This window comes from Lactuca saligna, chromosome 1 (assembly GCF_052625555.1).
Source record: "Lactuca saligna cultivar CGN05327 chromosome 1, ASM5262555v1, whole genome shotgun sequence".
NCBI classification, from domain to species: domain Eukaryota; kingdom Viridiplantae; phylum Streptophyta; class Magnoliopsida; order Asterales; family Asteraceae; genus Lactuca; species Lactuca saligna.
The window spans coordinates 122,878,662-122,950,750 of NC_136417.1; the positions used below are offsets into that span (position 1 = coordinate 122,878,662).

Here is a 72,089-nt window from a genome sequence, read left to right on the forward strand (position 1 = left end):
CGGGAGAGGGAGATGCACTCCTCGCCCCGTTTGCCCCCGTTGACATCCCTAGATGTACTTTAAGGAAACACTCATTGTACTCTTGTAAAAGATGGGTGCTATTACATATATCTTCTTACTTACATAAGTCAAATAATAAGGATACACCTATATATTTAATGATTTTGACATAATATGTATACGATGTGGAAAGAGGTATTATGGATCCTTTGACTACCTACAATATCTATAATAAGGCACTAGAAGATTGGATCCAAATCTTATTACCATGTCCCATCATATAAGATTTTTGTATACTTTTTATTTGTTTATTGTGTATGTGTTAAAGAATGAAATCTAAAAGTTAAGATCCGTAGATTATTGATAGGAGATCTTAGTTGATTCGATTTGTTAGGCGATTCAAGAGAAGTATGGTTCAGCATTTTTTTTTATCTTCTTTTTTTTTTTTTTCTTTTTTTTTTTTTTAAAGAATCTTTATTTAATATTAAGCTAAATAGAAACAAAATTCTGATTAGTTTTGAGTTGGCATATTTATATTACAATTGAAAATTGCTTTGTTTTTAATCGAGTTTAGTCTTAAACGCCAAACTAAGTATTAGGATTTGTTTTGCAAAACTAGTTCCTAGCTGGAAAATTGTAACTTTTATTTATATAAAAATATTCGGAAAAAAGGTAAAGGTTAATTTTCAAAAATGTAAAATGACTAACATAAAACTAAAAGCTAAAAAATTATAAAAGTTCTCAAAATCTATTTGAAACAGTTTTTTTTTTTTTTTTTTTTTTTTTTTTTTTTTTTTTTTTTTTTTTGGTCTAAAATATAGTTTTGAAATCGTACTATCGAACAATATGTATTATTTAGGGATAATGACTTGAAAGGGTAACGAACTTTCGACTTTTGTCACATTTAGTCACTAAACTTTTTTTCGTTATCTATTTGCCATTGAACTATTAAAACTGTTCACATTTTACCCTTATGACCGGCTGTTACCGGTCATAAGGGTAAAATGTGAACAGTTTCAATACTTTAGTGGCAAATAGATAACGAAAAAAAGTTTAGTGACTAAATGTGAACAAAATCGAAAGTTCGTTTCCCTCTAAAAACTTCAATGACTAAATGTGAACAAACTTCCTAGTATTATGTTTTAGCAAAATTATTTATTTTTGTTTAATTGTAGCAACATTTATTGATGAAGAAATCTATGAAATAAAAAAAACAAAATGTAACATCCGGATTTCTAGGTATCATAATTTAAGTATTTTTCTTTTGAGTTAAGAAGAGAGACTCGACGAGTTGACGCCTCAACTCGTCGAGTAAGGTCGTGACTGATGACTCGGATTAATGAATGGACTCGACGAGTCCGCGCTGTTGGCAGAAACCCTAAGTCTTTGGGCCCGAGCCATATTTAAAGGCACTCATGGCCTTCAATTGCGACTACATTTCTCATAAGTGAGAACTCTAGCGAGCTTGAGTATGTAAAGTGAGAGGAAGAGTTATCTTGAACTTTTTGGTGTGATAGATCTGGACCCTTCTAGGTCCAAAAAGCCGAGAATATGAAGCTTTAGTAGAGTAAACCTTGGGGTTCGAAGTTAGGAAGCATAACCTTAACCAGCAATGTGATGAAATAAAATGATGAGAGATAGGTGATGATAATTAGGTAAATAGATGATGATGAATATGTGATGTAGGATGAAAGGAGATACCATAACCTTAACCAACAATGTGGCGATGTAGTAATCTACCAGAGTATAGATGGCGACCACGGACTATTCTAGACAACCCAGTGGAAACACCAGCAGACCCATAATCTGTAGGTGATGAATTACGATTTCAGGCGATGTTGTAACTACGTATTCATGCGATGATACTCTAACCCCTTACTATGAATTACGAGTTCAGACGATGTTGTAACTACATATTCATGGGATGTCACAAATTTCGCATGTCAAACCAATGGTTATAATTCACATCAGTGAGAATGGTTTATTTTTTTGTAAAACCAAAATCAGATTGGAAATTTTAATTTTTTATTTTGGAAAATGTCAAACCATTGGTTTTTTATTTCGGTTTTGGTTTTTTGTTTTTTTTTAAATATATTTTCAGGGTTTTGTTTTTTTTTTTTATTTTTTGTTTTTTTTTTTATTTTTTTATTTCATGGATTTCTTCATTAACAAATGTTGCTACAATTTAACAAAAATAAATAATTTGGTAAAACATAATACAAGAGGAAGTTTGTTCACATTTAGTCATTGAACTTTTTAGAGGGAAACGAACTTTCGCTTTTGTTCATATTTAGTCACTAAACCTTTTTTCATTATCTATTTGCCATTGAACTATTGAAACTTTTCACATTTTACCCTTATGACCGGCAACAGTCGGTCATAAGGGTAAAATGTGAACAGTTTCAATAGTTCAATGGCAAATAGATAACGAAAAAAAGTTTAGTGACTAAATGTGACAAAAATCGAAAGTTCGTTACCCTTTCAAGTCATTATCCCTATTATTTATTGCAAAAAATCATGATGACTTTTAAAAACACGTTGCTAAACATGCCCTTTAAATACTGTTTCGATTTGAGTTTCAACCCAAATGTTAAGAGCAATTACACAACCATTTTCTTTAGACTTTTCTCTATTTTGTGATTCTTTATAACCAGTTTTAAACACTTCTTACAAGTTGGTATTTTGGTTCCAAATAGACCATTTTTGCCAAATTAAAATTTGACAAAATTTATGTAATTCATATCATTACAAAAACACTTCACGTTTGTACGTATAACTAAAGTAATATGAAAATACAAAGTATTGTCCAACCACCAATCTAATTGATGTAATTCATACAAAGTCTTTCTTTTATGGTGCATTTGTTACATTTTGTATTGAATAAAACAGACATTCACATCTTTATTAGTATTAATCTCAATCTCAATCCCATGAAAACATAGTTTATAGTACCAGAGTTTCAAGTTGAATCACGTCAAAACTCAACAAATATAATAGTACTACTTTAATAAACTCACAATTTGACTATTAATCTTAGAAACAATTTAACCTAAAATAATAACATTTAAAAAAAAAAAAAAAAAGCAAGGGATCCCAGTCGTTCATATTCACCTTTTATATAAAGCTAACACCACATCCTATATAAAAAACACGTAATTAAGGACAAACTTGAGTTAACTACCTTCTATGTAAGTAAAAAAAATAAACAAAAAACCAAAAAAAAAAAAAAAAAAAAGATGGGAAAATTTGTGGCAATTGACCATTTCAATGAGTTTTTAGCGGCTTGATGATGACGATGGTTCCTCACCAAGAACTTCCACGTTGCAAATAGGACATGTCTAAGAAAAAAAAATAATAAATAAAGCTAAATTCAAGAAATAGCATTTTAATTTATTTTATTAATTTATTACCTTGTTGATGCTAAGCCATTTTGATCCACATTCGGTATGATAAACATGCTTACATGGCAAATTGATTTGCTTGTCCCCTCTCTTGTATCTCATTTGGCAAATCACACACCTGCTTTAGCATTCAAAATTTGCTTTTATATTAATGAATCTTGAACAGTTTTTTTTTTTTTTTTTCCTTATTATAGTTTGTATTTGGATCACATTGCTATAAATATAATTGAGTAGATTTTTCAACGCACAATGAAAACTTTGGGAGGGAAAACGAATGAAGAAAAGTTGTAAGAAGAATGAAATCAGATATATGAAGTTTAATTAATTGGTGGAATAATTTTATAAAAGTTTTAGAATATTACTTAGTAATTACCTCTCTCCGGATTTTTTTCTTAAGAAGAAGCCACCAGACTTGTATCTTGTAGTTGGAAGGGAATCAATTAGGTCTTGAGAAAGACCTCGACTTTCTGTCCCAATTGCCTCTCCTAAATCAAGTAATTCCTGCATCATCAGTAAAACACTTTTAAATATAATCCTACTTTCATTCAATAACATAACTTTAAAGAAAATTTGTCTTGCAGTTTTTGATTATATTATCCTACATTCATTCAATAACATAACTTTAAAGAAAATTTGTCTTGCAGTTTTTGATTATATTACTTAGAGTAAATTACTGAAATCGTCCCTGTGGTTTGATCAAAATTGCACGTTTGGTCCCTAACTTTTTTTTTGCACTCGGATCGTCTTTGTGGTTTGCTTTTGTTGCGTTTTTCGTCCCTATGGTTTGGTAAAAGTTGCATGTTTGGTCCCTAACTTTATGTAAGGGAGGAAAAATGCAACAAAGTCAAACTATAGAGACGAAAAACGCAACAATCAAACCACAGGGACGATCCGAGTGCAAAAAAAAAGTTAGGGACCAAACGTGCAATTTTGACCAAACCACAGGGACGATTTCAGTAATTTACTCGATTACTTATAATGAAAAGAATAGAAATAACAAATTAGCCAAAAAAAAAAATCAATAGCAAACCTCGTATGTCATGTTGTCTGGATCGATGTCATCCTGCCAAACAACCTGCAATGCACAAAACATCTTAGCAATTTGTTTCTGTATTATATAGAATACTACTTTCATTTCTTTGTATTACAATATTGTAAATTTGTAATTATAATTTTATGTTTTTTACTTTTTTTTTAATGCGTTGTATTTAAAGAAATATACCCAAATTTAGCTTTCCACTTTCAACTTTTTCATACTAAGACATTTTGCTTTGAAAAATCTACTCAATTATAGCAGTGAAGTAGGATATGCTACAATAAACAAATTAATGAAAGTATATATTGCTATTTTTTGCATTTCACCCGATAAGAGTAAATTACTGAAATCGTCCCTGTGGTTTGGTCAAAATTGCACGTTTGGTCCCTAACTTTTTGTTTGCACTCGGATCGTACCTATGGTTTATTTTTGTTGCGTTTTTCGTCCCTGTGGTTTGATTTTGTTGCATTTTTCGCCCCTTACATAAAGTTAGGGACCAAACATGCAACTTTTACCAAACCATAGGGACGAAAAACGCAACAAAAGCAAACCACAGGGAGGATCCGAGAGCAAAAAAAAAGTTAGGGACCAAACGTGCAATTTTGACCAAACCATAGGGACGATTTCAGTAATTTACTCACCCGATAATAATCTTGATTATAGACTCCACAAAAGAATGCATAAAAGGCAATGAAGATAAATAAATAAATAAATAAAACTTAATACCTGAGAACTAGAAGCACTGTCATGATTTGGGCTACCTGAAAAATACAGAAAGATAGCTGATCATTCACCAGTGCTGATATGAAGATTTAAGTTCAAAGCTAAATGCAAAAGACATATCAACACACTTTCATTTATCTGTGCATTATATTATAGCATCCTATTTCATTTCTTTCTATTAATTTACAACATTGTATTTTCAACTTTTCTATATTTGAAAAATCTACGCAATTGTAGAAATGAAAATTGCTTTGCATTTGGATGACATTGCAATAACTGTAAGAGGAAGAAACGAAAGCATGATGCTATAATAAACAAATAAAAGAAAGTACATTGCTATTTCTTGAAGCTGGAAACATAAAAACAGGAACTGACATTCTTCAGGAATAGCTTGCATGCTTGGAACTGAATTCTCAGCTGATTGAACATCTGTGGTAACAGGTTCTGTGACATTCATCATTACAGGATACTCCCATGCACTGCGATTCATATCCATTCTTGGTGCATAATTGTGAGCTTCATATGGATCATAATAAGGTACATTTCCAATACCAGGTAATCCGTATTTGTATGAACTCATATTCATTGCCCAATATGCATGCTCCTAGAAGAAGTATGAAATGAAACTCTTGTATCAGTATCACATAGCAGAAAGCCATGTAAAGAATCATTATCATACTTCTAAAAGGGTAATGAATTGTAAAAGTAAAATAACCTGATCATGGATAGGACCCGAATGAGGAAAATGTGCAGTTTGATGTGAAATTCCATCGAAGAAGTCCATGAAGCTCTCAGGGACTGTGTATGGGAATCCTGTGTTTATGTAATGGACTTCCATTTGTCGATTTCCATTTCCATCCATTGTGGATGATAATTTTAATGATCTTTGCTAAAGAAACTGACAAGAGAACTGCATTAAAACACCTTTTTCAGAATGCAAGTTAACTATGATTTCTGTTATAAAGTTAAAACTCCACAAGAAACAACCAAATATATCATTCAAAATGTCTCCTACATGGCATGTTCTTCCATAACCCTCTAGAAATAAGATCATCAAATATGATATAAAAGATAGAATCCAATCAGCACTTGAATATAAACCAACATATATCCAAAATTTGGAAAAGCTGAAATCAAGTTTATGGATGCCACTTCTTTACATAGACTTCTTAAATAATGTAACAGAGACAAAATGCAAAACAAAGTAACTAAGCTGGAGTCATAAAAATTTCATCTCAGATATGAATCGTAAAAGTCAAAACGTTAATTAATTTCGTGTATGGAAACAAATTAACAGAAAACAAGTGCCTCAACCAGAGAAAACCTAATACAAACATCGAGCTCAGTTTTTACATGTAGCAGAAACCAACACAGTTAGGAAATAGTAGCGTATTGTTCATCTTCTTTACCCTCTGTTAAAGAAAATACCTAAAAAAAAAATGTTACATTACACAATTCAAACTAGGTTCATGCTCAACTTAACAATTTGCTCAAACAAAACGGCAGTAAAAAATTCAAGTCAACCAACGTGCTAGGGCGAGAAACAAGCACACGCAGTTAGTCTAATTCCAACAAGAAACTGCTATATTCACGCCTTTTTCACCTCAACGCCCTCAAATTACAGCCCAGAACACAGAAATTCGTATCGAAATCAACCAATTCAAACACCGCTTACCGGTTTGATCAAACAAAATCCGAAGTAACACCGAATTTTACAGGCAGAATACCAGAAACAACCGCCGGTAGCCTCATTCATACATCAACATTTCCCCGTTGACACACTCGAAGATAAAATAAAAAGGAAATCAACTCTCAAAACGATCACTATATCATAAACGAAAAAAAAAAATCACAAGCGATTGAACAGATACATACAGCAATCACACATTACACATAGTAATATGCATATCTCTACATACGTATACATATACTGAGACTAGAGAGAGGAGAGAGAAATAGAGAGAGATGACGAACATTGTACCGGTGGTTGGTCGGCCGGAGCAGAGGAAACGGACAAAATGAAAAAGTGAAAGGGGAAAAGAAAACTCTTGGTTGATCTTCCACACAGTATATGTGTGTGTTTTTGTTTTTCTCTCTCTCTATATATGTATAGATACAGTAAACATATATAGACGGAAACTGTGACTGTCACTCTATCTCATCCGTTCTGTCACAATCTCCTTTCTCAACACTATTTTGGGGTGGGGGTAGTGTGGTGTGTTGGGTTATATGCGAACTTTTGATTCACGCAATCCGCCCTTATATTGAATAACATTTACCATTATTATTATTATTTTTTTTACTAATTTATAAAATTATTCATTAATTATTTTTTAGTTATAACGTGTGGACACGGATAAAAAATATAAAATTAATTTTAATTAAATTATAGTTAACTATTGACCAATGGTAATAAAAAATTAAATAATTTATAAATATACTTGTTTTGTTTGTAATTTGATAATGATAGGTTGAAACTACGAAATCATAATAGTTTGAATATCTGATCGAGAATTTGTAATTGTAGATATGTTAGAAAATTATGATTTTGTCTAATGCAATAAAATTATGAATATAGTTTTAAAAATGAAAATATTCATGGAAATGACATTATATGAAATTTAAACTATATTGTTATATAAGAGAAATAAATACATAGAAGAAAATAACTATATATTCAAATGGGGATGTAATGATCATATACTAATAATAAATAAGAATATAAATAATAAAACTGTACAAAATGTTTATAAATCAAAAGTTTTATATACAAATATCATGATAGCAATGGATGATGATGAATGAATCGAGTTTTATCTAAAGTTAGAAACCAAACCATAATTTTTTTAAAATAACATATCAATAAAAAAATCTATCTATAAATCTACATACCTAGGTAAGATTATCAAACTGACTAATAATACCCACTACATATACAAATATTCCTATGAGTTATAAGCAAACATCAATCTAAGAGTCCAAGTTCACAAATAGTCACTTTGTCTAGACCTATAATGGTCATCCTTTTTACAAATATTCATTTTATATTAAAAAAAAAAAAGCCATCACCAAGTCTTCACTAATAACGTTTAAAGTTTAAAGTAACATTAAATTTTACTACTTGCACTCAAAAGACTGTTATTGCTAAATACAAGAATATACTTTCATTTGATTTGCAGAAATTCAAATTAATGACCATTAAAGGTGCTATTTTGAGAAAATATAACAATGCACTTTATTTCATATTTGTTAAAACTATTAAGATGACAAAATAAGGGTTGATTTGAAGTAATTTAAAAAATGAACCATTAAGGGTGTAACACCGTAAATTTTCAAACAAAAATTTCATTTAAAATCACATTAATCTCATTAGTACAATCACAAAAATCCTCAAAAATATCAAGTTATCAAAAACACATGTTCAAAAATTATTTATAACATAATCCAGGATCCTCCAAACATATCTCCAACTCGTGTGTATACAATCAAGCTAGTGTCATCCCGTAATCCTAAGAGATACCTGAAACACATAACACATATCACGGTAAGCACGAAGCTTAGTAAGTTCCCTAAAATACAACACATATCTCATTACCTCTCATGGTTATGCTCGAATAAGACCCTTCATGTGACAACCGTCAAATTCTGGTCAATTCAAAGTCAAATAAAATCAACAAAGTCAAACCGGTCAACTCAACTAACCCTTGTGTACTAGGGCTTACGTTATGTATTTACTAAACAACTCCCTATTCTAATGAGAGATCATAAATCAAAAAGTGCGAACATCTAGATCTCCTTAACCTAAAACTGTGGTACGTGGCGAGCCAAACCGATAAAACAATGTTGCATACTCATCGGGAGTGTGTAAGATCCTTAAACAAGGCTTAACAGGGTTTACAAACCTTGCATTGCGAAGCCGGACACTCACAAATGCCAAACATGAAACCTCTCTCAATCGTTTTCACTCTATCTCTTCTTATCAAGAATCTCTCCCAAATCTCTCTAAGAATGTCAAATCTCTCCCAAATATCTCTTTGTATGAGAAATCTCTCCAAGTATGTGAAATCTCTCCCAAATATCTCTTTGTATGAGAAATCTCTCCAAGTATGTGAAATCTCTCCCAAATATCTCTTTGTATGAGAAATCTCTCCAAGTATGTGAAATCTCTCCCAAATCTCTCTGAAAAGTTTCCGTAACTTTTTGAAGTCATTTGGGTCATTCCGACCCTTAACCGGGTCAAAAACGGCTTAAAACGGGGTAAAAACGAGTAAAATAGGCTTAAGGACCTGAAACCCTCTTATAAGAGGCGAAACCTCTTAGAACCGAAACCAGGAGGACCGAAACTAGGAGACCCGAACCTGAAGGTCCTCTCAGGGCCAAACCTCGCCCAAGAGGAACCGAACCCGAAAGGTCCTCTCAGGGCCGAACCTCGCCCAGGAGGAACCGAACCCGAGCCCTCGCCTTCGCCTCTCAACTCTGATTCGCTTCCTTCGCTTCCTCGCCTCCTCTCGGTTCTATCCCTCTCTCCTCTTGGTTCTAGCATCAGAAGACCGAACCTCGGCCAGATTTCGGAATTTTGTCACTTTTAGCCCATTTTTGATATTTTTAACATTTTAAGCCCGTTTTTAATTATTTTAACGCGGGATTTTCACCCAAAATTATATTTTAACATAATAAACCCTAAATATTCACAATTTAATCATATTTTCATAGAAATCTTTATTTAAATAATAAAAGCTAGTGGGTAAAGTACAAAGAGGTGGATGTTGACTTTGCTTTATCTTATGTCACAAGCAACCACCCCCACACCCACTCTATGACCAACCATACCTCCCCACCTTACCTAGGTCACTTCAATGTCCCTTACACTCAATTACCACCCATTCCCACGTTTTTAGAGCTGGAACAAAACATCCTCTCTCCTCATTTCTCTCATTTGCTCTCATTTCACCAAGAATCAAACCCCACTTTTCTCTCAAACTTTTTCTCTCCATTTCAAGTCTCCAAGGCTGATTATCAAGCGTTCTTCCACTCTTGGTAAGCATAATTCATCCTCCTTGTGATTATTGCACTTCATTCTACTCAAATCATTGATTGCTTACACAAACTCCATAACTATGATGTTAGATTCTCGAAAATCTTCAAGGCATCTCCAAGTGTTCTTAAGCTAAACACTTCCATTCTTCTACAATCATATACTGAAATCACTTAAGGTGAGTTCATACCCCTATGTTTTAATGTTTTCTCAAGTTTTTAAGGGGGGGAATACAAGTTAAAACACCAAGAATATAACTAAACTTTTTTAACAGCCTTCATCTGGAAAAAAGTTCAACTCCATTCACGGACAGTTTGGACAACTTAAACATTTTATTTTTCAAAACTGTTTTAGGTGAAAGTAGTTCCACTTCTTAGCTTTAAAATGACTACTTGAACATCTCCACACGATTTTTCTACAATTTATGGTGATTTTTACAAAACAGTCTGTCTTTTCAAACACAAATCCGGACCAGTCTGTGAATATGAGTATATTAATACAAGTTAAAGGCTTCCAAAAATCATGATAAAAATCATGAGTAAACTAGACTCATTTTAGGAACTCTCAGAATTTACGGATCTAGTTTTCGACTTCGTATGATTTTTCTATGATTTTTCTAAAACAGTGCAGAAATGTTAAGAATTAGTTAACAGCTTCTAACTATCAAAACACTTTGTAACATGTTGAGCAAAGTGTTAAGTCTTTTATGACTTCATATATTACATGTATTTATTGTTATGATATATTTATATAATAGGAAATTACTTACTGAATTTATAAGAATCCTCCATCATAATCATTAGTACAAAACAAAGCAAGTTAAACATAGCTATATTGTATAATACATTTGACTTACATGGAAAGGGTTCTTGTACACCACAAATAAACATACTAAACTATAATGAGTATAGTTAGGTTGCATATACATTTCAAACATTTTAATAAACTATAATAGGTATAGTTTATGATCATTTACATAACACACTCGTACAAAAAGAAAGGGTACACATACAAAGTGTCGGGTTTATATACAAAAAAGGGGTTACAAATACAAGGTACCGGGTTTTTATACAAAAAGGGGTACAAATACAAAGTGTCGGGTTTATATACAAAAAGGGGTACAAATACAAAGTGCCAGTTTTTATACAAAAAGGGGTACAAATACAAAGTGTCGGGTTTATACACAAAAAATGGTACAAATACAAAGTACCGGGTTTTTATACAAAAAGGGGTACAAATACAAAGTACCGGGTTTATACACAAAAAAGGGTACAAATACAAAGTACCGGGTTTTTATACAAAAGGGGTACAAATACAAAGTGTCGGGTTTTTATACAAAAAGGGGGTACCGATACAAAGTACCAGGTTCACTTAAAATAGTTATTATGATATTAAAACTATATTAAATCTAGAATTGTTAGACTTCAACTATAATCGTTGAGCGTATAAGTTTGAGTCATATAAGAATTTAGTCTCGATTGGCTTAGAATTGGTGGGGCCCGCCTCATCTCCTGTTCCTCGTTGGGTTGTGGACCTAGGGCAGACTCACTATATTCAACGTTTTATCTAATTTAAACCTTATATAACTTATATACGTTGGAAGATTATAGGGGAACTCTACGAGTCATTCTAGGGTTCATTAATGCATCATATAGGAATATTTATATTCACACTTAGCTAAGAAAATATTGGATTTTCTGGAAATCAAACTATATCGATTTTACAAGGAAAACAGTTTTTACTTCAAACAAAACTCTTATGAACTCACCAACTTAATTGTTGACACTTTTTCAAAACTACTTGTATTCTCAGGAAATCAATGAAACAGGAAAACTTCAGCGCTTTGAGGATGGGACATTAAACCGTCAACAATTTACTTTTGTCATCATAATGTAATTGATTTTGAAACATGTAAACATATACTTTGGTGTAACTTTTTCAATTATATTTATGATGGTTGCATTTACTTTGAGCACTATTATACACGTTGTTGTGATATTGTACATGAAGTCCTCCACCCCCGGACGTTTCCACCATCCTTGGTTTGGGGGTGTGGCAGATTGGTATCAGAGCATTGTTTATAGTGAGCTAAGTATATCGAACCACATAAGATATACAAACTATAAATGCATTGGGACTAAGGTCTCTGATTTAAAGTTCAAAACAATTATACCTTTAGAAATAAATAGCTTTTTGTTAAAAGTATACATGCATGCTTACATACTAAGGTCAGCATCATTTTAGGACAAAACAAAAGTAATGATTGTTGGATATCACAGGTAAGCTTGGGGATGTATGGTCAGTCTTGGGAGTGGCATAGCCAGATCAACTATGCTGGTCCGAGGAGTGATTAGCATATACCCAAGAATGGTTGTGATATGGCAACAAGTCTAAAAACTTACCAACACTACCACAATGAAATACCATAGGGGTATTTTGCGTTATTATAATTACTTATCTGAGAACTAAATAGATTTTTATCAATAGGTCAATAGTTGCTTAGTGGATACATTAAAATTTTATGTATCCAGGACGTCATAGACTTAAAATCTGTGGATCTTTGCTCTACTTCCTATTCTCGTTGGATTAGGGATTTAGAGTTAGGGTCGCTTATTCGAAGGTCTATCCTGTCCCGAATACATATGACTAGTATGTACTAAACAATGTATTGAAGTACCTGATAAAGATCATCTTATAATTATCTAATTAGTATGTCTACTTAGTTATTTCTTATATCCCCATTTCTCGCGTGGATATCATGGCTGGATTTCCTTCCCCACGATGACCCGTACTACCCTAACCACGACGATACTGAATGACTCAGAGAGGAGCCAGAGAATGATCACCCAACCCCTGTGGATGGTCACCAAGCTGAAGGCTTTGCTGATGATTCTGACTCCAAACCTGAAGTGGAGAACCTACCCCCGATGACCCTTGTTCCAAATCCCAACCCTCGTCCGGTTTTTCAAGGCCCGACGCCTCCTTGGGTAGAGTGTTTGGAAACCTGGAGCGAAGAACAAGACCAACCTATGTCGTTTAATAGAGAACGAAGCTTCTACAACAAAAGTAAAGGAAGCTCGGCAGATAGAATTCTTCCAATCCTGGTCTATAGAGTTTGCCCGAAACGAGATTTAGGGCAGAACAACTCTCCATTGTATCGCAGAGATTGATGCAAATGCAAGAATACATACAATCTGCACCAATCGCCTTGAGCACACTCGTGAAAAATCTGAGAGAGACCACGAAACCCTGCTGCAAGCACTGAATGAAACACGAACCGAAGTCATAAAACTCTGAGTACGCCAGAGGGTATACGAAAGGCACCTGCCTGATATGGAGCGGCAACTAGCTGAACTGAGGGTTCACCAAAGGGATGACCGCCGCCAGTAGTAGATGGATTACTTTCTTCCCTGTTAAAAGGGAATCATTTTTTTCCCTATCTATGTCCTATATGGCATCCTCTATGAAACCATCTTGTATTGTAAGTACTTTTAGCTAGGCCTTTAGGCCAAAACTCCCCTGCTCCGGATGTGATGTAAGACCCTCTACAAAGTCAATTTTCCCAAGCATGTTACATCTTAAACATCAATGACATTGTCAGTCGGATAAATTCTGTGACACTCTTTGTTCAAATACTTCCATAGGAGTCTATTTGAAACCCACTCTAGTCAAGTTGTTGAGCTAGAGTAACTTAGATCCGGGATCGTACCCAATTCTCTTTCAAAGGTTGAATCATGTTATTCACCAACCAATGGAACCCGGTTTGAACGACAAACGTCATAAGATCATTCTCTGAACTTACTTCTACTCCGTAATAGGACTGCATCATAGGGATGTAGGTCAAACCTTCGAGAGCATACTTCTACTCTATAGGTGAACAGTCGAAATATATCTAGTTCAATGATAGCCCTTACTAGGAATTCTAGTTCATCTAGAAGGATTAGTAGGAATGTTATTTGTTATGATTTCCTCACTTATACATTCCCCAGTTATATATAATGAAGACTTGGTAGAAAATAGAATGTGAGATTTCTAACCTAGTTTCTTTTCCTCGTTGGGATGTGAAACTGAAGTAGAATCACACATTTTACTATCCGCCCAACCTTGGTTATATCATAATGTGTATAAGCTAAGTTTTCATGTATAATAACTTATCTCTTAGTCAGAATCAAAATAATACAGAGCTAACCTTAGTCACTCACAAACTCCTTGTCTTTCATATTATAGAATCATGTCATCATCCAGAAATAGTCAGCCGAACAATGAAGCCCTTATCCTTCATATCGACGCCGCAACATTTCAAGCTGTGGTAACAGTTGCTGTGACAGCTGTCCTTACAAACCTCAACACTGACAACGCAATCACGACTGACATTGGAATTGAAAATTTCGATTGTTGTATCGATCCAGGAAGCCAACAAAGGACAACAGTCACGGACATACAAAGTCGTAAAACCGAGAAGAGGAAACAAAATCGCCGAGCTCAAAAGGAGCGTCAACGATCCCAAAGACTTGCCATGCAACAACAACAAGTGGCAACTCCTGCCCCTTCAACAACGGCACGACCAATTCCTCAAATCCCTGGCATAAGGACAAACCCTGCACATAAAGCTGATGGTAAAACCGGACCCCATAAAAGGAAAGTTTCGAAGTGGATGAACGAGGAGGGCACCCGTGTCCACGTAACTCTAACTAAACACCTCACTTCCACCACCAATGCTAGTGCAAGCTAGATATGTCACCAATGCGGCGAGATTGGACACCTCAGAAAGGATTGTCCAATCATAAAGAACTCCGGTGCAGACGGGAGGATATTGAGGATCATTACCGCAGGAGAAACTACTCAAGGCCTCGTTAAAAATATCTAAAGCATTCGTTGTAACAGACTTATAAACTGCTTAAAACTAGTGCAACTAGAGTCTTATCTTTTGCGAGACCCCGTCCATAAAGGGACCCTCGTGTTGCTTGCACTTATCTTTTGTAGTATACCTAGTTCGCAGCAATAGTCTTGCAGTAAATCTATAGTACTGTAACTCTGTTAAAAGTTGCACAGTGGTGTTTTGTCTGTAACGCCTTTATGAATAAATCTAGTGCTTTTATTACCAAGTGACTTCGATTTTTTTTTCATATGGCTAGAATACCAACCAAGGACCTGGATTCACTTGAGAGCGTGACAATCAATCAATTAGGAAGTATCCCCACTTTTTGGCTCGATTATTCATGCTTACTCCATGCCTAAATTCAAATTTCGGGACGAAATTCCCTCTAACGGGGGGATGATGTGACAACCGTCAAATTCTGGTCAATTCAAAGTCAAATAAAGTCAACAAGTCAAACCGGTCAACTCAACTAACCCTTGTGTACTAGAGCTTACGTTATGTACTTACTAAACAACTCCCTACTCTAATGAGAGATCATAAATCAAAAAGTGCGAACATCTAGATCTCCTTAACCTAAAACTGTGGTACGTGGCGAGCCAAACCGATAAAACAATGTTGCATACTCATCGGGAATGTGTAAGATCCTTAAACAAGGCTTAACAGGGTTTACAAACCTTGCATTGCGAAGCCGGACACTCACAAATGCCACACATGAAACCTCTCTCAATCGTTTTCACTCTATCTCTTCTTATCAAGAATCTCTCCCAAATCTCTCTAAGAATGTCAAATCTCTCCCAAATATCTCTTTGTATGAGAAATCTCTCAAATTATGTTAAATATCTCCCAAATATCTCTTTGAATGAGAAATCTCTCCAAGTATGCGAAATCTCTCCCAAATATCTCTTTGTATGAGAAATCTCTCTAAGTATGTGAAATCTCTCCCAAATCTCTCTGAAAAGTTTCCATAACTTTTTGAAGTCATTTGGGTCATTCCGACCCTTAACTGGGTCAAAAACGGCTTAAAACGGGGTAACAACGAGTAAAATAGGCTTAAGGACCCGAAACCCTCTTATAAGAGGCGAAACCTCTTAGAACCGAACCTTCTAAGAACCGAAACTAGGAGACCCGAACCCGAAGTTCCTCTCAGGGCCGAACCTCACCCAGGAGGAACCGAACCCGAAAGGTCCTCTCAGGGCCGAACCTTGCCCAGGAGGAACCGAACCCGAAAGGTCCTCTCAGGGCCGAACCTCGCCCAGGAGGAACCGAACCCGAGCCCTCGCCTTCGCCTCTCAACTCTGATTTGCTTCCTTCGCTTCCTTGCCTCCTCTCGGTTCTACCCCTCTCTCCTCTCGGTTCTAGCATCAGAAGACCGAACCTCGGCCAGATTTCGGAATTTTGTCACTTTTAGCCCATTTTTGATATTTTTAACATTTTAAGCCCGTTTTTAATTATTTTAACGCGGGATTTTCACCCAAAACTATATTTTAACATAATAAACCCTAAATATTCACAATTTAATCATATTTTCATAGAAATCTTTATTTAAATAATAAAAGCTAGTGGGTAAAGTACAAAGAGGTGGATGTTGACTTTGCTTTATCTTATGTCACAAGCAACCACCCCCACACCCACTCTGTGAATATGAGTATATTAATACAAGTTAAAGGCTTCCAAAAATCATGATAAAAATCATGAGTAAACTAGACTCATTTTAGGAACTCTCAGAATTTACGGATCTAGTTTTCGACTTCGTATGATTTTTCTAAAACAGTGCAGAAATGTTAAGAATTAGTTAACAGCTTCTAACTATAAAAACACTTTGTAACATGTTGAGCAAAGTGTCAAGTCTTTGATGACTTCATATATTACATGTATTTATTGTTATGATATATTTATATACTAGGAAATTACTTACTGAATTTATAAAAATCCTCCATCATAATCATTAGTACAAAACAAAGCAAGTTAAACATAGCAATATTGTACAATACATTTGACTTACATGGAAAGGGTTCTTGTACACCAAAAATAAACATACTAAACTATAATGAATATAGTTAGGTTGCATATACATTTCAAACATTTTAATAAACTATAATAGGTATAGTTTATGATCATTTACATAATACACTCGTACAAAAAGAAAGGGTACAAATACAAAGTGTCGGGTTTATATACAAAAAGGGGTTACAAATACAAGGTACCGGGTTTTTATACAAAAAGGGGTACAAATACAAAGTGTCGGGTTTATATACAAAAAGGGGTACAAATACAAAGTGCCGGTTTTTATACAAAAAGGGGTACAAATACAAAGTGTCGGGTTTATACACAAAAAAGGGTTCAAATACAAAGTACCGAGTTTTTATACAAAAAGGGGTACAAATACAAAGTGTCGGGTTTATACACAAAAAAGGGTACAAATACAAAGTATCGGGTTTTATACAAAAAGGGGTACAAATACAAAGTGCCGGGTTTTTATACAAAAAGGGGGTACCGATACAAAGTACCAGGTTCACTTAAAATAGTTATTATGATATTAAAACTATATTAAATCTAGAATTGTTAGACTTCAACTATAATCGCTGAGCATATAAGTTTGTGTCATATAAGAATTTAGTCTCGATTGGCTTAGAATTGGTGGGGCCTGCCTCATCTCCTGTTCCTCGTTGGGTTGTGGACCTAGGGCAGACCCACTATATTCAACGTTTTATCTAATTTAAACCTTATATAACTTATATACGTTGGAAGATTATAGGGGAACTCTACGAGTCATTCTAGGGTTCATTAATGCATCATATAGGAATATTTCTATTCACACTTAGCTAAGAAAATATTGGATTTTCTGGAAATCAAACTATATCGATTTTACAAGGAAAATAGTTTTTACTTCAAACAAAACTCTTATGAACTCACCAACTTAATTGTTGACACTTTTTCAAAACTACTTGTATTCTCAGGAAATCAATGAAACAGGAAAACTTCAGCGCTTTGAGGATGGGACGTTAAACCGTCAACAATTTACTTTTGTCATCATAATGTAATTGATTTTGAAACATGTAAACATATACTTTGGTGTAACTTTTTCAACTATATTTATGATGGTTGCATTTACTTTGAGCACTATTATACACGTTGTTGTGATACTGTACATGAAGTCCTCCACCCCCGGACGTTTCCTCCATCCTTGGTTTGGGGGTGTGACACTTCAGTCGATGTGTCTCAGTGGGACCCTTCGGTCTTATAACTCGGGTGGACCCTTCTGTCTTATAACTCGGGTGGACCCTCCGGTCCTAACTCAGTAAGCTTAGAATAATACACAACATAAATCACAAAGACATAATGTAGGATATCACAATACTCAATATAAACACATAATATCATCCGGTCATACACAAATTACCACTCTAGGTAAGTAAATTGAGAAGACTCACCTCATAAGCAAGCAATCAAAATAACCTCGTACACGAATCTCGAACTAGTATCCGCCTAACACATAGGATAAATATCTCTAGTTAACACTTAAATCATGATTAAGAATAAACTAAGTTATTTCTCTCTCAAACTCTTGGTATGGGTAAAATACCATTTTACCCCTCCATGGTCGCCATAATCCCTGTCTTGACCAAACCCTAAAGTCAAAAGAAGTCAACACTCAAGTCAACAGTCCATGTTGACCCGACTCACCAAGTGCATCTATGTGACTCGCCAAGTCCCCCTATTCCTTCAAAATATCGCGAAAACCCAACTTAACTCGTCGAGTTGTCTCATCAACTCGTTGAGTTACCTATGTCGAGACTCATCGGGGAAAACCCTAGCCGACTCGGTGAGTCCATTCAGTATGCTTTCTCATTCATACATTTTAAGGTAGATATACAACCCCAAACTCCAGATCTAGCCTCCCAAGGCTCGAATGTCACATAAATTTGCGATCTTTTACATTCGTGCATGGCATATTAGGCTCATAATGTCAATACAAACTCCAACAAGGTTTAAATGCATAAAAGCTAGTATCTAGCTCAATAAAGCTAGGATCTTTGGACTCTTAAGTCCTCCTACAATCCAGATATGGGGTTTCAACCTCATGATATGCTCAAATAACTCATTGTCTCAAGATAAATAGGAGAAAACCCTAAAAACCTCCCTAAACTAGGATCTCACAAAGGAAAGGTTAAGATAGAAGCTTTTTACCTTTGCACTGAAGCTAATCACTTAAGAACTCTGAGTCTACAGTCCATCCTTGATCAAACACGCCAAGCTCTCCAAATCTCCTTCCAAAGATGCACAAAACCACTCAATTTAGCCTCTCTCTCTCTCTCTCTCTCTCTCTCTTTCTCTCTCTCTCTCTCTCTCTCTCTCTCTCTCTCTCTCTCTCTCTCTTTCTTTCTCTCTCTTTCTCTCTCACAAGTCATTATGATCAATTAGGGTTTCACATTGGGGAGTTGAATGGCTGGTGAGGCGGAAATGAGGGCTTAAGGCCCTTTAAATATGACACAAACCCAGAAGATTAAGGTTTCCACTCACAGCGTCAACTCGCCTAGTTGGTTTCTCCGACTCATCGAGTTGGTTGTAAAACCCACATGGCTAAATCAAATCTACTCGACGAGTTGGGGCACCAACTCGTCGAGTCACTCAATTAACTTGTAAACAAATATATAAATATTACACCTGGGAGTCGGGATGTTACAAAGGGGACATGGTCAATACAAATGGTGTCATTAAAATATATTATTAAGTAGAACATGTTGCAAACTGACTAATACTATCCATTACATGCACAAAAGTCAGTCCACTTCAAAAAAAATTAGATTAATAATTAATAATGATGACCTTTTAGTAATTTATTGTTCTATTAATGATCAGACAAAAAAAAATGTAAAATTAGTCATTAAACATTGCGTCTATGTATATACATTATCTGTAGTGTGTGTTTATCTGCAGGTAAGATGCCTTTTCTTATAGTTATAAAAAAAAACCATAAAATACAACTAAGATTGCAAAATCAACATTAAAGTACCTTGCTATTTCTTGCAATTAGCCAAAAGCAAGATGTTGTCAAATACCTGTAAAGGTAACATCTTGCTAAATTTCAATTTCAATGCACTTTAAGAGCAATATACTTTATGTTTTTTTAACTTCTTATCGTTAACATGAGAGTCAAAAATAATAATTAACTTTATTTCTATCATTTTTAAGAGCAAATTAGGTGATCGCCCCGGGCCTCACCAAATCATGGGGCCCCTAATTACGGTATGTATGTATGTATGTATGTATGTATGTATGTATGTATGTATCTATGTATGTATGTATGTGTATATGTGTGTGTGTGTGTATATATATATATATATATATATATATATTAGAAATATAAAAGGTGTATTTAAATATCCAACACATTTATAGTCAGGATGGTTAAAGTGGAGGCTTTTTCCTATTTTAGGAGAAACCCGTGTTCGAAACTTGTAGCGTTTTTTCACAAAGGAAGTTTTTATATTTTACTATAACACTTGTACCCTGTATGTACCTTATGGCCCCTCTATTTTTGATATATGCAATTTGGTCTCTGAAGTAGTCAATGGGGTGTACCACTTAGTACGCTTAGCGTACTGGTTGTAAAGCCAGTACGCAGGGCATACCACTTGGTACACTTAGCGTACTAAGAAGATGGCAAGTCGAGACCCAGGTCACGTACACTGGGCGTATGTATATGTACGTTGGGCATACGTGGACTTTAATAAAACACTAATTGAGGGTCTTGCACCCTATATAAGCCACCTTAGTCCTTAATGTTGGCCTCATTACTAGCCTCTAAAGCCTCCAAAACCCTAAATCAAGTTGTAGCCTCCATTGATAAGAATTTGAGCCTTTGAAGAGAGTTTAGTGCTTATTTTGTACATTGTGAAGGAGTTAGAAGTTCTTTAATTTGCTAAGCTTGGAGAGGAAGTCTTGGATCCAGAACCACTACCCATTTTGCAAGGATTTTGAGGTATCAAGTTCTTATCTTGATTACTAGTTGCTTAGATCTCTTTGTGGGTTAAATTGTTAGATTTTAGCTAAGGATTGGGTGAATGTTGGTGTTTGGGCGTCCCAAAGACTTATTCTTTCATATCTAGGCTTGACATGGACTCCTTAAGCGTAAAGATGCAACTTTATGGAGTTAAGGATCTCATGCAAGCATTAAGTCATGTTTTAAGCCCTTTTTCAGCTTAATAATTTCATTTAGCCTTGCATGGACATAAAGTCAGCAACTTTACGTATTAATCTAGCTCAAGGAGGTCAGATTTGCATTTTGGAACGAAGTCTTAATGGGTTAAGAGCTAGATCTAGAGTATGGCCACTTTGGAAGAGTACGCTGGGCGTACAAGCCTTCGAGCCAGTACACTTAGCATACAAGCTGAGTACGCTCCGTGTACTTAGTCAGGTGACATTTTAAGCTTGGGCTTTAGGATTGGGCCACGCTTTGGGCTTAGAAGGTTAAGGTTTGGTTGGGCCATCTAATTTTGGGAGTTTTGGGACAGAATCATTATTGAGCTTTGGGCTAAGACTCATGAGATTGAGCTTTGGGCTAAGACCCATGAGAAGAGATTGGTAAAATGTTAATTTGTTAATTTTTGACTTTTGGGCCCATTAGATTTGTTAATTTGGGCTTTAGCTTATGTCTAAGTTAGGTTATTGGTAAAATGTTCTTTTGCCCCAAGTAGGGATTTTTGGTTATGATTTGAATCTCAAATGTTAATTGGTTTTTATTCGTCATCTAATATCTTGGGGAGTAAAGGATCAGCAACTAGGGAGTTTTTTGGTTCATTCAACATTTCGAGGCGAGTTTTGTTACTGGGTTTAGGGGATAGAAGGCACCAATGTTGTCCCATGTTTATGTTGTGTTAGTATGCTAGCTGTTTGTGTGACTGTTGCATGTGTTATGTGTTTATGTGCTTACCAGGCGGGGTCGATGTCGGACAGGGCCTGATGACCATTTTGGATGCTATATATGTTTGTGATTATTGCATGGGTATATGTTTACTTAATATATGTTATATGTATGTTGGGTGGGGCTTGATTTATTACTGAGCAAGGCTCGATGTCGGGTGGGGCTCATTACATGTTTATTTTCATGTATGGTATGTGGTATTTTAGGGAACTCATTAAGCTTTGTGCTTATGATTTTAGTTTATGTTTCAGGTACTTTCGGTTCCAAGGGGAAGAGCTCAAATTGAATATATCGCACACACTATATGGAATTTGTTTTTGGGGCACACTCTGATTTTTATGATGTTGATATACTTATTTTCTGGGTTGTATGAACAATGCTTTTGGAATGTTGTTTTATTCAAATTTAAAAATTGTTTTTTTTGGGTCATATTTTTGGGATGTTTCATGTTGGTATCAAAGCCTTAGTTTGAGGAATTTGGACATACTCTCGGGTGTGTCTAAACTCAAACAGAGGATTTGGTAAAGTTTTTTAAAAAGAAATATATTTTGATAAAAGGGTTTTTCTAAAATAAAAAAAGGTGTGGTGCATGCAATCATCCGAGCTCAAGTAAGTTTTCCCAAAGTACTCGTCCATGTTATTTGATATTCTTTGATCTATGAATCTTTGAATCACATGATAGTTAGTCCTAAGGATCTGCTAAGTTTTTTCATGATAGAATGCTAGGAGATATGCCTGTGTATGTATATTGTATGAGCTTGTAGATTTTCATGCTAGTATTGATCAATCAGTAATAGGAAGGCTTGAATAGACTATTCTTGGTTTTGATTACTTTATGCTTGAATGCTGCTTGCATTGTGATTTTAAGAGCCCTAACTAACTTTATCTAACTAGTAAATGAATATGCTAAGTTACATATTATGGGAACTAAATAATTTTAGAAGGTTAGATTTTATGTCACACCCCAAACGAGGATGGCGGAAATGTCTGGGGGTGGATGACTTTCATGTATTGTATCATAACATAATGTGTAATAGTGACCAAAGCAAACACAACCATCAGAAATATAATTGAAAACGTTACATTGTTGTAAGGGTTACATGTTTCAAAATCAATTACAATATGATGATAAAAGATTTGTCTGGCGCCTTAGCGTCCCATCCTCAAAAGCTTGTTGTTACCTGTTTCAGTGATTTCCTGAGAATACAAGTGGTTTGAAAAAGTGTCAACAATTAAGTTGGTGAGTTCATAAGAGTTTGTATGAATAACTGTAAGCCTTTCTTTGAAAAATGATAGTGTTCGTTCTAGAAAAATCCAATATTTTCCTTAAAAATGAGTTGTAGTCTTAGATGCCCTAAGACCGAAAAGTACAAGTATTCTCCATACTTAAAATAGTAATATGCAATTTTAATTTATATAAAAACCATTTGAATGAATGTTTCCCCGTAAACTAAATGTATCGTTGTTTCCCCATGTGAGTTTTTATAACCATGCTAATGATGTAGATGGCCTGTCGCTATGTTTTTCAGGCGTCGAAGTGTTATGACATTTGTCACCCAAGACCCGTCGGTCCAACTGTAGCTAACAACTAGGTTGTGGGATCGTCAGTCCCGTATAGATCTATACACATGTATCACTCTCTCTTACGGGAGACTCTTGTTATAAAACATGACTTTTTCAGGTACTCTGTAGGTACGGTGAAGACTTAGTCTCACAAAAATTGATTCAACGAGTTTACATTTGTTTGAAATGAAAACATTTGCATGTGTAATTATCACTTTTACATGATAATAAAATATTATGAAATAATTATATATGTATTTTATATAATTATACACTTTGCTCAACATGTACAAAAGTGTTAAGATTCATAAACTATACTTATGTAGTTTATTATAGAAATTGGTTTTCATACTCATATATATATATATATATATATATATATATATATATATATATATATACACACACACACACACACACACACATACACAACAGACACACACACACACACACATATATATATATATATATATATATATATATAGGGTTTAGTATACTTAGATATCCATAAATAACAAGTATTGTACAATTAGCAAAAGTAAGTGGGTTTTTAGTATGAAAATGTCCACTTCTCTAGTTTTTTACTTTTAACGTCACAAACAGCAAATAGTGAAAATATAGTTACGTAAAACTTATTTGTACCGATTTGTGATTTTTAGGTCAAGTTAACTTTATGTGTTTTAAACAACATATTTTTGGTCAAAGCCCACAAAAATGGTGCCATAACCTAGTTATAACCATTTTTGCTAGAAAACCCATTTTTACATAAAGTGATAGACTTTTTGAGTTTTCTTTTTGTAAAACTAAACTTTGGTATTTTTGACTAGTTTCAAAACACGTATCTAAAATAACATATTTTGGTTTAGATCTCTCAAAATGGTGTAATAACTTGGTTATAACCAGTTTTGCTAGATTATCCATATTATGTTCATAAAAAACCCTAGTTTTTATGGTTTTGAGTTTATGACTTTTTCATGAGAACATCTAGCATGTTTACACTTGTTTTTCATAGTTTTTGTATTTTAAACTAACTTTTGTATATAAAAGTTCATAAAGTTCGATAATAGCATCATTTCATCTATTTAGCATTTTTACACAACATATAAGCAAGTATTTATAACATCTTGTATATTATACTTGTTTACTAGTATTTTACTTGTATTCTCTCCTAAAAACATAAAATCTCGAAAACACGGGGGGTATGAACTCACCTTTGGGTTTTATTCTTGATGAAAGAAAGGTTGGTGATGGAAAGATTCAAGTCAAGAACACCTTGAAGATTACTTTGAAGATTTGAGGATCCGATGAATAGTAACACATGATATGTGTGTAAATGGATTGAAACTAATATAGAAGTGTGTATAATAAATAGAAGATGAAGAAAGTACTACCAAAACTTCAAGAACACTTGGAAGAATTTAGGGTTGGAAGATTAGAGCTTAATCTTGAAGAGGAAGTTGAAAAATGAAGAAGAAAAGGCCTTGTGGCCGTGCTTTGAAGAGAGAGTGAGAGAAAGAGGGTGGGGTGTGTGGGAGGAGTTATGAGGGATGGTAATGGGAACATGGATGAGACTTAAAGGTGGTCTAGTTTAGGGTTAGTAGTTGGCTTAATTAAGAGAGGTGTACGTTATGTTACTAGTTATTTTTATAAAAATACGAAAGTCAAACTTGTATATAATCCTAGCATTTTTATAAAATGATGGGGTTTTTATAAAGAAAATAAGGTATACAGATTGTATAAAATATTTAATTTGAATTATAAAAATTCAAATTATTATAACATGCATTATTATCAAAATAATAAAAGGTTATATGAACGTTAGGTTGAATTTCCAATTTCGGTTCGTTAAAATTTTGTGTTTTTAGCTAGGTATAAACTTTGCCGTTTTTAGTGATGAATTCACCAAAGATTTGTGTTTGTAGCCTTTGTTACGAATTTGCCTCGTAGTTTTAGGTTTATGAACTCCACTATATTTTTGTTATGAATATTATTTATTCCCAAATAATATATAGCTGAATTATCAAGTTGTTACATTACTAACCCTAATTAGGGTTTACATTTGATAATTGGCAATCCAGAGAGATATTTTGTATTAACAATTGTAAGTTGTACATTAGGAACATTAGGAACATTAGGAACATTAGGAAGCGTAGCGCTTATCCTAAAATCCTTATACTTGTCGAGTTGACCTAGTTAACTTGTTGATTTGTTTGACTAAAATTCAAGGTTGTCACATCATCTCCCCGTAAGAAGGAATTTCTTCCCAAAATTTAGCATTTTGAGTGGGTCCTCAAAGGTTTGGGAAAAGATGTGGGTATTTTTGTTTCAATTCATCCTCGTGTTCCCAAGTAAATTTAAGTCCTCACTTGGCGTTCCAACGGACCTTCACGATGGGTATGCGACTTTGCTTTGTTTTTATTGATTTCCCTCTCCATGATTTCCATTGGTTCTTCGGCGAAGTGGAGACTCCCGTCGATTTTGGTTTCGGCAAGTGGAATGACAAGAGTCTCATCGGACAAACATTTCTTTAGGTTGGACACATGAAAGGTGGGATGCACGTTATTGAGCTCCTGCGGTAGTTGAAGTCTATAATCTATTGGGCCAATCCTTACAAGGATCTCGAATGGTCCGATGTACCTTGGATTCAGTTTCCCATGTTTTCTAAAACGTATCATTCCCTTCTAGGGTGAGACCTTTAGTAGTACACGATTACCAACCTGGAATTCCAAGGGCTTTCGTCTCTTATCCGCGTAACTCTTTTGTTGATCCCGAGATGCTTTTAGTCGTTAACGAATTTGAACGATCTTTTCTATTGTTTCTCGTATGATCTTTAGACCAGTGAGTGTACTATTAGGTACTTGCCCTCTTGCTAGTTTAGTGTCGCCCACCTCAGCCCAACACAGAGGCGATCTGCACTTGCGCCGATACAGGGCTTCAAATGGAGCAACTTTGATGCTAGTGCGATAACTATTGTTGTATGAGAACTCAATGAGGGGTAAGTGGGTATCCCAAGCTTTACCAAAGTCAATCACACAAGCTCTCAACATATCCTCCAATTTTTGAATAGTTATTTCACTCTGCTCGTCGATTTATAGGTGGTAGGTTGTACTCATGTCAAGCCGCGTTCCTAAAGATTTTTGCAGCGTTTGCCAAAATTGCGAGGTAAACCTGCTATCTATATCTGAGATAATGGATATTGGCACACCATGCAGTCGTATAATCTCCTTAATGTACATCATCAACAGTTTTCCCATCTTGTCTATTTTTTTTATTGGCAGGAAGTGCATAGATTTGGTTAACCTATCGACAATCACCCATATGGTGTTGAGTCCTCCAATTGTCTTGGGCAATTTAGTCATGAAATCCATGGTTATCCGCTCCCACTTCCACTCGGGTATATCCGGTTGCTATAGTAAATCCGAGGGGTTCTGGTATTCTACCTTAACTTTCGCGCAGGTCAAGCATTTACCGAGATAGGTAGTGATTTTTACCTTCATGTTTGGCCACCAATAGAGTTTCTTAAGGTCTAGATACATCTTACTAGACCCACGGTGAATGGAGTATTTGGTCTTGTGAGTCTCGTTCATGATAACGTCTCTGTACCCACCAAATTTTGGTGTCCAGATTCAATTCATGAGGCAATAAGCTCTGCCACCCTTGACCTCAAGGTTTTTATCCATTGATTATAAGGTTTCAATGGTGACATTCGAAGGTTTTAATGCCTTTAGTTGTGCCTCCTTGATCTGCGTAGACAGGTCTGAATGGATAGTTATGGTCAAAGATTTTACTCGGCGGCCCGAGTATTCTTTTCAACTTAGGGCATCTGATACTAAGTTGGCCTTGACCGGATGATTGAAAATTTCGCATTCATAATCATTTAGTAGTTCTACCCATTGTCGTTGTCTCATGTTGAGTTCTTTTTTATTGAGAATGTGTTGGAGACTCTTATGGTCAGTGAAGATTGTGCACTTTGTGCCATAGAGACAATGCGTCTAGATCTTTAAAGCAAACACCACTACTCCTAATTCAAGGTCATGTGTGGTATAGTTGACTTCATGAGTCTTATGTTGTCTCGAGGCATAGGCAATAACCTTCCCTCATTACATGAGCACACAACCTACACCCTGTTTGGACACATCGTAGTAGACCACAAAGTCTTTCGTCCCTTCTAGAAGAGACAAAATCAAAGCACTACATAGGACTTATTTTAGTGTTTGGAAGGCAGTTTCTTATTTATCCTCCCAGTTGAAGTTCACTCCTTTCTGAGTCAAGGAAGTGAGTGGCCTTGCAATCTTGGAGAAATTTTGTATGGACCTATTGAAGTATCCAGTAATGCCAAAAAACTGATGGATTTCCGTTGGTGTCCTTAGTGCTTTTCAGTTCTCAATTTCCTTGATTTTAGAAGGGTCAACATGTATACCTTCCTTGCTGACCACGTGTCCTAAGAAGCCCACCTTTCGGATCCGGAATTTGCATTTTAAAAACTTCTCATACAACTTCTCTGTCCTTAATGTCTCTAGGTCTTACCGTAGATGCTGACTATGTTCTTCCTTCGTGAATAGATCAATATGTTGTCGATGAATACTATCACAAATTTATCAAAGTAAGGTCGGCATACACGATTCATCATGTCCATGAACACTACGGGCACATTAGTCAATTCGAAGGGCATCACTACGAAATCGTAGGGACCGTAACGAGTTCTAAATGTCATTTTAGAGACATCTTCCTCCTGAACTCGCAGCTGGTGGTACCTCGACATCAGATCGATTTTTAGAAGTAGGTCGCTCCATGGAGTTGGTCGAACAGGTCATTAATTCGGGGTAGGGGATATCGGTTTTTGATGGTGAGTTTGTTCAACTCCCGATAGTTAATGCACATACGAAATGATCTGTCTTTCTCTTAACGAACATGACTGGTGCACCCTAAGGTGAGAAGCTTCGTCTGAGGAACCCTTTTCTCAGCAGTTTGTTTAGTTAACTGGATAATTCTTTCATTTCATCCAAATCCGATCGGTATGGTGACTTGGCTACGAGGGTGGCTCCAGGAATCAAGTCAATTCTGAACTCAACTTTTCATATAGGTGGTATTCCCAAATGGTCTTCTAGGAATACATCGGGAAAGTTACAGATCTTTGGAATATCCTTGATATCATTCGCTTCCCTTTTCTTGTCAACAACGTGTGCTAGGAATGTGTGGTACTTCTTGCGTGGATAGTTATGAGCCTTGATGCAAGAGATGATTTGGAGGTTTGTGCCAGGTTTGTCACCGTAGATGATGAGGGTTTCGTTATTCAGTAAGTTGACTTGGATGGATTTTTCATAATACAAGATATCAGCATGGTGAGGACTCAACCAATCCATGCCGATGATAACGTCAAAACTCCTTATCGTAACATGCATTGGATCGATTAGGAAGGAGTGATTGTTTAAGGTTAGAGTGCACCCTATGTATATGTCTTTAGTGCTTTCAGTTTTATCATTTTCCATTTCCACCGTGAATGTTTCATTAAGCGGTTGTGTCTTTTGTTTGAGTACATGTTTAAAATTTTGGCTCACGGAACTCCTCTCCATACCACTAGTTATTGAGAAGAAATGTACCAGTAACCACCATAGGATCCTTCATGGTCTCCTCATGCCCTAATGCTAGAACCCTTCTTGTACCCCCAACATTCCTGTTATTGGTTTTGGGCATTCTCTCCTGAAGTTCCCTGTTTCCCCGCTTCATAGCATGTTCGACTCACCCCGACATTTGTAGCGGGATGGCGTGTTGGGCTGGCGCCTTACAAAAATGTGATGGGTTTTGAGCATTCTAACACTCCTAAGGTGTTCATGCAACCCTAAATACCTTGGATCTATGTTTTCTCTATTATACATTCACACTTGAACTTTCCAAGGTATTACCCTAGCTAGCATACAAAACTTTGATACTTGGTTACTAAAACAAGCTAGATGACATACCTTTTGTTGTAGTTGGAAGCCTTGGACCTTTAAGAACTTAGTGCCCTAAGTGTTTCACCTCAAATGGAATCACACAACACCACCAACAATGGAGGAACTTAAGAGGAGGTCACTTGCACTCATAAAATTGGCTAGCCCTATTTTGTTTCCACTAGTGCCAATTTCATGTGCCAGATGGGTTCTTATATAGTGTGGAAAACTGAGGTTACACCATGTAAACCCTAATGACTTTACATATCCCTCATGCTCCATGGGTTAAAACATCCATGGAGCATCCATGGGTTACCACATGGGTTTATCCCAACATGAAGAACTATGGATCATAAGCCCACTTTATAAGAATGAATGATTTACCAAATCAACCCCTTATATTTAATTAGTATCTTTTGATCACAAAATTAATTCCAAATTAATTTGTGATCAATACTATTTAAATAATATGATTTCATATTAATATATTAGAACTTATAATATATTAATAAACCATAAATAACCTCTTCTAAATTATCCATCATTCAGATTGTTTTAGTGCCATGCAACCCAAATGGACCATGCTACTCTCGGGTCAAGTACATACCAATAATAGTTATGGGCTTAGACACCTAATCCAACTGTCTCCTACTTGAATAAGTCTAATAATTATTATTGAGCATGACCCCAACCTGACTAGGAATCATAGCTCTTAAAAGTCGTTATCGAACTCTGACCTAGTCAATGATGCATCCATTAGATAAGGGATCATATATTCTTCAATTCTAGATATCATATAGACTGAGACATGGATTATAATCATTCTCTCTGTCCATCTGTTGTTTCCCAATTTCCGATTTATAACAACCGACTAATTGAACAAATCAAATTAGTCTAGGCTTAGCAAGCACTTAGGGTGTCATCACTAAATCATCGAGGGGCCCACATATATCGATTTTATCCCTCTAAGGGTAAAAGGAACGGATAAACTTCGACCCAAATGCTTGCTTGTACTTACTCATGAAGTTACACACAACGATATGTTTTATAACATCTAAGTTACTGGTGCGTTTACATATGTCAATGTGCAACTGACTCGCAATTACAACTCACATGTCTTCGTTTGAAGAATATACTATATTATCATCTCATGATCACTTATAATAAAATCCATGAAGTGATTCAAATGAGCGTGGGTTGAATCCAATACTCAAATCTTATTCCAGGAGTACTCATGAACACTGCAGCCAGTTTGTCCTAGACAAACTACAGACTCATTCATGACAATATTACCTCAATACCTACTTCCAAAGTATGATAGACTATGGATGGTTTGAATAACCTAGTTATTTGGGAAGTCAAAACATGCAAAGTGAAACACAAGAATAATCAAATCCAATATGGTCTCAAAACTTATGAATATAAATAACAACACCTTTTATTTAATCACCATATTGATTACACATTATTCATTATATAATGTTTCGATTTATCAACCTAATACTTGAATTGAAACAATAGCTATGCCATGCTCCAAGCATGTACACTATGTTTGTCTATGGCCCTGACTTTGTGAAATAGATCAATTGAAAACATTCAATGATGCTTATTTCACAATTCCAAATCCTTATTGTAAGTGTAAGAATTCCAAATTCTTGTCACTGCTAGAAAGTGTTAGATTTTAGACTTATCATGCTTGATTCATTTGTAATGTCTATGTACCAAAAGTCATAGAGACTTGACCAATGATATTACAAAATATTCCTTTTGGAGATTGTTACAAAACAATTCCATGTAAATGAAGTCTCAAATTCAAAGTACATTCTTTTGAACATCCTTCTTGCATGAAAGTTTCTAACTTTTTCATCTAGTCTTCAACTCCCAATATGGAAACATTCCATATTCCCATTTTGACTATCACTTCTGAACAAGAGTTGCATCTCTTCAGAATATGTCAATATGGTCCATCCATTTTTATACTACCAACTGTCCTTAAGCGACCGATCTTTAGCGAACCTTAAATTGTCCTTAACAGTTGTTTAACCACTTTAGTCAAATTTGGTTCTATTCCTTTTTCCCTCTTAATGCCCTAGGCATTTGGATAATTTAGAACATGAGAATATTATAGCATATGCAATCGATCTTGTACCCGAAGCATATGGGATACGATCCATAATGTCTAACATAAAGACATGATATTTAATCATTCTTTTTCTATAATATTTCTATTTGCCATGTTCTCAAAATTTTGATTATGAAGAGTGATGCCATAATTATAACCAATTTTTCAGAACGCAATTAACCTTTCCATATATAGAATTTCCTTATGTTAAACTATTCCAACATAACATTCATATATATATATATATATATGACTAAAATTGATTAAAATCTCAATCTAAGCTTTTAGATTTGAAATGAAGTATGAATTCCTCTCCCTTAATTATAGCAAAAACAACTTTTCAAACCCTGCAATGGTGTATGTGTTCCTATCCATGTGTCGGAGAGAAACCTTATAACACTTAGATTTTATGGTGTATGTGTTCCTATCCATGTGAATTTGTCATAACCATAATTACAAGATAAGGTTAGTGACAAATCCATACTCATATGGACTGAACTTGTGCAATCTTAATTTCTTACCACCTGGCAGCACAAGGGCCTACCATTGCTTCCAAGTAGTTATGCAAACAACTGAAAACTCATAGAACCTACATGTATAGTCAACTTTAACTAGAATGGGCATAGAAACAAGAATATGTTAACACGATAGGTTACAAACCTCTAGTCGTGTGCTAGTGTTTAACAGTATATTTACTCTTGACTAGTTCTTGAACCTTTCAAGATCTTTAAGACTCCCACCGACCTCTTGACATATAAGATTCTCTTGTCATCATCCATTCCATGACAAACAAATATTTAAGAGTTAGTGCAGATTTTTATAAAGATTAACACTTCACACAATTGACCTTAGTTGGTCTTTGTTTTATCCAAAACATCACAACTTACCAATTTCAAATGTACAAGAGTAAGAAACATATTACTCTACATTTGATAAGTGTTATAAACCTTCTTAATTTAATGTCACTCAACACATAATCTTGGAGTATGACTCTAAGACTTGTTTTTGGAACGAAGTATGATTCGTCTTCTTGATTTAACCATTTCAACCATTCACGATACCTCTTCTTAGCTTTACAAGTTCACCAAGGTGTCCTTAGAAGATCAATTGTGATATGGTTTTCCATAATCATTAAGATGATTATAAAACATGATACTAAAGTACTCTCCTATCCTTTCATATTGGAGAAACTTTTATCCTTCTGCCTTGTAAAGACCCAATTTTCACGCCCAAAAATTTCATTTAAAATAAGTGGTTTGTAAAATATTTGTAGAAAAACATCATCCGATCATATCATTTCATAAAACATATCTCATGTCTGAAAAACCCAAAACATGAAAATAATAATAATGTCAGAGTACAATCCCAGAACATCTCATAATGCGGAAATCCAATGTATGTGTATGATGTGCCGCTACCGTGCCAGCTCCTTCCCCTTCGCTGAAGAGATAACTGAAACCAAAACTGAAAATTGTAAGCACGAAGCTTAGAGAATCCCCTCATCGTACCACATACCATACAATCGTATCACATACATACTGCCAGACGTTTTTGGGGTGCCCAAACTACTGGGTACGGTCACTCTGGGGTGCCGACCTACCCATGCTGCCATTCTGGGGTGTCGTCCTTCCCGTGTCAAGCCATTATGTGGTGCTGACTACCCTTCGGTCCTAACAACCGAACTCGGGGACTGGTCCCCTCCTACTACCTCTATTACATATAACATAACAAGCCAGCATGCAAACATATCATAACGTACTGTCAGACGTACCTGGGGTGTCTGAGTACCCTTCAGTCCTAACAACCGAACTCTACTACTATCACACACAACATATCATCCTAGCATATAACATATCAGGTAGTAGCAAAACTAGATGATATCACAAAGACAATCATCTATCATACGTCTCCTACTGGTGGGCCAGCATTGTGGCCTTAGACCCACCGCTACTGGAAGGTAACTCACCACGAAAAGTAGCTGCTGAAAGTCTGCTTGCTAAGCGCCTGACTACAGAATCGGTAATCCTCCGACTATAATTCATAAACATAGATTAGCCACTCATACACACCCTTAGGTCAGATGACTGACCCCTTGGTCCAAGGTCAACTCCTTGGTCAAAGTTAACTTCCAGTTGACTGGACTCGCCGAGTCATGGCACCGACTCGCCGAGTCCTTCTCCCACTAACCCGGTCTTACTCTACAAGTCCTTCTTCCCACTCACCGAGTGACCCTTAACTCATTACTTGGGATGATAGAACAGGCTCGCGATCCAACTCGCCGAGTCCATACGAGCAGATCTCCTACTCGCTTCCAAATCCTCACCAGAGCATCCTTTATAAGGATTTGGGTTTCTGGGACTATTGCTACACGTTAAATTGCTAATTACGCGTGCAGATATGAAGGATTGGACCTTCAACACCTAAACCCTTCTTACTCAGTAACATTTCATATGACTCGCCGAGTTTGAAGAACAACTCGTTGAGTACCAGGCGATGTTCATAGGACTCGCCAAGTCTAGGGCCATCTTCATAGAACTCGCCGAGCTCCACTTTGGGACTCGCCGAGTCCCTTCAACCCATTTCCCATATAGACCAAATCTAAGACATGCAACGCTTCCAAACCATAAATCTATGCTCCTAGGGCATGCTTATCACGTAAAGTTGCAAACTTTACGTGCATGCATGGCCCTACAAGCTCCAAAAGGCAAATCCATGCTCTTTATGAGGTCATACACTCAATGGGGACCTCAATCACTTCAACCGCAAAAACTTTATACTTCTAATACGTCCATAAGGTCTAGATATGAAGTCCTTTCGGAACATAGAGCACAAATACATGGAGTTTGGTGTTTTAGGGCTTGAAACCCATCAATTAGGGACAAAAAGAGAATCTAATGAACTAGTGATCAAGGTAGGGACTTTTCTACCTGAATGGAAGCCTCTTGCAGGGTAGATGTCGGATCTACTTCTCCTCCTTGCACTCTTCCACCTCCTTCTTCTTATCTTGAGCTTCAAACTTCCTTCACAAGGACAAAATCACTCACAAGGACAAAAGGGGGCCAGGGTTTCGCTCTACAGCTCTTCTGGAAGTGTTAGGGACAAGGGAGGCCGGGTTGGAGTACTTAAATAGGGTGCAAACACCCGGGTTAGAGTTTTTGCACAAACAGAGCCTACTCGCCGAGTCCGAGGCTCAGACCCCGCGTCTCATCCTGCTCCTACTCGGCGAGTTGGTCCTTCAACTCACCGAGTCCAAGGTAAATTGCATGAATTTATTAATTATTACTTACAAGGAATACATACCAGGAACCAGGTGCTACAAATGTCCCCCACTTATTTTAGACTTCATCCTCTAAGTCTGCTGCTCGATCCTGAAACAGCTCGGGGGTAGTGCTCCATCATCTCTTCCACTGGATCCCAAGTCCACTCTGATCCCTTTCGGTGCTGCCATTGCACCTTCACGACTTCCTGTCGAGGATTGCCACAGGCCGCTCGATGTAACTCAAGCTGTCATTGACCTGAATATCCTCCAAAGGCACCACTTCCGAGTCTTCCACCAAACACTTCCGCAACTGAGAGACGTGGAAAGTGCTGTGGATCTGGCTGAGTTCGGCTGGCAGATCCAACCTATACACCACCTTGCCCACCCGGGCTACAACCCTGAATGGCCCGATGTACCTTGGGCCTAACTTGTCTCATTTTCTGAAGCGGATGATGCCTTTCCATATCCCTGACTTGGAATTCCAAGTCTGAACGGCGCTTGTCGGCATAACTTTTCTGCCAACTCTGTGCAGTCTGAAGCCTGATCCGAACTTGCTGAATCTTCTCAATCGTCTTGAGCACCACTTTGGTGCTCCCCATGACCCTCTGGCCAACCTCACCCTAACATATCGGGGTCCGAAACCTCCTCCCGTACAACATTTCGAAGGGAGGTCGATCAATACTTGCGTGGTAGTTGTTGTTGTACGAGAACTCAACTAGAGGAAGATAGGCATCCCAGCTACCACTGAATTCTAGCACGCATGACCGCAACATATCCTCAAGAGTCTGGATGGTCCGCTCACTCTGACCATCTGTCTGCGGGTGAAAGGCGGTGCTAAAATGCAGACGAGTTCCCAACTTGTCATGAAATTTCTTTTAAAACCTAGAAGTCAAACACACATCCCTATATGAAATCACGGATACTGGCACCCCGTGCCGCGACACTTTCTCCCTAATATAGATGTCGGCCAAATTTTCGTCCGATATGCTCTCCTAAATTGGAATAAAATGGGCACTCTTGGTCAATCGATCCACGATGACCCATATCGAATCCACTCCTCGTGCGGTCTTGAGAAGCTTTGTGATAAAATCCATCGTAATATCTTCCCATTTCCACAACGGGATGTCCAACGACTGCATCTTGCCGTCTGGTCTTTGATGCTCGGCCTTGACCTTCCTACAGGTCAAACACCGCTCAATGTACCAAGCGACATCCCGCTTCATGTAGGGCCACCAATAGTCTAGACGAAGATCCCTATACATCTTCGTCGCCCCGGGATGAATAGAGAACTAGGATTTGTGCGCCTCCTCCATCAGAACCTGACGCACACCTCCATGATAAGGGACCCACACCCTACGGTGAAGAGTCAATAACCCTTGGCTATCATAGTTGAAGGAGGAAACCTGTCCCATAATCCACTGACTCTTCCGATGTTCCTCCTTCATAGCCTCCTGCTGAGCCTCCCGAATCCGCTCCAACAGCGGAGTCACTACTGTAAGCAGATATCTCGGATCGGTGCTGCCTTACGGCTAAGCGCGTCGGCCACCACATTGTCCTTCCCTGGGTGATAAAGGATCTCGCAAGCGTAATCCTTTAGCACGTCCAACCACCGATACTGCCTCATGTTTAGATTTGGATGATCCATGAGGTACCTTAAACTCTTATGGTCCGTGTAAATGGTACATCGAACCCCATAGAGGTAATGACGCCAAATCTTGAGGGCGAACACAACATCCCTTAGCTTCAAGTCATGTGTTGGGTAATTCGCCTCGTGAGGCTTCAGCTACCTCGACGGGTAGGCGATGACATGCCCTCTCTGCATCAATATCGGGCCCAAACCACAGATGGACGCATCAGAATACACAACAAAATCCTCTATGCCCTCTGGCAGGGCTAAGATTGACACCTTGCACAATCTCTGTCTCAGTGTTTCGAACGCTGCTTGCTGCTCAGGCCCCCAATGAAAGACCACGACCTTCCTTGTTAGCCTGGTAAATGGTATGACTATCTTGGAAAATCCTGGATGAATCTCTGATAATAGCTCGCTAAATCCAGGAAACTCCGAATCGCAAATGGAAACTTCGGAACCTCCCATCTCATCATGGCCTCCACCTTGGCTGGGTCTACTGAAATTCGTCCTGGTTGACAAGGTGCCCAAGAAACTACACCGCGCGCAACTAGAACTCACACTTGGAGAACTTAGCATATAATCTCTCTCTCCTTAGGGTCTCCAACACCTCTTGGAGATGCCCCTCGTGCTCCTCCTGCGTCTTGGAATAAACCAAGATGTCATGAATGAAAACTATCACAGACCGATCCAACATCGGTCTCCACACGCAGTTCATGAGGTCCATGAACGCGGCAGGAGCATTGGTGAGGTCAATGAAAACTACCACTGATGGGTTTTGAGCATTCTAACACTTCCTAAGTGTACATGTAACCCTAATAACCTTGGATCTATGTTTGTCTAATTATCATGCAAAGTTGAATTCCAAGGTTATATTCCTATCTAGCATACATGGGGAACAATTTTAACTTAAAGTATAGATAGAATAACTTACCTTGTCGTTGTTTGTGTTCCTTGAAACCTTGTGAGCCTAGAACCCCAAGTGTGATGCCTCAAATGCTTCACACAACACCAAATGCTCTTGGAAGAACTTATGAGATAACACACACTTCTCAAAAATCAGCCAAGCCCTCTAGTTTCTTAGTGTAGCCGATTTTAGGTGGAGAACATGTTTCTTATATAGTGTTGACACATCTAGGGTTACACCCTAATGTGTCATGACTCTTCATTTCCATGACCCATGGGTTTGTAACTCCCATGGAGCATCCTATGGGTGGAACCCAACTTGATAATCCATGGAGCCTCTTAGCCCACTATACAAGATATGGATGATTTACATAATCAACCCATATATTTAATTAGTTCTCTTTTGACCGCTTAATTAATTTAAATTAATTCTTGATCAAACTAATCAAATAATATTATTAATATATTAGAACTTATAATATATTAATAATCTCCAAGTGTTATTTCTCTCATTTAGTCTATCAAATTGCATGGTGCCATGCAACCCAAATGGACCATGCCGGGTCGGGTCAAGTACATACAAGAAGGAACAGATAAACTTCGACTCATATGTTTGTTCTACCACTCATTGAATTACACACAAGAGAGCGATTTATAACATCGAGTTACCAATGCGTTTTTCGTACAATCAATGCATAACCAACTTGTAAGTAACAAATCATATCTCTAGGTTTGAAGACTTATACGATATTACCGTCTCACGATCACTCGAGATAGAATTCCATGAAGTGATTCCAGTGTGCGTGGGTTGAGTCCAATGCTCAGAACTTATGAGCACTCATGATTGCTGTAGCCTTGTCCAAGACCTCTACAACCAAACATGACAGTCTTGATTCATACCTACTTCCGACATATGACCGACTGTGGAGGTTTGAAGTTATACCAAACAAAAATTATTCTGGAAGTCAAAACATGCAAAAGAAATATAGTAAACGATCGACAAGAGATAGCAACACTTTACTCATAAATAAAAACACTTTTATTCATCATCAGATGTCAATTACACTTTACAAATTTCGAGGTTATCTAACTACTAAATTTAATATCATCCTTCAGCCCTATGCTCCGAGCATGCTGGAGATGCTTAACCCGAGTCAGTCCCTTCGTGAGGGGATCTGCCGGATTCTCATCTGATGATACCCTCTTTGCCACGAGGAGTCCTTCTTCGTGAGGGGATTTGCCGGATTGTATCTCGCTATCCATAGCCTCTTTCCATTTAGCAGACTCGGGGCCTGCAATGGCTTCCTCGTAGCTGTTAGGGTCATCTTGACTTACTAGTGTTCCATCACTAATAAGTGTCTCACCTTCTGCAGTAATATGGAATCCATAGTAATGCTCAGGTGCACTCCTAACTCTCGTGGAACGCCTCAGAGGTACAGATTCGTCAATTGGCTCAACAGGAGTTTCCTCCTCAAGTTGAGGGCTAGAGTTTGAAGTTCCTTCACCACTTGATTCTTGAATTTCTTCAAGATCAATTTGCCTCCCACTATCTCCTTGGCTTATAAACTCTCTTTCTCGAAAGACTCCTCTTCTTGCTACAAAAACCACATTGTCACTAGGTCTGTAGAAGAGGTAACCAAAGGATTGTTGCGGGTAGCCGATGAAAATACACCTCTCGCTTCGGGGTTCGAGCTTATCATGAGTCTCGCGTCTCACGAAAGCCTCGCAACCCTAAATCTTGATGTGGTCTAGTTTAGGTACTTTACCAGTCCACATCTCGTGAGGAGTTTTGGGAACTTTCTTTGTAGGGACTAGATTAAGGATATGGGCGGCAGTCTCTAAGGCATACCCCCAGAATGAGATTGGTAGCGAAGCTCGACTCATCATGGAACGAACCATGTCCAACAAGGTTCGATTACACCTCTCAGCCACACCATTCAACTGCGGTGTCCTGGGAGGTGTCAATTATGAGACAATCTCACATTCTCGTAGATAGTCGAGGAACTCTGAACTAAGATACTCACCACCCCGATCGGATCGAAGCATCTTAATGTTCCTGCCCAATTGATTCTCAACTTCCTATTTAAATTCCTTAAACTTCTCGAAAGTCTCTGACTTATTCTTGATTAAGTAGACATATCCATATCTACTGTAATCATCAGTAAAAGTCAAATAATAACGATTAGCATCCCTTGTGGCATGTTTGAATGGTCCACACACATCCGTGTGTATAAGGTCCAACAAACCTTCACCCCTTTCACACGAGCCTGTGAAGGGTGACTTTGTCATTTTTCCAAGTAAGCATGATTCGCAACTATCGTTTGACTTTAGGTCAAACGACTCCAAGACTCCATCTTTTTGGAGTTGGCCTATGCGTTTCTTGCTTATATGTCCAAGACGACAATGCCATAATGATGCTTTATCCAAGTTATTATTATTAGTAGAATCAATACACAAAACATTATTTCCTAAGTTATCTACAATAGATACAGCTTCATACACACCATCACAAGGTAATGCTTTAAAATAAAGTACATTATTAAAGAAAGCATTAATCGAACCAACTTCATTATCAAACGAAAAGGTGAAACCTTGTTTGTACAATGCATGAAAGGAAATAATATTTCTTGCCATTTCTGGCGAATAACAACATTTATTCAAATCTAAATTTAACCCACTACTTAGCGATAAAGTATAAACTCCAATCTTGGTGACAGGTGTAACTTTCCTATTCCCCATGATTAAGTTTATTCTTCCTTGCTCCACATTCTCACTTCTTCCTAGTCCCTGCAAGTCACAACAAATATGAATTCCGCAACCTGTATCAAGGACCCAAGATTTCGAATGGGGTGAGTTATTAGAAATGATAATGTAAATACCTGCATGGTTGGGTTTGACTTTCCCATCCTTCACATCCTGCTGGTACTTTGGGCAGTTCTGCTTCCAATGAGATTTTTCATGGCAATAGAAGCATTCAGCCTCTTTTGGGTCAGAAGAAGGAGTAATGAAACCTTTCTTGGTTCCACTTGAAGAAGAGCCATCAAGGGTCTGAGCCTTGGTACCCTTCGAAGATCTCTTTCTCTTCCTCCCTCGACTTTTCCCAATTGCCAAAACCGGAGTTGAGTTTGGGGAAGGAGTGATAGCAACCGACTTCCCCTTAAGACCTGTTTCTGCAGTCTTGAGAAGTCCCTAAAGTTTGCTGTGAGTGACCTCTTCCTTATTCATGTGATATGTCATGCGGAATTGATCATAGCACGATGGTAAGGAGCGCAAAATTATATCTATTGCAAGCTCCTCAGGGAAGTTCACATTAAGCTTCAGCAATCGATCCTTATATCTTTGCATTTTCTGCATGTGGCTCGTGACGGAATCCCCGTCCTTCATCATGGTTGTTATCATGGAGCAGATGATTTCTTACCTCTCTTGTCGTGCACTTTGATGGTATCTTTCCATCAAATCTTGGTGCATTTCATAAGGGTAGAAATCCTGATAGGACTTTTGGAGTTCTGCTGTCATTGTGGCCATCATGATGCATGCTACTTTCGTAGCATCTCTTTCATGTGCCTGAAAGTCAGCGATCTCCTGAGGAGTTGCAGTGGTCTCATCAATCTCCTTAAGCTCCTTGTCAAGGACATATTCTTTATCCTCATAGCGGGTAATCATCCTGATGTTTCTGATCCATTCATTGAAGTTGGATCCATCAAAGGTGACTTTCCCACACAAACTCATAAGAGTAAAGGAGCCATTAGGATTCGAGCCAGAAGCATTATTTGAAGACATCTGAAAGAGGAGAACAAGTTTAGTATAGATTTAAGAGAGTCCTTAATAAAACACCCAAATGTAATATTAAGGCTAGGATCCAATCACAATATAATATAACTTAGAAGAGGTATGCCGTAATCTAAGCTATACCATATTTGAAAGGTAGGTGAATGACGATTCACCAATTTCCACCACGAAAACCGAAATATTTGTCACACCCCCAAACCAAGGATGGCGGAAACGTCCGGGGGTGGAGGACTTCATGTATAGTATCATAACCACAATTTCAATAGTAATTTAAGCAAACACAACCAACATATATATAATTGAAAAAGTTACATCACTTGTATGAATTACATGTTTCAAAATCAATTACAATATGTTGACAAAATATGAAAAGTTTGACGCCTTAACGTCCCATCCTCAAAAGCACTTGATTACCTGATTAGTGTTTTCCTGAGAATACAAGTTGTTTGAAAAGTGTCAACACAAAGGTTGGTGAGTTCATAAGCTTTTATTAATAAACTTAGTAGAAGTCTTTCACATGTAAATGTCGCGTTTGTTTCAGAAAAATCTGATATTTTTCCTTGAAATCCGAAAATGTAGCCTTATAACCAAAGACTAAAATGTATGAGAAATCATCATTACTTAGTAGAAATGTCGTGAGTTTAAAATGATAAGGAAAGTAAATTTCTTTTATCAACCTAAAACCTACTTCGGTTTTATGAAACCCCGTAAACTTTATGAATTGTTATCTCCCTAGGCGAGTCGCTATAATCATACTGTGACTATGTGAACCTGCCACAACGTTTCTCAGGCATCGCGAAAATGAAATGACATTTGTCACCCGTAGACCTGCAGGTCCCACTGTAGCTAGCAGCAAGGTGTGGGGTGTCAAACCCAATATAGATCTATATACAAGTATCACGTTCTCCCTCAAGGAGATTCTGATTATAACTACCAGGAATTATATCCCGCACTCGGACGTACGGGGAGAGAGAGAGTCTCACAACATAGGTTAACAAGTTTACGTGAAATGTGTGTGGATATAAATCTTTCTTGTATGAATGTACCCTTTTTGTACGAGTGTGTTGAGTGATGTATCATAAACTATACCTATTATAGTTTATCTAAAATGTATATAATATATATGAATTCTTTTATGGAAATGTATTAGTGTTGTGAATTTATCGAACTATACTTTTTGTAGTTACATAATACGTGTTCTAAATGAATGAATAATATTGAATATGAATGACTTAGTTTCAGTTCATAATGATAAACTAACAAGGAAACACATTCAAATATTAGAACTTATGATTATACACTTTGCTCAACATAATACAAAGTGTTATGATATTTACTTGCTGTTGGCTAACTTTAGCAATTCTGCCCTGTTTTGGAAAAATCATAGAAAAATCATACGAAGTCGAAAACTAGATCCATAAATTCTGAGAGTTCAAAAAATGTGTCTAGTTTACTCATAATTTTTATCACGATTTTTAATGACCTCCAACTTGTGTGAAAAAGTCCATAATCACAGACTGGTCCGGATTGTTGTTTGAAATGATAGGCAGTTTTGTAAAAATCACCATAAATTGTAGAAAAATCGTATGGAGATGTGCAAGTAGTCATTTTAAAGCTACAAATTTGAACTATTTGCACCTTGTACAGTTTTGAAAACAAAAATGTTTAAGATGTCCAAAACAGTCCATGAATGGAGTTGAACTTTTCTGATGAAGGCTGTTAGAAATATTTAGTTATGTTCTTGATGTTTTAACTTGTAACCCACCCCCTGAAAACTTGAGAAAACATGAAAATGTAGGGGTATGAACTCACCTTAAGTGATTTCAGTAGATGATTGTTGAATAATGGAAGTGTTTAATTCAAGAACACTTGGAGATGCCTTGAAGGTTTTCGAGAATCTAACATTATAGTTATGGAGTTTGTGTAAGAAATCAAAGATTTGAGTAGAATGAAGTGAAATAATAATAGGGAGGATGAATTTTTACTTACTAAGTGTGGAAGAACACTTGAAATCAGCCTTGAATCTCGAAAATTTGTGTAGAAGAGTTTGAGAGAAAAGTGGTGTTTGTTACTTAGTGGAATGAGAGAAATGAGAGAAAATAAGGAGTGTGGTTGTTTGTTCCAGCTAAAAAACGTGGGAGTGAGTGAAATTTGAGTGTAAGGGAACATTGAAGTGACATAGGTAAGGTGGGGAGGTATGGCTGGTCATAGGGTGGGTGTGGGGTGGTTGCTTGTGTCATAAGTTAAGGCAAAGTCAACACTCCACCTTAAATAAATCCCCCATTAGATCTTTATTATTTAGATAATGATTTTCATAAAAATATGTTTAAATTATGAATATTTAGAGTTTATTATGTTAAAATATAATTTCTGGAGAAAATCCCGCTTTAAAATCACGAAAAACGGGCTTAAAATGTTAAAAATATCAAAAATGGGCTAAAAGTGACAATTTCCCGAAGTCTGGCCGAGGTTCGGCCTTCTGGTGCTGAACCGAGAGAGAGGGAGGCAGAAACCGAGAGGGGAGAAGAGAGAGGGAAGGAACCGAGAGGGGGAAGGAGAGAACAGAGGGCGCGAAGAGACAGAGGGTGGAGTAGAGACCGAGCGAGAAGAGACAGAGCGGCGGGTAGAGACCGAGAGGAGCAGAGCGACCAAAAGAGACCGAGCGGCGGGTAGCGACCAAGAGGAGCAGAGCGACCAGAAGAGACCGAGCGGCGGGTAGCAACCGAGAGGAGCAGAGCGACCAGAAGAGAGACCGAGAGAGGCAGAGCGACCAGAAGAGACACCGAGAGAGGCAGAGACCGAGGCTCGGTCTCGCATGCCTCAGCCACCAGAGGCTCGGTTCTGGTCCTAAGAGGCCTCTCATTCCGGTTTCGGTTCCTAAGGCCTATTTTTCTCGTTTTCGCCTCGTTTTAAGCCGTTTTTGACCCGGTTAAGGTCCGGAATAACCCGAATAATTCTAAAAAGTTACGGGAACTATTTGAGGGAGATTTGGGAGAAATTTCTCATACTTGGAGAGATTTGGGAGAGATTTGACATTCTTGGAGAGATTTCTCATACAAAGAGATATTTGAGAGAGATTTCACATACTTGGAGAGATTTGGGAGAGATTTGACATTCTTGGAGAGATTTCTCATACAAAGAGATATTTGAGAGAGATTTCACATACTTGGAGAGATTTGGGAGAGATTTGACATTCTTGGAGAGATTTCTCATACAAAGAGATATTCGAGAGAGATTTCACATACTTGGAGAGATTTGACATTCTTGGAGAGATTTCTCATACAAAGAGATATTCGAGAGAGATTTCACATACTTGGAGGGATTTGGGAGAGATTTGACATTCTTGGAGAGATTTCTCATACAGAGAGATATTTGAGAGAGATTTCAAGTGTGGCATTTGTGAGTGTTTGGCTCCGCAGTGCAAGTCTCTTGAGCCCCATTAAGTCATGGTTAAGGATCCCACACACTCCCAATGAGTATGCAACATGGTTTTTATCAGTTTAGTTCATTGATTAGCACTAGGGCTTAGGAAATTTTTAACACAAGACTTTTCTCAAGTGATGTTTTCCCATTAATATAGCTAGTTATACAGTATGAACATAACACAAACCCTAATACACAAGGTTTAATAGAGTTGACCGGCTTGACTTGATGACTTGACTTGACTCAAGATTGACGATTGTCACATTATCCCCCCGTATGAGGGAATTTCGTCCCGAAATTTAAATTCGGTTGGGACTTCAAGGGTTTGGGAAAAGATGTGGATACTTTTGCTTCATTTGATCCTCACGTTCCTAGGTAAACTCAGGCCCTCGTTTCGCGTTCCAACGAACCTTCACTATGGGAATGCGACTTTGTTTTGTTCTCTTGATCTCTCAATCCATAAGTTTACGGGATTTTATTTTTAAAACCTAAATGAGTTTTATGTCGATTTAAAAATCACTTTTTATCTCTATGAGTACAGATATTACTGTACACTTTTGGTTTTGGTAGTTACGACTACACATCATTTGAAACCACATTTATACTTTTAAGTATGGTCAATACTTGTTATTTCTCGGTCCTCTAATTTAGGACTACATATATATAAGTATTAACGAACATGATAACATACAGAAATTTCATTTAATTCAAACGCATCCATGTCCATTTAAGTACATAACATTTTCTAATTAATAAGAAAGGTTACTTATACATTTTGGTCTTCAGTCATAAGACTACATTACGCAGATTTTAAAGAAAATATCGGATTTTCTGGATGCATATTGTAACGCTTTTACAAGGAAAACGATTTACTTTTCCAACGAAATTTCTTATGAACTCACCAACCTTTGTGTTGACACTTTTCAAAACTACTTGTATTCTCAGGAATTCAATGAAAACAGGAAATCAACAACGTTTTGAGGATGGGACGATAAATCGTCAAACAGTTCATTTTGTATTATAATGTAATTGATGGGAATCATGTAAACATGTGCTTTGATGTAACGTTTTCAATTATATTTGTGTTGGTTGTATTTACTTTGAGCACTATTATTCTCTTTGTTGTGATACTCTACATGAAGTCCTCCACCCCCGGACGTTTCCGCCATCCTTGGTTTGGGGGTGTGACAGTATTAGATATTAGGTTTTATTGGTTTTTAGAAATTCCTAGATTCTTTGAGATTCAATGAACTTTTTCAAAGGCATGTTTCAATCTCGAGAGTGCCCTCCAAGTTTTGTGACTGGGATACCGAGGATCACAAAATGAGGTGTAAAGTAACCATGCAAATCACTTGGTACCTTTAAAGTTTATCACTCAATCAATGTGCCGGTAAACCACACACGCTCCACCGATACTATAATAAACCTTAATTCACCCTTTACCTACCTTGTTAAGTCCAAGTTAGTGTGCCGGTTAACCACACACGCTCCACCAACGACTTAGACAAAGTGTAAAGTGTAATTTCATGGATTAGCACCTTATTCACATTTTCCTAAAGTAACTAAGATTGGGAATTTAATAAAACATTTAGTTACTTTATAATATTCATCATACTTTGAATGAGAGTTTATAAGTCCTTGTCATACCCGTTCGGCTAACGACCCTCCACCAGTCAAGCAAGCGGTGGGTGAGAGTAGACACCCATTAAGTCACCATTTTATAGGCAAAAACCTTATACCCACCTTATAGACCGGCTTCATGAATGAGGCGTACTAGCGGTAAGACGACTTTGTTCTTATACATATATATATATATATATATATATATATATATATATATATATATATATATATATATATATATATATATATATATATATATATATATATATATATATATAATTGTTAAATCATCATAATATAAGTATAAGGGTTGAATTTTAACTTTTAAAATTCTAGGGGTTGGAACTTAAAGTTTTAACTTAACTTTCTTCTTGTTCCAAAACTTGAGGGCAAGTTTTGTAACTTTCAAAATTTTTCATTTCTTGTAACTTATGAGTTTAATAGAGTAATAAAATGAAGACTCTACATTTTTCTAACTCTTGTGTTTGTTTTAATGGTTTTAATTCAAGTGTGACCATTGGTTTTCCATAACTTGAGGACAAGTTATGGACTCCATTAAAACACATTATGTTCAAGAATTAATCTACCACATAGGTTACAAATAACTCCTATGATCATCTAAAACATCATAAGAACAAGAACATGAATATGAACTTATTCATAAATAAAAAATTACACTTAAAACTTGTAATTTTGATAACTAGTTGTTGTAAATGAATTATCAAAGATATTACACCATCTAAAACAAGTTTTTCAAGTACCAAAAAGTTTAGGGTAATGTTTCTAATTCATTTCCAGCAACTAAAGTCGAAATTCTGCAACCAGTCGACCCTACTCGCCGAGTGCATGAACTTACTCGCCGAGTTGGTTGAAGATACACGTGAACTCGACGAGTCCCTCTTATGGACTCGACGAGTCCATTCGTAGACAGCAAGTTTTTCGACTTTTTTCAACTTTTAAGCATAAATAAAAAGCAAACAAGCCTAGGCTCTGATACCACTGATGGGTTTTGAGCATTCTAACACTTCCTAAGTGTACATGCAACCCTAATAACCTTGGATCTATGTTTGTATAATTATCATGCAAAGTTGAATTCCAAGGTTATATTCCTATTTAGCATACATGGGGAACAATTTTAACTTAAAGTATAGATAGAATAACTTACCTTGTCGTTGTTTGTGTTCCTTGAAACCTTGTGAGCCTAGCACCCCAAGTGTGATGCCTCAAATGCTTCACACAACACCAAATGCTCTTGGAAGAACTTATGAGAGAACACACACTTCTCAAAAATCAGCCAAGCCCTCTAGTTTCTTAGTGTAGCCGATTTTAGGTGGAGAACATGTTTCTTATATAGTGTTGACACATCTAGGGTTACACCCTAATGTGTCATGACTCTTCATTTCCATGACCCATGGGTTTGTAACTCCCATGGAGCATCCTATGGGTGGAACCCAACTTGATAATCCATGGAGCCTCTTAGCCCACTATACAAGATATGGATGATTTACATAATCAACCCATATATTTAATTAGTTCTCTTTTGACCGCTTAATTAATTTAAATTAATTCTTGATCAAACTAATCAAATAATATTATTAATATATTAGAACTTATAATATATTAATAATCTCCAAGTGTTATTTCTCTCATTTAGTCTATCCAATTGCATGGTGCCATGCAACCCAAATGGACCATGCCGGGTCGGGTCAAGTACATACCAGAAATAGTTATGGACTTAGACACCTTATCCAACAGTTCAACTCCCGATAGTCTATACACATCCGATGCGACCCGTCCTTCTTCTTCACAAATAGAATCGGGGCTCCCCAGGGTGAACTGCTTGGTCTAATAAATCCCTTGTCTAGTAGCTCCTGTAGCTGCATAGATAACTCATGCATCTCGGGAGGAGCCAACCGATAGGGTGCCTTGGCTATTGGAGCCGCAAGAGGGACTAGGTCGATCCTGAACTCCACCTAGCGCTCTGGTGGTATCCTAGGTAGCTCCTCGGGAATATGTCCACGAACTCTCATACTACGGGAACCTCGCCCACTGTCGCTCTACGCGCCTCCCGGGTATCCATAACATACGCGACATAACCTGCGCAACCCTGCTGGAGGTGACGCCTAGCTCTCGCTGCTGAGCATAGGGCTGGTCCTCGTTGTGGCTTCTCGCCCTGAACCACCAGCTCTCCCCCACTTGGGGTCCGGATCCGCACCAACTGCTGCGCACAGTGGATCACTGCCCTATTGGGGCTTAACCAATCCATACCGATAATAACCTTGTTACCCCGCAAAGGTATGGGAACCAGATCCACCAGATAATGCTCCTCAAACAATCTCAATACACAATCCCGGAAAACCTCTGATGCTTGCACCGATCAATCGTTAGCAATCTCCCCCTCTAATGGGAAATCCAACCTGCCCAAAGATTCAGGAAACTTCTTACTAGGCGCAAGAGAAAAAAATGATCGAGTATCCTCCGAATCGAACAACACCTGAACTGGGATACCGTTCACGTGGAACGATCCTAAGCAGAGCACATACATATAACATATCAAAATTACAGCAACATAACATAAAAGCATAAATAAAGAATCATACGAGTCACCACATCGGGTACGATGCGTGCCTCCTCTGTACTCAGCTGAAAGGCCCGACTCCTCACCAATGGAGCCTCCGACTTGCCCTGTCGGCCATCTGTGATCCGTAGAGTCGCTGGATCTGGCACCTTTACTGGTGCTGATGCTGCTGTCACCTGGGGGAAATTGGCCTTCTTGTAGCCCCTCTGGTTGCAGTGGAAGCACAGCAACTTAGACGTTTGAATAACCAGTCGAGGGGCAGTACAATCCCTGCTGAAATGCCCCGTCTTGCCACACTTGTAGCAGCCCGACGATCCCAGTCTACACGCCCCCTCATGTGACCTACCGTATTTCCTATAGCGGCTCGGTCCTGACCGGCCTTTCGGCCTATCATCCGATCCCTTGGGCTTCTTCCCCGAAGCCCCTGTAACATGTCTCTCTTCTTCCTTCCTCTTCCGGATATGCTCCATATCAATCTCCCTTTCCCTAGCCCTGGAAATCATGGAATCTAGGGTAGGGCAAGCTGAAAAACTAACATGCTCCAGGATGCCAGCTCGTAGTATGTCATGGTAGTGGGTCCGCCTGATATCCTCATCACCTGCATACTGGGGCACTAACAACGCCCTCTCCCGAAACTTGGCGGTGATCTACGCCACAGTCTCCGTCGTCTACCTCATATCTAAAAACTCTCTAGCCAGCTGTTGAAGCTCGACAACCGGCGCAAACTCTGCTCTGAATCTAGTCACAAAGTCCGACTAGGTCATAACCGCGATATCTGAGGCTCCCAATGCATCACCGACGGAATCCCACCAATCTCTAGCTCATTCTCATAAACACCCTGCTACAAACCTCACCTTTGACCCCTCGGAGCAGAAGCTAGTCAACTGTGCAGACTCGATGTCTGCAATCCACCGCCTGGCAGCTATGGGGTCCTTCACCCCGTGAAAATCTGGCGCACCACTGCCCCTGAAGTCCTTAAAGGACAATGTGCGAGATCCCGACTGGCCAGATGCCATGTCACTCCTGAATGCCCTGAGGCGATCCTCCATCAACTCAACTATCCCTTCCTTGATCGACCCGAAGATAATGGGAGTCGACTCAAGGATGATCTGGTGATCTTTGATGTGATGAACTCGCGTAGCCACTCATCCCCTAGCTCGAAACCTGATCCGTCTCCTGAACTACCAACTGCTGGCCTCGATTATAGTACAACCATTCTGCAATATATAAACAATGGCTGTTAGTGATACTGATACCCCTTGAGGAACCACATCCACTACAAGTTCCCTGGTCTTATCTCGCCCTTCCTCAGTTCGAGTACGGATCCTTTGCTTTCAGTAGTACAGGCCCACATTACCTTCCACATCTATCCGTACCTTCTTCAAGGACTGCCTTGACTCCACCAGGTCCCTTTTTACCACTGCTGATCACTGCTATCTTTATCCTAGGCTTACCTTAGGAAAATCTCTGACTCCACTTAAACCAATCCTCAGCTACTGAAGGCTTCCTTGTAATGCCAATTAGCCATCACCTGAATACCATCACATGTGACGAGGCTCGGATAATCCTTTGAGTAAAAGACTCCTCCCTACAACGGTTGGACTCAAACGAGAGCTGCACTGCAGGGCCAAATCCAACACTCTGAGATTATCCAACCTTGATCCCATGTGATGTGACGTATTCACCTAATGGCTAACTCCCATCACTTGGAGTCCCACAAATCACAAAGAAAACAACATTCAGATACAGGAACCACTCAAGAAAATCTATTCTCATAATGAGAAACTGCACTAGCATACAATGCTGAACTCATACTACCAGACATAACCTAAACAGGCGATCCTACTGCTGTCTACTCAATTTCTAGCATGCAATTCTCATAAGGCTGGAACACATAAAGCAGGCACGTAAGGCATCCTCCTAGATCCTTAGTCCTATTCTAGCATGCTGTTCTACTAAAACTGATAAACATAGTATAACATTGTATGGGTACTTTGGGGAATACTTACTTGAGCTCGGCCATTCGCACACATCACACACTTTGTTCTTTCTTAAAACTCTTTACTTAATATTTTAGAAAACTTTTTCTTTTTCTAAATCCTTTAATCCCTTGGTTTGAGTTCAGACACTCCCGAAGGTGTGTCCAAATCCTTCAAACCAGGGCTCTGATACCAACTTGTAACGACCAAATTTTCACGCCCAAAAATTTCATTTAAAAGAAGTGGTTTGTAAAATATTTGTAGAAAAACATCATCCGATCATATCATTTCATAAATCATATCTCGTGTCTGAAAACCCAAAACATGAAAATAATAATAATGTTAGAGTACAATCCCAAAACATCTCATAATGCGGAAATCCAATGTATGTGTATGATGTGCCGCTACCGCGCCAACTCCTTCCCCTTCGCTGAAGAGATACCTAAAACCAAAACTGAAAACTATAAGCACGAAGCTTAGAGGTTCCCCTCATCGTACCACATACCATACAATCGTATCATATACATATTACCAGGCATTTTTAGGGTACCCGATCTACCCGATACGGTCATTCTGGGGTGCCGACCTACCCATGCGGCCATTCTAGGGTGTCGTCCTTCCCGTGTCAAGCCATTCTGGGGTGTTGACTACCCTTCGGTCCTAACAACCGAACTCGGGGACTAGTCCCCTCCTACTATCTCTATCGCATATAACATAACAAGCCAGCATGCAAACATATCATCACGTACTGTCAGACGTACCTAAGGTGTCTGACTACCCTTCGGTCCTAACAACCGAACTCTACTACTATCACATACAACATATCATGCTAGCATATAACATATCAGGTAGTAGAAAACCTAGATGATATCACAAAGATAATCATCTATCATACGTCTCCTACTGGTGGGCCAACATTGTGGCCTTAGACCTACCGCTACTGGAAGGTAACTCACCTCGAAATGTAGCTGCTGAAAGTCTGCTTGCTAAGCGCCTGACTGCTGAATCGGTAATCCTTCGGCTATAATTCGTAAACATAGATTAGCCACTCATACACACCCTTAGGTTAGATGAATGACCCCCTGGTCCAAGGTCAACTCCTTGGTCAAAGTTAACTACCAGTTGACTGGACTAGCTGAGTCATGGCACCGACTCGCCGAGTCCTTCTCCCACTAACCCGATCCTACTCTACAAGTCCCTCTTCGCACTCACTGATTCACCCTTAAATCACTACTTGGGATGATAGAACAGGCTCGCGATCCGACTCGCCGAGTCCATACGAGCAGATCTCCTACTCACTTCCAAATCCTCACCAGAGCATCTTTTATAAGGATTTGGGTTTCTGGGACTATTGCTACACGTTAAATTGCTAATTACACGTGGAGATACGAAGGATTGGACCTTCAACACCTAAACCCTTCTTACTCAGTAACAATTCATATGACTCGCCGAGTTTGAAGAACAACTCATCGAGTACCAGGAAATCTTCATAGGACTCGCCGAGTTGTTCATCCAACTCGCAGAGTCTAAGGCCATCTTCATAGAACTCGCCGAGTTCCACTTTGGGACTCGCCGAGTCCCTTTAACCCATTTCCCATATAGACCAAATCTGAGTCATGCAACGCTTCCAAACCATAGATCTATGCTCCTACAGCATGCTTATCACGTAAAGTTGAAAACTTTACGTGCATGCATGGCCCTACAAGCTCCAAAAGGCAAATCCAAGCTCTTTATGAGGTCATACACTCAATGGGGACCTCAATCACTTCAACCATAGAAACTTTATACTTCTAATACATCCATAAGGTCTAGATCTGAAGTCCTTTCGGATCATAGAGCGCAAATACATGGAGTTTGGTGTTTTAGGGCTTGAAACCCATCAATTAGGGACAAAAAGGGAATCTAATGAACTAGTGATCAAGGTAGGGACTTTTCTACCTGAATGGAAAAGATGTCGGATCTACTTCTCCTCCTTGCACTCTTCCACCTTCTTCTTCTTCTCTTGAGCTTCAAACTTCCTTCACAAGGCCAAAATCACTCACAAGGACAAAAAAAGGCTAGGGTTTCGCTCTACAGCTATTCTGGAAGTGTTAGGGATAAGGGAGGTTGTGTTAGAGTGCTTAAATATGGTGAAAACACCCGGGTTAGGGTTTTTGTCCAAACAGGGCCTACTCCCTGAATCCGGGAACTAACTCGCCGAGTCCGAGGCTCAGAGCTTGCGTCTCATCCCGCTCCTACTCGGTGAGTTGGTCCTTCAACTCGTCGAGTCCAAGGTAAATTGCATGAATTTAAAAATTATTAATTACAAGGAATACGTACCAGGAACCAGGTGCTACATGCCTAATTTGATTCTTCGTATTTGTCCTGCCAGACATTGAAACTTTTCCAATGTTCAGAATGATACTTAACTTGTAAGCATAACCATATTTACTAAACTTTAGTAAATCATGACGAATAGTCTTATCGTTCTTTATGGTAGATCTAGATCAACGCACACCCAGTGTACCCGATCCCTTAGTACTTTACTTGAATCACATATACATGTGAAAAAAGAATTAGTCTTAATTTACCAAAGATGAAATTTTTTATTTATAATACAAGTTGTATGATTCCAAGTTTCTATCCAATTGAAACTTAGGTGATCAAAATCTTTCCTTATTTGGAAAATTTTGACATTACCACAAACGAAAGAATCAAATTCATATTGCTAACATAGAAACATACAAACATCAATTTCACAAATGCCATTGTAAGGAGATAAAATAAAACAAAATTTTATTTATTTATAAAATACGAATTTTTTTTCCTTACAATGCAATTACAAATGACTGCTATGTTATTACATATTTCCTAGCAATCTATCATAACTCCTATGCAACAGCTCAAAAATCCGATCTTCTAACCATGCGATTGAAATCCATCTTCGCGATCAGATTCACCATACTCTTCCTTTAAGCTTCCTTCTCTTTGCATGATCCTACAAAACATCAAAATGCAACCTTGTCACATCATGTATTAAGAATCAACAATTTGGAACTTAATAGAGTTAGACAATAGACTTACCTAAAGCAGAGTCAAACTTTTCAATTCTACCTTTTCTCAAATCTTTCAGGTAGTCAGGGCGGCTTCGCAACTAATGCCCCTTTTTTCGGCAATAGAAACATATAGAATCTTTGGGAATGGTACACGGGACAATCTCAAACTTAGCATTTCTCTTTCCTTTGGAAAGAGAAATCTTTTCTGGACTTCCAATGTTTCCATCGTCAATGTCCATGGAAGCTTGGGGAGTAGATCTTCCAATCAAATTTGCTTTTCTAGTGCGCCAAATCATTATTGATTCAGTAGTAACAAGCAAATAGGTAAGATCAATAAGGGTTCCTTGAATTTTTCGAGTCTTTGAACTTGTGGGTTAGGGGAATTATTGGAGGAGGTGGAGGAAGTGAAGTATAACTTCCACGATCTAACCTTGGGACATCATCTTCAAGGGGAAAGCTTGTTCCAAAGGCTTTAGGAAGACCACCGTTGTATGAACTAGACATCTACAATGTGAGAAATTCAATTTAGTTGATTTAGTCCTTAATATAACACCCAAATGAAATATTAAGGCTAGGAACCAACACAATATTTTGCAATTTGGAAGAGGGATGCCGTAGTCCAAACCGCAAAAACGAAAAAGATTTTTTTTGGTTTCAAGTGAGTTGAAATTCCTAGATCCTTTGAGATTCATTGAAAAATTCAATGACATGTTTAAATCTCGATTGTGCCCTTTAAGTTTGTGACTGGGATGTCGAGGATCACAAACAAGATGTGAATAACCATGCAAATTAGCTTAGTACACCCAATGTTATAACCACCTAATCAATGTGCCAGTTAACTACACATGCTCCATTGATCTATGATTAACATCAAGCTACCCTTTGCCACACACTGTCAGTCCATATTAGTATGCATGTTAACCACATACGCTCCACTAACGACTTAACAAAGTGCAAAGTGCAATTTCATGGGTTAGCACCATATTCACATTTTTCTAAGTAACTAAGATTTGGGAATTTATAAGTTTTTAGTTACTTTATATTTATCAGTGTACTTTTAATGAAGGGAGAATTAGAGTCCTATCCTACCTGTTCGGCTAATGACCATCCACCAGTCAAGGAAGCGGTGGGTGAGAGTGGACACCCATTAAACTGCCATTTTATAGGAAGTAACCTTATACCCCCTTATAGACCGGCTTTGTGAATGATGCCTACTAATGGTAAGACTGACTTTACTCTTATACATACATACATACATACATACATATATATATATATATATATATATATATTAAACCTATAATATTATAATAGTATAAGGATTGAATTTTAAAATTTTAAAATTCTAGGGTTTGGAACTAAATATTTCAAAAGTTAGACTTTTACATTTACAAATTCTAAAACTTGACGGCAAATTTGTAACTTTCAAAACTTTTGGAATCCATAACTTATGAGTTTAATAAAGATTTTATGAAAACACTCTTGACATTCCATAACTTGAGGACAAGTTATTGAGTTCATAAAAAACCATTTATGAGAAAAAGACTCTTCAAGTTCATAACCAATGACTTTAATGATTTCTTTAAAACAAAACTTTTCATTTTTCCATAACTTGAGGACAAGTTATGGAATTCATCAAAATCATTTAGATCAAAATTCTAATAAGAAAATCAAACAATTTGTCTATGATCTAAATTAAACTCATAAGAACAAGATAATTCAAATCAAAAAAATTTAATGTAATGAGCCTAACCATATAAACTAATACAAAACATGAAACATTGACAATTATATTTTAAATTGGATAAGCATGATCATTAACACATCAAAAACATCTTTATAAGTTCAAAAACAGCTTAAGGTAAAGATCCTAGTACAATTCTAGCCAAAAACATCAAAAAACTGCATTCTGGAGCACCAACTCGTCGAGTGCATGAGCTGACTCGACGAGTTTGATGAGTTTGTGCTTGGGCTCGGCGAGTCCCCCAGTAAAGTTGGCGAGTCCACTATCCAGAACTATAGAAAATCGATTTTTCAAGATTAAACAATAAGTAGCATCAAGTATAATTGAAAATAAGTCTAGGCTCTGATACCACTGATGGGTTTTGAGTATTCTAACACTCCTAAGGTGTGCATGCAACCCTAAATACCCTGGATCTATGTTTTCTCTATTATACATGCAAACTTGAACTTTCCAAGGTATTACCCTAGCTAGCATACAAAACTTTGATACTTGGGTACTAAAACAAGTTAGATGACATACCTTTTGTTGTAGTTGGAAGCCTTGGACTTTTAAGAACTTAGTGCCCCAAGTGTTGCACCTTAAATGGAATCACACAACACCACCAATAATGGAGGAACTTGAGAGGAGGTCATTTGCACTCATAAAATTAGCTAGCCCTCTTGTGTTTCCACTAGTGCCAATTTAATGAGCTAGAGGGGTTCTTATATAGTGTAGCAAACTAGGGTTACACCATGTAAACCCTAATGACTTTTCAAATCCCTTTTGCTCCATGGGTTAAAACCTCCATGGAGTATCCATGGGTTACCACATGGGTTTAGCCCAACATGAAGAACTATGGATCATAAGCCCACTTTATAAGAATGAATGATTTACCAAATCAACCCCTTATATTTAATTAGTCTCTTTTGATCACAAAATTAATTCCAAATTAATTTGTGATCAATAATAACTAAATATATGATTTCATATTAGTATATTAGAGCTTATAATGTATTAATAAACCATAAATAACCTCTTCTCAATTATCCATTCTTCAGATTGTTCCGGTGCCATGCAACCCAAATGGACCATGTTACTCTCGGGTCAAGTACATACCAATAATAGTTATGGGCTTATACACCTAATTCAACAAAACAGATGGTGTGTCCTTTTGTTGTTATAGTTGGTGCAATGCATTTCCTAACAAACTCCAGTGTTGTGGAAGTTACACTTGCTGCATTTAGGTAGGTTCCCAAGATATTGGTTCGTTGGTGCTGGAGCGACAAGGGTAGTGGTAGCATGCACTGCCACTATTTGTTGTCTCTTGGAAAGTTCTTGTGTCGTTTGGACCTTCCTCTTGTTCCATGGTTTTGTTTTGTTGTCTCCCCCTTTCGTTTGTTCGGGGATGACCGACACAAAGGCCTGGCAGACTCCATGATCCACCAACATCTGTGCCAAGCATTTGGCACTGTAAAAAGTGGACAGGTTTGCAGATACCACATTTCCTTGAATCTGGGGAGGATAGTTCCCATATGTAATGTTCCACCTTTTTGCTCTCCGGGGTGACCATCCCGGGACATAGCACCGCTAAGTCACTAAACCTGGTAGTGTAGGCTGCTATATCAAATCACTTCCTTATGAGGCTCCAGAGCTCTTGCTCTAGCTTTTGTACTTCACCCCTCAGTCAATATTCTGCTAGCATCACGATCTTCAAGTCCTCCCAACTCATAACGTTGGCCACTGGGAGAGTTATCGATTTGACATGGCCGTTCCACCAGGATAAGGCCCCGTCAGCAAATATACAGAACGAAAATTTGGCATTACTCTCTTCCGAGCATGCACAGATCTTAATTACTGACTCTGTCTTCTCGAACCACCTTTTTAGTGTAACGATGCCGCCGTTGCCATAGAAGGTTTTGGGTTTGCAGTTGGAGAAGTCCTTGTAAAAGCATCCTCTTGGGCGCCCGTGGCTTTTGCCCTGGTTAGAACTATTAGCACCATTTCCAGTCCCATTGGTACCATTGGTACTAATCTGTGCTATGGCGGCGGTCACGGTTGCTGCTACAACAACTTGAAAAACAACAGAATCCATCAGTGGAGTTGGTGGCGGCGGTGGTGGGGCTGCCGGTGTGTTGTTGACATGCCTGTTTGATTTGCGTGGTGTCATACTTCTTCCATAAAGTTCAAAGATGGAATGATGATACGTCTCCGATAGTGGTTATATGTCGGGTGTTATCGAATTAGAACGTCTTAACTATATGTTTGGTCATGTCGGATGTGCAATAATAACAGTATAAAAGACACATAAAGAGTCTAGTTGTATGGTTCTATAGTATCATAAAATACTCCTATAGTATTTAAAAATTTATGTTCGGTTCTAGAGTTTCCTTCTATGGGGTGTTAGTAAGTCTTAAACTCGTTGTTCACCACGACTATTCCCAAACGCATGTTGGTCATATCTTGCATAAATATATCTGATCACGCTATATTTATCCAATATATGATTACATAACTGTCTAAGCTTAATCGTAGTGTTCAACTCATATTTGTACTTTTGTATTGTTCTTGTTATGAAACCGCTCTAGTATGTATGTATGTACTTATACTTTTATGAAAATATCATTATATTTTAAAAGTATACTTTGGCGAAAATGTTTAGTCAGAGAGTTTTAGTCCCATTTTATTTATAGTTGTATATCTTACATGGTTTGATATACTTAGGTTATTATAAACAATGCTCTGATACCAATTTGTCACACCCACAAACAAGGATGGCGGAAACATCTGGGGGTGGATGACTTTCATGTATTTTATCATCACATAATGCGTAATAATGACCAAAGCAAACACAATCATCATAAATATAATTGAAAAAGTTACATTGTCGTTAGGGCTACATGTTTCAAAATCAAATACAATATGATGATAAAGATTTGTTTGACACTTTAGCGTCCCATCCTCAAAAGCTTGTTTTTATCGGTTTTAGTAATTTCTTATGAATACAAGTGGTTTGGAAAAATGTCAATAATTAAGTTGGTGAGTTCATAAGAGCTTGTATGACGAACAGTAAGCTTTTCCTTGAAAAATGATATTGTTTGTTCCAGAAAAATCCAATATTTTCCTTAAAAATGAATTGTAGTCTTAGATGCCTAAGGCAAAAATGTACAAGTATTTTTCATACTTAAAATAATGATATGCAGTTTTAATTTATATATAACCGTCTGAATTATTGTTTCCCCGTAAACTAAATGTATCGTTGTTTCTCCATGTGAATTTTTATAACCAGGCTAATGACATAGATGGTATGTCGCGACGTTTTTAAAGCATCAACGTGTTATAACATTTGTCACCCAATACCTGCCAGTCTAACTGTAGCTAACAAACAGGGTGCGGGATCGCCAGTCCCGTATATATCTATACACAAGTATTACACTCTCTTACGGGAGACTCTGGTTATAAAACAGGAGTTTTGCAGGTACTCTGTAGGTACGGTGAAGACTTTGTCTCACAAAAATTGATTCAACGAGTTTATGTTTGTTTGAAATGAAAACATTTGCATGTGTAATTATCACTTTTGCATGATAATAAAATAGTATTGAAAAATTATGTATGTATTTTATATAATTATACACTTTGCTCAACATGTACAAAAGTGCTAAAGATTCATAAACCATACTTATGTAATTTATTATAGAAATTGGTTTTCGTACTCATATATACACATATATATACATATAGATATCCATAAATAACAAGTATTTTACAACTAGCACAAGTAAGTGGGTTTTTAGTATGAAAATGTCCACTTTTCTAGTTTTTTACTTTTAACGTCACAAATGACAAATAGTGAAAATATAGTTACGTAAAACTTATTTTTACCGGTTTGTAATTTTTATGTCAAGTTAACTTTATGTGCTTTAAATAACATATTTTTGGTCAAAACCTACAAAAATGGTGTCATAACTTAGTTATGACCATTTTTGCTAGAAAACCCATTTTTACATAAAGTGATAGATTTTTGGAGTTTTCTTTTTATAAAACTAAACTTTGGTATTTTTGACTAGTTTCAAAACATGTATCTAAAATAACATATTTTGGTTTAGATCTCTCGAAAGTGGTGTATAACTTGGTTATAACCATTTTTGCTAGATTATCCATATTGTGTTTATAAAAAAACCCCTAGTTTATATGGTTTTGAGTTTATGATTTTTTCATGAGAACATCTAGCATGTTTACACTTGTTTTTCATAGTTTTTGTAGTTTAAACTAACTTTTGTATATAAAAGTTCATAAGGTTCGATAATATCATCATTTCATGTATTTAGCACTTTTACACAACATATAAGCAAATATTTATAACATCTTGTATATTATACTTGTTTACTAGTATTTTACTTGTATTCTCTCCTAAAAACATAAAATATTGAAAACATGGGGGTATGAACACACATTTGGGTGTTTTGCTTCATGAAAGAAAGGTTGGTGATGGAAAGATTCAACTCAAGAACACTTGAAGAACACCTTGAAGAACACTTTGAAGATTTGAAGATCTTATGAATAGTAACACATGATATCTATGTACATTGATTGAAACTAGTATAGAAGTGTGTAGAATCACTAGAAGATGAAGAAAGCACTTACCAAAGCTTCAGGAACACTTGGAAGAATGTAGGTTTGGAATATTAGAGCTTAATCTTGGAGAGGAAGTTTAAAAATAAAGAAGAAATGAAGAAGAAGAGGCCTTGTGTCCGTGAGTTGAAGAGCGAGGGAGAGAAAGAGGGTGGGTGGGGTGGGTGGGAGGAGTTATGAGGGGTGGTAATGGGGAACATGGATGTGGCTTAAAGGTGGTCTAGTTTAGGGTTAGTAGTTGGCTTAATTAAGAGAGGTGTACGTTATGTTACTAGTTATTTTTATAAAGATACAAAAGTCAAACTTTTATAAAATCCTAGCATTTTTATAAAATGGTGGGGTTTTTATAAAGAAAATAAGGTATAAAGATTATATAAAAAATTTAATTTGAATTATAAAAATTCAAATTATTATAACAATCATTATTATCAAAATAATAATAGGTTATATGAACGTTAGGTTGAATTACCAATTTCGGTTCGTTAAAATTTTGTGTTTTTAGCCGGGCATAAACTTTGTCGTTTTTAGTGACGAATTGATCGAAAAGTTGTGTTTGTTGCCTTTGTTATAAATTTTCCTCATAGTGTTAGGTTTATGAACACCATTATATTTTTGTTACGAACACTATTTATTCCCAAATAATATATAGCTAAATTATGAAGTTGTTACGTTAGTAACCCTAATTAGGGTTTATATTTGATAATTGGCAATCTAGAGAGATATTTTGTATTAACAATTGTAAGTTGTACATTAGGAACATTAGGAAGGATAGCGCTTATCCTAAAATCCTAATACTAGTCGAGTTTACCTGGTTGACTTGTTGACTTTGTTTAACTAAAATTGACGGTTGTCACATTTTAACTCTATTGCGTAACTCTTGTTTGAGTCCAACTGTTGTAGTGTGATACCTCTCATTCGAAGAATTATTTGGTTTTAGTAATATGTAATTATATTCATGAACTAGTTAGAGGAAGTTAGTGGGAGTTCCTTCTATAGCTGATGGCGGAAAGTGGTGTGGAGTTTTCCTAGGAAGGTCTAGGATGATATCTAGTGCTTGGAGCCCAGAATGGAAGGGATAGTTATATGGTTATAGAGTGACTTGGTGGAGTCCATGCAATCCTTGAGGAAAGGACGGATAGATGTGGAAGGTAGTATGGGCCTGTACTACTAAAAGTAGAGGATCCGTACTCGAGTCAATGAGGGCTGCGATGAAACCAGGGAACTTGTGGAGTTTGTGATTCCCTTGATATTTATATTTTGATACGTATTCTGATGGTTTATATGGTCTATTTTTCAGTATGGTGACATTGAGAGGCATACCTATTGGCAGCTCTGGTGCGGGCGAGGGTTCGGGCTCAAGTTCTGGAGCCAGGTAGCTTAATGACTAGACAAGGGAGTTTATCTCATATGAGATTACGCGCAATATCCTTGAGCAGACTCCTGTGATCTTTAGCACAATTAAGGAGGGTATACTAGAGATTCTAGACGAGCAATTGATCGCTTTTTGTGCTAAGGTAATGGCTTTGGTTGGGACTCGTTCATTAACCTTCAGGGAGTTCTAGGCATGTGGAGCTCCGAACTATCACAGGGTGATGGACCCAATAGCGAGCAGGAGGTGGTTAGCGGATGTTACTAGCCTCCTGCCTTTTAAAGGACATAACACGAGACTAGTAGGAGGAGGTAGGACATGCAGTAGGAGATGATGTTGTTGATGCGATGTCATGGGAAGGTTTCTTGACCAGGTTATGGGCTGAGTTTGCACCAGTGATTGAGGTCCAATAGTTGGCACGAGAGTTTCAGGATCTCCTCTAGACTTGTAAAGCGGTGGCTGAGATCACTGCTATGTTCACGGAGAGGGCACTTCTGGTTCCGCAGTATGTGGCGAATGAGGAGATAAAGAAGGAACGATATCATGAGATGTTGAGAGGTAACATTCGGTAGTTTGTGAGCTGATCCAGTTAGAAGATGCTGGAGGATATGATAGCCCGAGCCAAGGAAACGGAGATTGACTTGGAGATGGAGAAGAAAAGGAAGCCTGATTATGTGTCGAGTGCTAAGGGTTCGGGCAAGAGGCCCAATGTATCTGATTCTAGACCGAGAGGCCATCAGGGTCGTAGCCACCATGGAAAGTGCGGCAAGATGCACAAGGGGGTGTGTAGAGTGGGTGGTTTTAGCTACTTCAAGTGTGGTCAGACGGGTCATATCAGTAGGGATTATACTCCCACCACCACCACCACCATTTTGGTATCTGTTATGATTTTCTTTCATTGTAATAAGAGGGGCCACAAGAGGGCCCATTGTCCGAGTTTAGCTACTGCAGGATCGGTATCAAAACCCACTCATGTAACTCTCTGGATTATTGAAGGCGCTGAGGTTCGGGTAGACGTGCCTGTGGCGAAGAGCAGGGCTTTCTAACTAACGGCAGAGGAGGCGGGTGTAGCTCCCGATGTGGTGATGGGTATGTATCTTATCATTATCTCTTTATTTATATTGAATTTCCCACTTATGTTTATATGTTTTATTTTAGGATTGTTCCTTTGTGAACCATTATTTATGCTTTGGTATTGCTCGACTCGAGGGCTACTCGATCGTTTGTATCGCTTGCGCTGAGCAAGAGGTTTATCGGAGCTCTGGGGGAGCTGAATTTTCCTCTCGATGCGGAGATTGCTGACGATAGAACTGTCCGGGTTACGAGGGTTCATCTAGGGTGTAGTCTTCAGTTGTTCGGTGAGTAGTATTGGGAAGATTTGGTTCCCATTTTGTTGTGTTGGAATAAGGTCATTGTGGGTATGGATTGGTTGAGCGCTAATGGGGCAGTGATCGACTGTGAGTAGTAGTTAGTACGGGTTTGAACCCCAAGTGGGGGAGAGTTGGTGATTCATGGGAAGAGACCGCAGTATGGGCCGATTTTGTGTTCCGTATCAAGGGCTAGGTGTTATCTTTAGCAGGGTTGCTCCAGTTATGTCGCATATGTCATGGATACACATGATAAAGGTAAGTAGATCGTGGATAATGAGCCGATTGTGTGGGATTCCATAGATGTATTACCAGAGGACTTGCCTGGGGTGCCTCCTGAGAGGCAGGTTAAGTTTAGGTTTGATCTAGTTCCAGGTGCGGCTCCGATAGCCAAGTCACTGTATCGGTTAGCTCCCCCCAAGATGCAGGAGTTATCTACACACCTGCATGAGTTGTTAGACAAGGAGTTTATTAGACTGAGCAGTTCGCCTTGGGGGCACCAATTCTGTTTGTGAAGAAGAAGGATGGGTCTCATCGTATGTGTATCGACTACTGGGAGTTGAATAAGGTAATGGTGAAGAACCGTTATCCCCTCCCGAGGATCAATGATCTTTTCGACCAGCTTCAGGATGCATCTTGGTTCTCCAAGATTGATTTGTGATCGGGTTATCATCAGATGCGGATCAAGAATGAGGATGTGAAGAGGACAACCTTCCAAACTAGATATGGTCATTATGAGTTCGTGGTGATGCCTTTTGGGCTAACCAATGCTCTATTCGTGTTCATGGAGCTCATGAACCGCGTGTGCAGACCGATGTTGGATTGGACTGTGATAGTATTTGTTGATGATATCTTGGTTTATTCCAAGACCCAGGAGCAGCATGAGGAGCACTTGAGGGAAGTGCTAGAGACACTGAGGAGGGAGAGACTTTTCGCAAAGTTCACTAAGTACAAGTTCTAGTTGCGCGAGGTGCAATTTCAGGGGCACTTTTTTAATTAGAAGGGTATTCAGGTCGATCCGGCCAAGGTCGAGGTTGTGATGCAGTGGGAGGTTCCGAGGTCTTCATCTGAGATTCGGAGATTTCTTGGTCTGGCTGGTTATTATTGGAGATTCATCCATGATTTCTCCAAGATTGTTGTTCCATTGACCCGACTGATCAAGAAGTCATTGACATTTTTTCGTTAGTGGGCTAACCAACAGACATCTTTTGAAAATAGCGCTTGTGTGAGGCGCTGATTCTGACCCTGCCTGAGGGTGTTGATGACTTTGTGGTATATTGTGATGCTTCGATATCCTATCTGGGGGAAGTTTTGAAGCAGCGGGGTCGTGTGATTGATTACGCTTCGAAGTAGTTGAAGCCTCATGAGGAAAATTATCTAACGCGTAATTTAGATTTAGGGGCCATGGTTTTCGCCCTCAAGATTTGGCGGCATTACCTATATGGGGTTCGTTGTACTATTTACACTGATCACAAGAGCTTGAGGTATCTGATGGATCAGCCGAATCTGAACATGTGGCATCATCGATGGTTAGATATGGTGAAGGATTATGATTATGAGATCCTTTATCAACCAGGGAAGGCCAATGTGGTGGTTGATGCTCTCAGCTGTAAGGCGGTCATGACTCCGATCAAAGATATATGTTTGAGGATGACCATGATTACTCCATTGTTGGAGCATATTTGTGAGTCTCACGCAGAGGCTATGAAGGAAGAGCACTAAAAGAGCGAGCGTATTGTGGATCAGGTGGCTTCCTTCGCTTATGATAGTCATGGATTGTTAACACTACATTGGCGAGTATGGATTCCTTATTGGGGTGGTGTACGCTAGGTTTTGATGGAGGAGGCCCACAAGTCGAGGTTATGTATTTATCACCGGGCGACGAAGATGTATAGGGATCTTCGTCTTGATTATTGGTGGCCTAGCATGAAGCATGATGTGGCTTGGTATGTTGAGTTGTGATTAATTTGAAGGAAAATCAAGGTCGAGAATCAGCATCCTCACGGAAAGATGCAACCGTTGGGGATTCCTATATGGAAATGGGAAGACATCACTATGGATTTTATCATGAAGCTTCCCAGGATTGTGCGTGGAGTGGATTCTATTTGGGTCATTATGGATCATTTTACCAAGAGCACATATTTCATTCCGATCCAGGAGAGTATTTATGTAGGGAAATTGGTCGAGATTTATATCAGGGAGGTGGTGGCACGTCATGCGGTGACGATATAAGTGGTTTTGGATAGGGATGTTCACTTTACTTCCAGATTTTGGAAGCGGTTCCATGACAAGTTGGGAACTCATTTCCATTTTAGTACAACATTTCATTCGCAGACCAATGGTTAGAGCGAGCGGAATATTCATACTCTAGAGGATATGTTGCATGCATACGTGTTGCATTTTGGTGGGAGTTGGGATAAGTATCTTTCGTTAATGGAATTTTCATATAACAACAATTACCATGCCAACATTGATCGACCTTCTTTTGAGATGCTTTACAGGAGGAAATGCAAGACCCCGATTTTTTGGGATGAGGTCGGTCATCGACTCATGGGTAGTCATGACGTGGTACTCAAGACCACTGAGCTGATTCAATAGGTTCGGAGCAGGCTCTAGATAGCTCAGAGTCAGCAGAAGAGTTATGTTGACAGACACTGGTCAAACTTGGATTTCCAGGTGGTAGATATGGTTCTCCTGAAGGTGTCACCTTGGAAAGGTGTCATCCGATTCAGGAAGCGGGGAAAGTTGGGCCCCAGGTATATTGGTCCGTTTATGGTTTTCGCCCAGGTGGAGCGGGTTGTGTATCATTTAGATCTTCCATCCAAGCTTAGTCAGATTCACAGCACGAGTCATGTCTCTCAACTGCGGAAATGTCCGGTGGATGATTCAGCATAGCTTCCTTTGGAGGACACTCAGGTGGATAACTGCCTGAATTACATTGAGAGGCTGGTGGCGATTCTGGATCGAAAGGTGAAAACCTTGAGGAACAACGTAGTAGAGTTGGTGAAGGTGCAATGACAGCACCGTAAGGGTTCAGAATGGACTTGGGAACATGAAGACGAGATGAGGGAACACTACCTGGAGTTATTTGGAGCAGTGGGCTTCGAGGACGAAGTCTGAATCAAGTGAGGGAGAATTATAACACTTGTACCCTGGTACGTACCTTATGGCCCCTCTATTTTTGATTTATGCAATATGGTCCCTGAAGTAGTACACGAGGTTTACCACTTGGTACGCTTAGTGTACTTAGAGGATGGCAAGTCGGGACCCAGGTTACATACGCTGGGCATACATGGACTTTAATGAAACCCTAATTAAGGATCTTTCACCCTATATAAGCCACCTAAGGCCTTAGGGTTGGCCTCATTACCAGCCTCTAAAGCCTCCAAAACTGTAAATCGAGTTGTAGCCTCCATTGATAAGCATTTGATCCTTTGAAGAGAGTTTGGTGCTTATTTTTTGTATTGTGAAGGAGGTAGAATATCTTGAAGTTGCAAAGCTTGGAGAGGAAGTCTTGGATCTAGAACCACTACTCATTTTGCAAGGATTTTGAGGTATCAAGTTCTTATCTTGATTACTAGTTGCATAGATCTCTGTGTGGGTTAAATTGTTAGGTTTTAGCTACGGATTGGGTGAATGTTGGTGTTTGTGTGTCCCAAAGACTTATTATTTTAGATCTAGGCTTGCCATGGACTCCTTAAGCATAAAGGTGCCAACTTTATGGAGTTAAGGATCTCATGCAAGTATTAAGTCATGTTTTGTCACACCCCAAACCAGAATGGTGGAAACGTTTGGGGGCGGATGACTTCATTATGTAATATCATAACAATTGAATATGAATGAAACGTAGCAACCAAACATCATACATTAAAGATACCAACATACATTGTTTACAAATTGTACTTGTTCTTCGATTGCATAAAAATAACATAAAGTATGATGTATCAAAAAGGTAGAAAAATATCCAGATCCAAGGCTCGAGTACCTGTTCACTGAGTCCCTAAGAATACAAGTCGTTTTAAAAAGCATCAACATAGAATGTTGGTGAGTTCATAAGCATATTTTCAGGAAAAACTTTGTAATATCTTTGTTTATAATAAGTTGTAAAACTCCAGAAAATCCAATATTTTCTATAAAACGTAGTTGTGAGTCTCGTTCCAAAACCGTGTATAGTTGCACGCATGTTTCTTATTTTCCTTTATTTGTATTTGAAAAGAGTGTGTTCCCAAAAAAGAGTGTGTTCCCATAGTGGTGATATTTGTTTACCAAATACACGAAACGTAGTTTTGTATTTTGTAAAAACTAGTAGAGTGTTTATTCGAGCCTATCTTGTGTTCTTGGTGAGATTCTCGAAATGTGTTGGTTCTAAGAGTTTAACACATAAAAAAAGTGTGTAAATGGGATGTTTTCAACATAAACATGAAGCAAAACTCTCGAGTTAGCGTAGAACTTACCAAGAAAGCCTAGGATCAATCTTTGAAGATGATGGTGCTCGAAAATTTTGAGAGAATAAGGAGGATGTTTCTTGAGAGTTTAGTGAGGAAAATGAGATTTGTGAAGTGTGTGTGTGTGTGTGAGTATGTGTGGTTATAGGCCGAGAGAGGAGAAGGAGAGGGGGAGTAGGGGTTAACCTCTTTGAATAAGTGATGGGATATGCTTGGTTGTTTGATGGTCCATGCCTAAGTACATGATAATTGTAAATGAGGTGGCAAGCTCATTATCTACCCTCATTTCCTTTATCTTTTTTGAATAACCCAACCGGCCCAAGAGGGATTTTTGTCCAAAGGTTGGCCCAACATGGTGGCCTTCGATTTGGCTTGGCCCAATGAAGTTTTTTGGCCCATTGATACTTAATAAGGGTTTTCGGTTCCAGAGAGCCCAATAATGGGAGTTATTGGCCCAATTAGGGTGTTTTCAACCCAACATAAAGTCTAATAGAAGTTTTTTGGCCCAAAAGGCCCATTAGAGAGGTATTCAACCAAAAGAGACTAAGTGAAGAAGTTATCGGCCCAACAAGGCCCAATAAAGAAGTCTTGGCCCAAATAAGGGTTTTAGACTTGTATGAGGTTGTTTCGAATTGACTCACATTGTAGGAACGTATGAATTTGAATAACATTGTAGTTTAGATTTCAATAGATGGGGTGCTGCAAGGTCACAAAGAAGAAGTTGTTGTGAGCAAGCTTCACATCTTAAACCCTAAATGGCTAGTTGTGACATGACCCCCCCCCTGTTAAAGAGAATTTTGTCCCGAAATTCATTCTAAATCTTCTCTCAAGTATTAGGGAAAAGATGTGGGTATCTCAGTTTTGTCTAGTCTCTTCATTCCTAGGAGAACTTAGGTCCTTGTTTAGTGTTCCAGCGGACCTTCGCTACTGGCATTTGACCTTGCTCCTTTGGTTTCCCGATCCATTACTTCTACAAGTTCTTCGAAGAACCGGAGATTTTTATTCCCTTCAATTATGTCAAGTGAGACAATGAGAGTTTTGTCAGATAACCATTTCTTTAGATTGAATGCATGAATGATAGGGTGTACATTGTCGGGTTCAAGTGGTAGCTAGAGTTTATAAGCCATTGGACCAATCCTAGCAAGGATTTTAATGTGTCTCGAGTTCAATTTCCTACGCTTTCCGCGAAGCATATTATCTCTTCCAAATAAGGGCTTTTAGTAGTACATGATCACTGACTTGGGTTTCCAAGGGCTTTTGTCGCTTACTTGTATAGTTCTTTTGTCAATTTCTAGATGTCTCTAGTCATGCTCGAGTTTGGGTGTTCTCTTCGGTTGTCTCCATGGTGTTTTCGGGGTCGGTGATAGTTCCATCAGATACTTTCCCTTTGGCTAGCTGGGTGGTGGTCATCTCAGCCCAACACAGATGTATTCTGCCTTTGCATCCTATATGGTGAAGTGAACTGGTAGTTAGGGATATTGTGGATTTGTGTACTTGATGCCCCTAAAGTAGTGTCTCCATACCTTAAGGCGAACACTATTGTCACTAAAGTTAAGGTCACGTGAGGTAGTTGGTCTTATAATTCTTAAGCTGTCTTGGGAGTTTCCTTACTACGTGATTCTAAACTAGTGGGATGTCGATCTTTGCTTGTTCGTGGGGGTAGGTTGAGTAAGTCTTATAATTGTTTGCTTGTTCTTTTCTTGTTCCAGGCAGAGGGGGGGGGGGGGGGGTAAAGGTGGAGTAAGTCTTCGATTCGGGATAGGGGATATCGATCCTTAAGGATGGGTTCGTTTGAATTCTTAGTAGTCAGTGGTCCTATGGACAATTAGCCTTTCCTCTTTATGAGTCGGATGGGTGTTCTCTGAGGTTCAAGTCTTAGTCTGATAATTCTCATACTTACTGGGTCGTTCCATCGATCGGACACCATCAGTGTTTATGTTGGTGCTAAGTGGCCTTGGTGTTCTGGCTATGGAAATGGTTCCATGAGTTGAGTTGATTTCCGAACTCAACTTGGCACGTAGGCGATATTTCCGAAAGGAATTTGGGAACATCTTAGGGAGGTTATGAATTTATGAGGTTCCTTTGAGGTCTTTTTGCTCATTGTATCCAAATTCTATTGTGGCTAGGAAGAGTGTGCTATTTCTTACATAGTACTGCCAGGGATGATTCATGGATTTGTCGTTATGAGTTGTAAGGGTTTCGTTAATCAATTGGTTAAGACAAAGGGTCTCTTTGTGGCACACGAATTTTGCATGGTGAGGATCAAGCCAGCCCATGTCAAATGATGCTGTTGGGATCCTTGTTGTAATAGATGTTGGATTGATTTGGAAGGAATGGTTGTTTGGGAATGATAATGTGTTCTATTCACACGTTTTTAATGTTACCATTTTCGTCCTTGTTATCACTACTGTGAACATTTTGTACTACGCTTAGCGAGTATTAGTAGTATGAGTGCTCCGATTATTAGTGATGAAAATTGATAGTATGTTCCCCACTAGGCCCCTCTATAATCGCTTGGTGTATACAAGTCATGTATAATTAAGAATGGGAAGACCGTTGACTGATGGACTTTGCCGTAAATCCACAACCAAACAAGGAACAGGAAATAAGGTGGAATCACGCACTTTAAGCCCTTAGAATCTTAATTATATATGACCCTAATGTATACACTAAGCCATCATAGATCACCTATAACGACCCTTAGGTTTTATATGAATGTATCTTTCGTTCAGACGAGAGAGTAATTTATAATTATTGACTAATGCCTTTAGATGTCTTAATTGGGAAAACGTATCGCTGCTCATAGGTCATTCCAGGAGGGTGTCTCATGTAGTGATTTTCAGCATCCTTTGCTCCCTGCCAGAGTTCCTAGTTATTGGATAGACCCTCCTGGAGTGTCTAGATTCATCACACTCATAACATGTGACAACTGTCAAATTTCGGTCAAGTCAAAGTCAACTAAAGTCAACAAGTCAAACCGTTTGACTCAATTTGCCCTTGGGTACTAGAATTTACATTATGAAATTTCTACACAACTCTCTATTCTAATGAGAGATCATAAATCAAAAGTGTGAACATCTAGATCTCCTTAACCAAAAACTGTGGTACGTGGCTAGCCAAAACGATAAAACAATGTTGCATACTCATCGGGAGTGTGTAAGATCCTTAAACAAGGCTTAACAGTGTTTACGGACCTTGCATTGCGAAGCCGGACACTCACAAATGCCACACTCGAAACCTCTCTCAATCGTTTTCACTTTATCTCTCTCTATTTGAAATCTCTCTAAGTATGTGAAACCTCTCCCAAAACTCTCTTTGTATGAGAAATCTCTATAAGTATGTTAAATCTCTCCCAAATCTCTCTAAGTATGTGAAATCTCTCCCAAATCTCTCTAAGTATGTGAAACTTCTCCCAAAACTCTCTTTGTATGAGAAATCTCTCTAAGTATGTGAAATCTCTCCCAAACCTCTCTAAGTATGAGAAATCTCTCCTAAATCTCTCCAAGTATGTGAAATCTCTCTCAGATATCTCTCTGTATGAGAAATCTCTCCAAGAATGTCAAATCTCTCCCAAATCTCTCCAAGTATGTGAAACCTCTCTCAAATATCTCTTTATATGAGAAATCTCTCCAAGAATGTCAAATCTCTCCCAAATCTCTCCAAGTATGTGAAATCTCTCCCAAATCTCTCTCAAAAGCTTCCCGTAACTTTTTAGAATCATTCGGGTCATTCCGACCCTTAACCGGGTCAAAAACGGCTTAAAACGGGGTAAAAACGAGAAAAATGGACCTTAGGAACCGAAACCCTCTTATAAGAGGCGAAGCTTCTTAGGACCCGAAGGTCCTCTTAGGGACTGAGAGCAAGAGAGCCGAACCTGAGAGCAAGGAACCGAACCCTCCTGAGCCGAAGGACCTCTCAGGGCCGAACCTCGCCCAGGAGGAACCGAACCCGAAAGACTCTTGCAGGCCCGATCCTCGCAGAAGCACCCGAACCCGAAGGTACTGTTCACTACTGTTCATTCGGTCCATTTCGGGTCTGACTTCTCGCCTTTCACTCCGGACCGAACCCTCGCCTTCGCCTCTCACTTCTCCTCTCGACTCCTCGCCCTTCGTTTCCCTCTGTCTGTTCGTTTCCGGCTACAATCCTCAGCGTGGACCGAGTCTCGGCCTAAGGACCGAACATCGGCCTAGGACCGAGAGGTCTCGCTGGGAACTCAATTTCTCCCGGTTTTCGCGTAGTTTTACGTTTAAGGCCAGTTTTTAATTATTTTAACGCGGGATTTTCACCCAAAATCATATTTTAACATAATAAATCCTAAATATTCACAATTTAATCATATTTTCATAAAAATCTTTATTTAAATAATAAAAGCAAGTGGGTAAAGTACAAAGAGGTGGAGTGTTGACTTTGCTTTACCTTATGACACAAGCAACCACTCCCACACCCACTCTATGACCAGCCACACCTCCCCACCTTACCTAGGTCACATCAATGTCCTTTCCACTCAATTATCACTCTTTCCCACGTTTTTGAGAGCTGAATATTCATCCTCTCTCCTCACTCCTCTCATTTGCTCTCATTTCACAAGAAGATCAAACTCTTTCCTCTCTCATTTTCTCTCTCTAGAAATTCGAGATTAAAGGGTTGATCTTGAGTTTTTCCTCCACATTTGGTAAGCATAATCCATTCTCTTTATGATTATCTCACTTATTTCCACTCAAAT

At 38.1% G+C, this 72,089-nt stretch overlaps 1 protein-coding gene across 4 annotated transcripts; it reads right to left on the reverse strand.

Moving 5' to 3' along the window:
- Positions 1–2,916: 2,916 nt before the first annotated feature.
- On the reverse strand, positions 2,917–7,344 carry BB (RING/U-box superfamily protein). Of its 4 annotated transcripts, XM_078992796.1 has the most exons (9): positions 7,135–7,344; positions 5,876–6,070; positions 5,536–5,764; positions 5,164–5,198; positions 4,432–4,476; positions 3,775–3,902; positions 3,411–3,519; positions 3,261–3,338; positions 2,918–3,137 (listed from the first exon to the last, which is right to left on the reverse strand). In XM_078992796.1, the coding sequence occupies exons 2-8, from the start codon at positions 6,020–6,022 to the stop codon at positions 3,276–3,278; spliced, it is 756 nt and encodes a 251-aa protein (XP_078848922.1). In that variant the 5' UTR covers positions 6,023–6,070; positions 7,135–7,344; the 3' UTR covers positions 2,918–3,137; positions 3,261–3,275. The 4 variants fall into 4 exon arrangements, with proteins under 4 accessions (XP_078848928.1, XP_078848935.1, XP_078848922.1 ...); XM_078992802.1 differs by having other exon boundaries at positions 2,917–3,338; positions 7,142–7,344; XM_078992809.1 differs by lacking the exon at positions 7,135–7,344 and adding an exon at positions 6,836–7,061 and having other exon boundaries at positions 2,917–3,338.
- Between the last annotated feature and the right edge of the window lie 64,745 nt (positions 7,345–72,089).

What these genes read in the sequence shown, in the direction of transcription:
- BB (XM_078992802.1), bottom strand. Translation starts at nt 6,022, where the DNA reads ATGGATGGAAATGGAAATCGACAAATGGAAGTCCATTACATAAACACA. An exon ending in GCAAGCTATTCCTGAAGAAT is followed by an intron (nt 5,199 to 5,535) that starts GTCAGTTCCTGT and finishes TGTATTTTTCAG; the next exon opens with GTAGCCCAAATCATGACAGT. An exon ending in CAGACAACATGACATACGAG is followed by an intron (nt 3,903 to 4,431) that starts GTTTGCTATTGA and finishes CTGATGATGCAG; the next exon opens with GAATTACTTGATTTAGGAGA.